This window comes from Lonchura striata, chromosome 37 (assembly GCF_050655825.1).
Source record: "Lonchura striata isolate lonStrDom1 chromosome 37, ASM5065582v1, whole genome shotgun sequence".
NCBI classification, from domain to species: domain Eukaryota; kingdom Metazoa; phylum Chordata; class Aves; order Passeriformes; family Estrildidae; genus Lonchura; species Lonchura striata.
Window position 1 is genome coordinate 1,814,950 of NC_140739.1, and position 72,089 is coordinate 1,887,038.

A 72,089-nucleotide genomic window follows, 5' to 3' on the forward strand; every position below is an offset into this window, starting at 1 on the left:
GGCAGTTCCTGGAAAGATTTTGGGGATATTTGAGGCTGCATTTTGAGTTTTTCCCCCAGGAATTCAGGATTTCTCCCAGAATTTCAGGATTTTTTCCCAAAATGTCAGGATTTTCCCAAGGATTTGGGTCTCACCATGGACTTGTCATAGAAGGGGAAGCTTTGGGGGGTTCCTGGTTGGATTTAGGGGTGTTTCCAACTCAATTTCAGGGATTCTTGATGGAATTTTGGGGGGAATCCTGGTTGGGTTTGTTTTTTTTCCTCAGGATTTTGGGTTTTTTCCATGAGAATTCCAGGATTTCACCCAGCATTTCTGTCTTACCATGGGCTTGTCATAGAAAGGGAAGCTTTGGGGTGCTCAGGGTGAATGAATTTGGTGGGATTCCAAGTTGGACTTTGGGGATATCTGAGGCCAGAGTTTGGCGGTTTTTCCCCAGCATTGCAGTTCTTTCCCCAGTGCCAGAACTCCCCCAGTCGCTGTCTCCCCACGGGTTGGCCGCAGGAGGGGAAGCCCTGCAGGGAGCGCAGGGCGTTGGTGGCGCTGCTCATCTCCCTGAAGGTGAGGAAGGCCTGGCCCCGCAGGCCGAGACTGCGCCGCACCAAAATGTCCAAAATCTGCCCAAACGGCGAGGAAACGGCGCAGAAGGACTTCTCCAGCTCGGGGACACCCAGGGGACAGCCTGAGCCCCTGGGGACAGGCACGGACACTCTCAGAGCCCCCAGGACCCCCCAGCCATCCCCGTCCTCCTTGGTGTCCCGGTTCAGGTGGTTGATGGAGATGCTGGGCTGGGGCCGGGGGTCCTGCACCGCCAGGGCCGGGACCCCTCTGTGGGGACAGGGGGGCTTCAGGGGGCGTCTGGGGGGCTGCGACCCCTTCACCCCCTGGCACCCCTTTAGGTGTCCCCAGAGCCCCAAATCCACCCCAGACCCACCTAAAGCCCCCAAATTACCCTCAGATCCCCCCACTTTACCCCAAAATTGACCCGAGCCACCTCAGAACCCCCAGATCCCTCCAGTTCCTCTCACAACTCCGCCAAAGTCCCCTCGGACCCCCGCAATTACCCTCAGATCCCCCTAAACCCAACGGAGAACGCTCCAGAAGCTCTCAAGCTCCCCCAAAGCTCCCTAAAGCCCCCTCATTCCCCCAAACCCAGCAGACACACGCCTATTTCCTGTCAGTTCCCCCAGAAATCCCCAATTTCTCCCCGAGCCGCCCCAAACCCCCCGTTCAGTTTCCCCGGCCCCTCCTCAGCCCCTCCTCAGCCGCGCTCCCCTGACAATTTCCCGCCTGCACCGCGCGCGCGGGCTCCTCCAGCCAATAGCGGCGCGCCCCGTGCCGAACCAACCAATCAGCGCGCGGCTGCAGCCAATCAGAGGGAGCCGGGAGCGGCGCCCCTCCCCCGGCGGCCCCGCCCCCCGGGCTCGGGCGGGCCCTGCGGGCGGCGCTGCCAGAGCGGGGGAGGCGCTGGGAGAGGCGGGAGCCGCGGGAGCCGCGGGGGCCGCAACGCTGGGGAGGGGGCTCCGCACAGGGGCCGGGGGCTGGGAGGGGCTGGGGGGGCTGGGGAGGGGTCCTGGGGGGATCGGGGGCCTTTGGGGAGGGAGCCGGGGGGAGTTTAGGGAGGGCTCTGGGGGGTCCTGGATGGCTCATGGAGGAGTCCTCGGGGCAGTCTGGGCGTCCTGGAGGGCTCTTGGGTGGGGGATCCTGAGGGGTCCTGGAGGTGTCAGGGAGAGTCTGGGGAGGGGTCTTGGAGCATTGTGGGGGGACCTGGGGGGTGGGGATGGGTCCTGAGAGGGGCCTGGAGGGGGGGTCTTGGGAGGGTCTGGGCGGAGTTGGGGGAGCGGTTTGGGGGGTCCTGGTGGCGTCCTAGGAGGTTTTGGAGGTTTTGGGGAGTGGCTTTGGGGGATCTGGAAGGGTCCCAGAGAGGGTCTGGGGGGGGTTGGGGGTTTTTGGGAGAGGTCCTGGAGGGATCTGGGGAGAGGCTGGGGGGTCCAGAGTTGGGTTTGGGGCGGGGTCTGGAGGGTCCTAGAAGGGTCCTGGGTGGGGTCTTGGGAAGGGTCTCAGGGGTCTCAGGGGGCATCCTGGGCTGGGTGCAATTGGGGTCTGGGGGCTCTCAGGGGGTCCTGGGCCAACTTTGGCGGGGGGCTCTGGGGAAGATTTGGGGTTCCTGGAGGGGGTCCTATGGAGATCTGGGGGTCCCAGGCAGTCCCAGGCCCACCCTGAATGGGGTATGGGGGATTCGGGGGATGGGGGCACAACAGCGGTGATTTTTAGGGGATTTTGGGTGTTTTTAGTGGAATTTTGGGGGCCTTCATGTAGTAAACAGGGCTCGTGCCTTTATTAATGTTCAGTTCTTTATTAAAAAGATCAGCTGGGCAGGGAGCTCAAGACGGAGCTTGCCCCCGCTTTTGTAGCTTTTTCCCGGTAGCCAAAGGGTGAGAAGGCTGCAGAGTCACTCCCTGGAGTCTCCGTGGCACACTGGTAGCCAGAGGTGAAGAGGTGTGCAGTCTATGTCTGAAGTCCTGGTCGCCGAAGGGTGAGGGCATGTGCAGAGCCTGCTGCCAAAGTGCAGCAGCAGCTGTCCCCTCTCCTTCCCTCCTGGGAACACCAGGAAGAGTTGTTCCTTTGTTCCTGCTTCCCACAGCCCAGTCCAGTCTGGTCCCCTGCAGGCTATGGTGACAGGTCAGACACAGACCAGGGATGTGGTTCCCTTTTCCCCAAGCAGCTCACCCATCCAGCCCCCTCCACTGTGCCCAGCCTTCCATTTAGGGGTGTTTTCATCCCCAAAACCCCCTCCCGTGATTCCACTGGTCTCTCTATTTTGCATCCCAGTCCTAGAATGGTAGTGTGGGTGGGGGTGTAGGTGATTCCCAGGAGCAATTCGCTAATTAATATTTCAATGTCAGTACTTAGCCCAAACCGAAATGTCTCAGCAAGGCTGTTTTGTTCATAATAAATCCCTCCACTATTTCTTTGATCGGGCTTAAGCCTGCATCAACTTACAGTCTCTGGCTTTTGAGGGTTAGCTTCTTTGGGTAATTCTCTTAATTCCTAGCAACTAAGTAAGACTTAATAATATTCTAACTAAAACTTTCTTCAGTTGACTTCCTTGGCTAAAGGACACTTATTAAAGAATTACAAAGTGTTTAAACTTTTACTGTGGTACTTTAACTCAGAAACGGTTACTACTACCTTACTGTATATCAGCTTCTAGCAAGTTTTTTTTAAATTAAAGTCTTCGGGTCCCCTAATTACCGTCCATATACAAGAGGAGGTGGGTGACCCTGTTGGGTGTGGTCTGGTGTCTGGGGGTGGCACTGGTCCTTTTACTCTGGTGATATTGATTCAGCCTTTTTCTTGAATACCTGGAAAGGTCCTTCAAATTTGAGGGTTAGTGGAGTGGTGGTGTTCTAGGATTTTATTAACACCCAGTCCTCAGGACTGATGTGGGCATTGGTATCCAGAGGGGAGGTTTTGGGGAGATAGCCCTTCTTTCTGAGGCCTTCTAGGGATTTTCTTATGATTTTTAAATATTTTTGAGTTGCTGCCTCCCCTTTTAAATAATCTGCAGTACTGAAAAGGGTGATTAGAAGAGGGAGTCTAAACATTATTTCATAAGGAGAAGCCCCTATGTCGGACCGAGGTCTTGTTCTGATGCACAAGAGAGTAAGAGGTAAATATTTGAGCTAATTAATTTTTGTCTCTTTAATTAATTTGGTTGTTACATTTTTAAGAGTTCTAGTCATCCTTTCTGCCCTTCTCGAGTTTTGAGGATGCCATGGGGTGTGCAATCTCTACCTTATCTCCAGGGTTTTTGTTACTTGATGCAAAGTTCAAGCGACAAAATGCGGACCTCAGTGCGAGTCAATGTTGTTGACTAGCCCGTATGGAGGTATGATATTTTCTAAGATTATTTTTGCAACTTCTTGTGCGGTTTCCTTTTTGGTAGGGAAAGCCTCTGCCCAGTGAGTGAGATGATCTACGATCACTAGTAAATGTTTGTACCTCTGCACAGAGGGCATTTTACTGAAATCTACTTGTATGTTTTGGAAAGGTCTTAAAGCAAGTTTTCCTCCCCCATGTGCTGTTTTTCTCATTACCTATTGGTCAGTTTTCAGGCAAATCGCACATCCTCTTGTGACTGCCTTTGCCAGGTCATACACTCCAATACATAAATTTTCCCATAAAATGTGGTCGCACAAACCTTGGATTCTCCAGTGGGTCAATTCATGACTTGAACTATTATCTTTTTATCTCGTGGGATGGTCCTTACCCTTAATTGGATTTGCAAGTTGTGAGAACCCTGGGTTTGGTTTGGGGTCTCGAGTGGTGGTAAAGTCTGTCTTCCAACCCGTGCTTCCAAAGAAAAACTCCACAGTCTCTTGTTGTTCGGTCTCAAGACGATTTATTGCGAGTTATCTAACAGATTATGTTCTCGGGCTGCGTCTGTTTGATCAGCGGCCCGGGCAGAGACGCACACACTCCTGACACCCTGACTGTCCGGTGTCTTCTTCTTCTCCCTCCCCGCCCAGGGCTGCTGCTATCTTTTATAAGATATATTACGTATAACATGTTTACAATTATTCCCCAATACCTACTACCTATATTACCAAGTGATTTTCTACTCTAAACCAATCTGCAAATGCCAACATCACCAAGAACATGGAGGTAAGGAAGAAGAAAGAGGAAAGACAGGAACAGCCCACTTTCCTCCATCTTAGAACTTCTGACCCCCATGTACAAAGTAAAAAACCCCTTGTATATATGCTAAAACCCCCCTGTACAATACTAAAAAAATTTCCCCTCTACTTTGTAACTACTTTTACTATACTATCTAACCCTTTATGACTGCTTGTTTCACCTTCAAATTTGGTAATTCATTCCATGGTTCAAACTCGAAATCACAGCTGTTTCCAGCTGCCTGCCGGGGTCTAGAATGCCTCTGACCAAGGCCTGGAACCTTTAAAAATGTCTGAGAGACATTTTGAGTTCCCACATCTCCCCTCCCTGTTTGAACCAAAAACACCTGCTTTGCCACTTTGTTCAAGGCCCTTAGAATACACATGAAAATGCATGGCATAACAAGCAGAAGAACTACAAGCCCTATAAGAATGTAAAATATTATTTTTTAAATTTCTTTCCACACTGGTGAGAGATCAAAAAGGTTAAAGAAATCATCCCACCAGGATCCTGTTACTTTTTTCAACTTGGTGATACTACTTTCTATCTGGTTTATATTTTCATGAATGGTTTTTGAATGATCTGACAAGTTCATTCAGCACATCCCCTCAAATTCTTCACATCCATGCCCATGTGACAGCAACAAATAGTCAATTGCTGCCCTGTTTTGAAGCACTGCCTGTCTTGCACTGCTGATATCTGTTAACATGTCACTCAGTGCAGACGAAATGGCATGACTGTGTTTGCTCAACCAGCAAGCTATGTGGTCCAATTGTGTCAAGGCCACCCCTGATGCTGTTTGGGGCGAGAAAATTGCAACTGCAATTCTCCGAGCCTTGTCCCAGGTATAAACATCATCATCACAATTCGGACTCTATTGATCAAAGGATCTTTTTCTCTTTGCATGTCTGCTCCTTTAAAGTTTTCAAATCAGGTGTTATCAATAACAGCTCCCCAATGCTGCATGGACTGCCCTTGACTTTTGCAGGGATAGCAGGACAAACTCTGTCCCCGCAAATCAGAAACACTCCCTTCGGTAAAGTGGCTGGGTGTTGAAGGGATGATTTGCTCGTCACCTTGGTGTAATTGCACCAGGATGATGCATTTTTATAAAAAGGCTGATTTGGAGTGACATCTATTGTATGATTATCTGTCTTTGCCACTCCCACTGGATTAAATTTGATGCAGTATTTCATTTTTGTTGACCCAAAAATGTCCAACTCTGGGGGTTCCAGGTGAGGCACAGGGAGGTACTGTGTTCAAACATGCCATCCTTCCATAGGATCTGAAAAAGTTTTCAAAACCTTTGGAGGGATATTTTTTGGAATTGGCCACTCCTTCACTGGCACACCTACCAAACATGTTGAAAATGGTTTCCCTGGCTTTGAATGAGTCAGACAAATACTGTCCAGACCCGCTGCCTTTGCCAAAATTTCCCACACATTTTCCCTCAGTTGTTTCATGGGAAAGTCTGTCTCATTGCCCAAAGCAACAGGCAAGAGAATGAGATGCATGAACACTGCCTGTCTAAACTCCATGTCCATGTCCCCAACCTCTGTGAAAATCCCTGCAATACACCAACACTCAAATAACACTTAATTTCCCCAAAAAACCACTAAGTCTCTGGGTAATCAATCGTTGTCTGACGAGACGTCTGCAGCGTCGTTGTCTGCCTCCGTCTGCGTGCTCTCTTCTTTGCTCCTCGGGTCTGCGTCCACCTGTGTCTGCACCCGAAAAGGTTTCACATGCCTCGCCGACACCCACTTCGGTCCTCGCTCTGTGGAAACACAAGAGAAACCCTTGCCCCAAGTTATTAATGTAAATGGACCTTCAATTTGTCCTGATTCTGGATTTCTGATCAAAACCAAAGGATTTTCCCTTAACTTTGCTTGTGCACTGTTTTTAAAATGCCTGACAATTGGTGGTGTGGGCTCTGAGAATGAACCATTTAAAAAAATTCAACACATACAGAGCTTTGTTCAGCCACATATAAGGTGTTGTGCCTGCCTCTCCCCTTTTCTGTTTATCCAAAAGGGATTTCAGGGTGTGATGTGTTCTTTCAATGATTGCTTGACCTGAGGGAGAATAAGGAATACCAAAAGTGTGTTTCACTCCCCATTTTTTCAGAAATTTGTCAAGCACCTTGCCTGTATAAGTTGGACCATTATCTGTTTTTATTTCTTGTGGCACCCCGAGTGATGCAAATGCTTGTAGAAAGTGTCTGCAGGCATGTTCTGCGGTCTCCCCTGTATGTAATGATGCAAAAATCGCCCCTGAAAATGTGTCTACTGAAACATGGATATTTTTGAGCCTCCCAAAGGATGGGTATTTTGTGACATCAGCTTGCCAGAGCTGAAGACTCTGCAATCCCCTTGGATAGACAGCTCCTGTAGATGCAGGAGGCTGCACAAGCTGACAGTCTGGACAAGCACTGATGATCTCCTTTGCCTGACTTTTAGAAAGGCGAAAGGATTCCATCAATGGCTGTGCATTTTGATGGAAAAATGCATGGCTCAATTTTGCCTGCTCAAAAATATCTGGCAATGTCTGAGATATGGTCATTTTGAGCTTGTCTGTGTGAGCATTTCCTTCTGCTAAGAACCCTGGGAGTGATGAATGTGCCCTGATACGTACCACAAAATATTCGTGTTCTCTACCTTCTAGAATTGTCCTCATGCATGACAAATATGAATATAAAATTTCATTGTCAGTGTGTTTCAAAAGTGATTCCTCTAACCGTTTGACCACATTCGCAACATATGCTGAATCTGTGATCAGATTGAGAGGTTCCTGAAACAATTGACAAACCCTGACCACTGCTGCCAATTCCACAATTTGTGGTGAATCCTGTACCATTTTAATGTCTGATTCCCACTCCCCTGTTTTTGGGTTTTGCCATGTAACTACTGATTTGTGTGTTTTTCCCGAACCATCAGTGAACACTGTCACCCCTTCCACTGGTTCCTGGCTTATTTTTGGTTTTTCCCTGAAACTTACTTTTGCATTCAGCATCCTGTGAGCTGGAAAATGAATTGTACAAATTCCCAGATATCCTAACAAAGCAACTACAAAATCCTGTGATTTCTGCATCGCCCATTCAAAATACGCATTTTTCAAAGGAACATGAATAACTGAGAAATCTCTGCCTGACATTGTCAGCAACCTGTTTCTCACCTTGATAATAATCTGTGCTACCATTTCTAGATCTGTGAGAATTGTTTTTGAGGGCCTGTAAGCTAAAAAATCCCACTCTATCAAGAAAAGAGGGTCCACTTGAGACAAATCCCACTGAAAAATCAACCCATATAACTGTGCTGTTTCCCCCAACACTGCTAAATGAAAAGGCAATGATTCTACAAAGCGATGTGCTTGTCTCTGCTGAATCATGTCTGTGATCTTTTCAAGGTTTCTTTTTGCTTCAGGCGTCAGAGTTCTGGGAGATTTGATGTTGTTGTCCCCTCTCAAAAGATCGAGCAATGACGAGATGTCATCATTGGTGATTCCCAGGATCGGTCTCATCCAGTTGATCTCCCCCAAAAGCTGTTACAAGTCCTGGAGATTGGTGACCTTTGTGTTGATTTCCAGTTTCTGTGGCCTTATCGTTTGCTTTGTGATCTTCCATCCCAAGTATTTCCAAGGTGCAATTTCCTGTATTTTTGGTGTACTATTTTCCAGTCCTGCTTTTTGCACCTGCGCAATCACACAGTCACGAACCTCTTGCACCTCCTGTTTTGTTGGTGCTGCAAAGAGCAAATTGTCCATATAATGGATAATATTTTTTTGGATGTTTCTCTCATGCTGGATGCAAAGCTTGGGCCACGTACCATTGGCAAATACTTGGAGAATTTTTGAGCCCCTGAGGAAGAATCGTCCAGTGGTGTCTTTGCAGAGGTTCTTCTCTGTTGATGCTTGGGACAGAAAATGCAAAGCATGGAGCATCATCTGGATGAAGTGGAATGCTGAAAAAATAGGCCTTGAGATCAATGATCACAAGCGACCAGTCCCTTGGGATCATCGAGAGAGATGGAAGCCCAAGCTGCAGTGGCCCCATGTCCTGATGACCTCGTTGATTTTCCTGAGATCATGAAGCACTCTCCAAGACCCTGAAGTTTTCTTGCAAATGACGAACACTGGGGAGTTCCATGGGCTGTCTGTTGGTTTGATGTGTCCCTTCTGCAGCTGTTCCTGGACCAACTTTTTCAATGCACTCAATTTTCTCCACTCCAGGGGCCACTGATCCACCCAAAGAGGACCATTTGTTTTCCAGGTCAGTTTCAGAGTTTGAGTGCCACAGTGACCCCTGTTAAAAATCCAATTCTAATTTCAGTCCCCATTGTGCCAAAAGGTCCCTTCCCCATACTGTGATGGGCTTTTGCACGATGAAAGGACGGATAACTGCTGTCTTTTTTCCCGGGCCTGTGACAACAATTGCATTCTCACTCTGCATGCACAGGGAACTCCCCCCTATGCCTGTGAGAGAACCCAAAGCTGCAACCAAGTCCCATTCCCGAGGCCAAAAAATGTATGAAATAACTGTAACATCCACTCCTGTGTCAAGCATCCCTGTAATAGCAATTGTCTTTTTGTTACAAGTCAACTGACAAGTAACGATGGGTCGATCCCGGCTCAAATGTTTCACCCAAGATGCATGCACGTCTGCTTGATCACCAGGAAAAGAGTCCCGTTTGTTGAACACCGGCATGGCTTGCCTTTCTGGATGAGATGGCAGAGCCATAGCTCGAGCAATCAGTGTGTTTTGTGGAATTGTCAGAGGTGGTCGCAAGGCTTTTGCCGTGACCATCAACTCCTCATTATGGTTTGCTGAAATCAAAGATGGATAAACAACAAGTCCAAGGATAGTACTTCTGTCCCTGGCCATTATTAAAAAGTCCTGCCTTTTCCAAGAAGTCCCTGTGACACCTGTAGGTATCACTGCATGGCTATTGTCCAAAAGACACGTCAATTTGGAGGTTGCCAAGACACATTGGAATCCAGGTGGTACCAAGTCTGGGTCGCTGGGGATTTTGGAGATTGCTCTGCTGAGGGGCTCTGTTCATTTCTCCCCGAGGATTGTTCCTGTTGGTTCTGTGTCACCGCCAGGATTTTTGCCTGAGCGCGCTGGCGTTGATTCGCGCTCTTTTTCCTGTTTCCCAGAATCGGAAGAAGTTTCCCATCCACATCTGTCTGTGAGTGACACTCACTTGTGAGATGTTTCCCTCTCCTGCATCGAGGGCAAAGGTCTGGTGGCTTGTTGGTCTTTGCAAGTTGTGGGCAGTTCCTTTTAATATGTCCTTGTGTCCCACACCCAAAGCACCGTCTCTTTGCCTAGAGTTGCCCTTTGTATAATTTGCAAGAACTTCCCTAACACGTTTTTCAATTCGATCCCCCAAGTGTTCCTCCATGATGGAATCAACATGTTGTGGTGTCCCCACCTTGCTGCACGCCTCGATCATGTCTGCCAAGGTGGCCTGGTACGGCATCATGCTGATGATCCGTCTGCACTCCGGATTGGCATTGGAGAACGCAAGGCTTTTGACCAGGTGTGGTTTCGCTTCCTCCTCGCTCACCTGCCGCTCCACTGCCTGAGAAAGACGATCCACGAATGAAGAAAACGGCTCTGAAGGACCCTGTTTGATCTCCGTGTAGATGTTGTCCTGGACCCCCACTGGAGCAATTTGAAGAATTGCCCTCCGTGCTGCCTCTTTGATGTCGCTGAGCACGTGATGCGGGAGCCTCACCGCCTGTTGAGTTGGATCGTCCTCAGGAGGATCACCAGCAAGCTGCACCATGGTGAGGTTTGCATTTGGCCCGCCCTGGTATCTGGCTCTCAGCTCCTCCAGGGATCTCCTCCATGCCTTCTGCCACATGAGAGCTTGGGTGTCTGTAAGAACTGATGTTGCAAGATATTTAAGATCATATGGTGTTAAGTCATACATGCTAAAAATACTTTTTAACATCTGCTTGAAATATGGTGATGACAACCCATTGTCCCGAATGGCCTTAGCTAAATCTTTGATTGCTCCACGGTCCAGGCGTTCCCATCTCGGGTCTTGGCCCTAAGCGTCATAGTTCACGGCCATCATTATATTTCCCGAGCCAACTCTGCTCGAATGTCCTGCCAGTCCAATTTTGCACTCTGCAAAGCTGTAAATTCAGTGGGTACTTGCCTGTAGAGTGGAGTCATCTGTTGTGGCTGCACCTCTGGTGCAGCAGCACTCACCGATACCAACGGCGTCTGCAGCATCTGCGAAGATGAAGGCTGAGAGTCTCTGGAGAAAAGTGAAGCATCTGCTGTGGATAAGAACACACGACTGCCCTGCATTATTTGGAAAATTTTTGGAAGATGAACCAACAGTTCTGGCTCTGACTCCAAGGCTGTGCTTAAATATTGTAAAATAAATTCAACAACCCCCTTTGATATTAAAATTGACTCTCCCGGCCCCGAAATTTTGTCAGACCTTGATTTTGGAATTGTCCAAGCTGGGACACCCTCCGAAGCAGTGATGCGTATCGTTTCATCCCGTTGCTGCGCCTCAGCAGAAGTGTCCTGAGTCCCGCACTGTTCCGGTGTCAGTGGAGGTTCCTGCTGCCGTGCAGATGTGACCTTTTTCACCCTGGAGTTTTTCTTATAAGAAACTGGAAAAAAGTCCTGCAATGTCACAGTGCCACCACTGGGTGGCGCAGTGCCTTGACCGGACAAGTTCTGTGCCGCCTGTTGCAATGTTGTGGTTCCGCCGCTAGATGGCGCTGCCGCCTGACCAGCTGAGGTGGGAACCGCACTCTGCTCTTCAATCTGCACTTCCGATAAACATTTGAGCATTTCTTCGGACAATTGATTTACATTTGCAAATCCCGCAATATTCCTGATAAACCTTTGAGCATTTCTCCTAACAACTGATTCACGTTTGCGATCCCTGCAATCGGAGAAACTGACTCTTGTTGCAATAATTGTTTTAATTTGGCCATGTCTGAAGCTGACAGGGATTAGCCCTGGGTTTGGGCTGTCTGTTGCCATGGGAATGATGACGGAACCGTGCCCTGAGGAATTTTTACATCCTGGCCACGCCCCGTCCGTGCCTGCATCATCACGGGGGAGTGAACGCTTCTGCTCCAACCCCGGCTATGCTTCGGCCTCGCTCTGCCCCACAACGCCTCTGATTCAGAGCCACTGTCATACCCCTGAGACTGACATAACCACTCTCCTGTTCCCATTCCGGCTTTGGCATCGCCCCAGGAAATGAAGAGTTGAGCCTGGAGCAGACAGTGTCTGTGATGAGCTCCAGAGGAGCTGAGCCCAGGGGCTGCTGGCCAAGGCCCAGGCCCAGTGAGCATTTCTCAGCTGGCAGGGCGGCCTGAGAAGGGGAAAGGGGAATGCACCAGACCAGGAACCATGGAACCAAGGGACTATTGTTACACTGTGGGGCCATGTGAGAAGAAGTGACCATTGGGACACTGTGGGGCCTTGTGAGACCAAGGGACCATTGGGACACTGTGGGACCATGTGAGATCAAGAGACCATTGGGACACTGTGAGTCCTCATGGATTCATGGACACCACTGTGACATTGCTGGGCCTCATGGAAGCAAGGGGACCCTAGTGACGCTGTGTGCCTCAGTGGAATGTAGGCATCATTGTGACACTGTGAGGCCCCATCCAGCCAAGGCTCCATTGGGACACTGCGAGACCCCACGGAAACAAAGCTCCAGGGTAACACAGAGAGGCTGCCTGTAATCAGTGCTCCATTGTGACCCTGTGGAGCCAAAGGAGAGCGTTGTGACACTGCAAAGCCCCATGGTCCATTGGTCCAAAGGTCCATTGTGACATTGCAGGACTCATGGAACAGAGGAGTCATATGACACTGTGGGGCCTGTGGAACCATGGAGAACATTGTGACACTGCAAGGCCTCAAGGAATCATTAGGACTGTTATATGTCTATAGGATAATTCGTGCAAATAAAATTGTCGTCTATTTTATAGTCATGTGCTGTTAAATTATACTCTTATAAGAAGTTTTTAAATCGCACAAGCCAGCAACAGCGACTGCAACACCATGTGAAAGCCACCTGGACGAGAGAGGGAGGACTTTATTTACAAGCGAACGAAAGTGGCCAGCCCAGAGAGGGATCATGCATCAAGGTTGTCCGAGAAACACCCGGACGATAAATACACGATAAATATCCGAGACCGAGATAGTCAGAGCCATCAGGGAGGTACATCTCAAATCCGAATTCCGGGACTGCAAACACAGGTGTTCATCACTCTCCGGACACGTATTGTTCAACTTGCCACAGAGAAAAGAACTCCACATGAATACATGCACTTTGAAAAGGAAGAAAGGGGACCCTGGCTCAGGCAAGGAAAATCGTATAAAAATGGGTCAGACAGGACGGTCGGTGTGAAGCATAGAGGACCCTCTGCTGCAGCTGTCAAACCTGTGTCTCACCCGGTGGCAATCCCGGGCTCCACATTGACCTTTTTTTATAGTGGCTTTTTTTCATTTTTCTCAAAGTTTATATTTGGTACACTTAATAACTTTTATTAAATTAAAAATTAATAACTTGGAGCCTTGCATTTCTAAGATGTTTATCACATTGGGTTTCTCATGATAAGCCTATCTACTTCTGCTAATTCTGAGATGGGGAAAATGAACTGTCATGATTCCCGCTTGCACTAAAGGATTGTGACACGGGCTGACTTTGTGATGCCAGAGTCTTCTGTGCCATCACAGCGCAACTGTATGACATCCCAGAGTGATAGAGCAGCACTGGCTCTGTGACATCACAAGAGGGATTTGTGAGATCTCAGGGTGGGCTGTGACATCCCAGGAGGCAGTGTGACATCTCAGGGGCTCTGTGACCTTACTGGGGAGGTCACTTCAAGCCAGCTCCCACTCACAGTTCCTCCCAGAGAAGTCCAAAGCTGCTCGTGCCCGGTGGCATCCCGTGTCCCTCTGGGTCCCCCTGCCCCTGGCGCTGCAGCCTCCTCCTGAGGATGTTTGAGGAGATCAAGCCCAGAGCCTGACACGGGGACAGGGGCTCAGGGCCGTCACAGTTGGAACAGGGAGACAGGGACCCCCTAGCAGCATCCCTGTGCCCCCAGGGCCAGAGCTTGGCCAGGGCTCCTTCACCCTCTTATGAAGGAGGGCTTGAGAGCACTTTAAAAATCCCCAGCAGGGGAGTAGCATAAAACAGCTTTAATATTAAGTGACAGCACCACAGAGTTCCTTGGCAAGAGTCACTCTGCTCCTGACTGGACACTTCAGGCACACCAAGGAAACAAAGCAACAACAAAACCAAACAAAATCCAGGCAATGAAACCAAAAAGGAGTCAAGAACTGTCCCGGTGTCTGTGTGTCTCTGTGTGTTTGTGTGTGTGTGTGTGTGTGTGTGTGTGTGTGTGTGTGTGACGAAAGGACAGTGAGGGCAAGGATAAAAGGAATACAGCCTAAAAGCTAAACAGAGCTGTGGAATAACACTTAACAATATTCAACTTTGCTTATAACTTCTATTAAGCTTCACAAATTAGCAAAAGAACAACTCTTAGCAGCATTTAACTTTGCTTACAGCTTGTGACTTTGTCGCTATAAGACACGTGAAAGCATGACGCGAGCCACCTGCTATTTTCAAGGTAAAGAGAAAAGTTTATTCTCTGACTCCAACTTTTATACTTTCCCAAAGGTGACATTGGATTGGAGAGTGAATGGGCCACCTGTCCAAAGACATTGGACAAAGCACTAGTACATCAAGTTTGTCCAGCCCCATAAAAGATTGTAAACAATATGTTGTTGACAGAAATTGTGTGGGAAGGTTCTCCAACAGAATGGAAACTCAGAAGGCTTTAGAAAATCTTAAGAATCAGGGTGACATGACTTAACCTTACTTCCAGGCCTGACTGGCTCAGCTATCCAAGGCAATCAAAGCCCTCAGAGAGCAGCATTTCTGCCACATTTCCCTGAGCACAGGCACTCCTGTGTGCACACAGACACAAAGAGTCACTACAAGGCACCTGTGAGAAATTCCCCTGAGCAAAGGGAAATGTTCCCTGAGGAGGCTTTGGCATCTCCCCAGGGGATGAAGGGTTGAGCCTGGAGCAGACAGTGTCTGTGATGAGCTCCAGAGGAGCTGAGCCCAGGGGCTGCTGGCCAAGGCCCTGGCCCAGTGAGCATTTCTCAGCTGGCAGGGCGGCCTGAGAAGGGGAAAGGGGAATGCACCAGACCAGGAACCATGGAACCAAGGAACCATTGTTACACTGTGGGGCCATGTGAGAAGAAGTGACCATTGGGACACTGTGGGGCCTTGTGAGACCAAGGGACCATTGGGACACTGTGGGACCATGTGAGATCAAGAGACCATTGGGATACTGTGAGTCCTCATGGATTCATGGACACCACTGTGACATTGCTGGGCCTCATGGAAGCAAGGGGACCCTGGTGACGCCGTGTGCCTCAGTGGAATGTAGGCATCATTGTGACACTGTGAGGCCCCATCCAGCCAAGGCTCCATTGGGACACTGCGAGACCCCACGGAAACAAAGCTCCAGGGTAACACAGAGAGGCTGCCTGTAATCAGTGCTCCATTGTGACCCTGTGGAGCCAAAGGAGAGCGTTGTGACACTGCAAAGCCCCATGGTCCTTTGGTCCAAAGGTCCATTGTGACATTTCAGGACTCATGGAACAGAGGAGTCACATGACACTGTGGGGCCTGTGGAACCATGGAGAACATTGTGACACTGCAAGGCCTCAAGGAATCATTAGGACTGTTATATGTCTATAGGATAACTCGTGCAAATAAAATTGTCGTCTATTTTATAGTTATGTGCTGTTAAATTATACTCTTATAAGAAGTTTTTAAATCGCACAAGCCAGCAACAGCGACTGCAACACCATGTCAAAGCCACCTGGACAAGAGAGGGAGGACTTTATTTACAAGCGAACGAAAGTGGCCAGCCCAGAGAGGGATCATGCATCAAGGTTGTCCGAGAAACACCCGGACGATAAATACACAATAAATATCCGAGACCGAGATAGTCAGAGCCATCAGGGAGGTACATCTCAAATCCGAATTCCGGGACTGCAAACACAGGTGTTCATCACTCTCCGGACACGTATTGTTCAACTTGCCACAGAGAAAAGAACTCCACATGAATACATGCACTTTGAAAAGGAAGAAAGGGGACTCTGGCTCAGGCAAGGAAAATCGTATAAAAATGGGTCAGACAGGACGGTCGGTGTGAAGCATAGAGGACCCTCTGCTGCAGCTGTCAAACCTGTGTCTCACCCGGTGGCAATCCCGGGCTCCACATTGACCTTTTTTTATAGTGGCTTTTTTTCATTTTTCTCAAAGTTTATATTTGGTACACTTAATAACTTTTATTAAATTAAAAATTAATAACTTGGAGCCTTGCATTTCTAAGATGTTTATCACATTCGGTTTCTCATGATAAGCCTATCTACTTCTGCTAATTCTGAGATGGGGAAAATGAACTGTCATGATTCCCGCTTGCACTAAAGGATTGTGACACGGGCTGACTTTGTGATGCCAGAGTCTTCTGTGCCATCACAGCGCAACTGTATGACATCCCAGAGTGCTAGAGCAGCACTGGCTCTGTGACATCACAAGGGGGATTTGTGAGATCTCAGGGTGGGCTGTGACATCCCAGGAGGCAGTGTGACATCTCAGGGGCTCTGTGACCTTACTGGGGAGGTCACTTCAAGCCAGCTCCCACTCACAGTTCCTCCCAGAGAAGTCCAAAGCTGCTCGTGCCCGGTGGCATCCCGTGTCCCTCTGGGTCCCCCTGCCCCTGGCGCTGCAGCCTCCCGCTGAGGATGTTCGAGGAGATCAAGCCCAGAGCCTGACACGGGGACAGGGGCTCAGGGCCGTCACAGTTGGAACAGGGAGACAGGGACCCCCTAGCAGCATCCCTGTGCCCCCAGGACCAGAGCTTGGCCAGGGCTCCTTCACCCTCTTATGAAGAAGGGCTTGAGAGCACTTTAAAAATCCCCAGCAGGGGAGTAGCATAAAACAGCTTTAATATTAAGTGACAGCACCACAGAGTTCCTTGGCAAGAGTCACTCTGCTCCTGACTGGACACTTCAGGCACACCAAGGAAACAAAGCAACAACAAAACCAAACAAAATCCAGGCAATGAAACCAAAAAGGAGTCAAGAACTGTCCCGGTGTCTGTGTGTCTCTGTGTGTTTGTGTGTGTGTGTGTGTGTGTGTGTGTGTGTGTGTGTGTGTGTGTGACGAAAGGACAGTGAGGGCAAGGATAAAAGGAATACAGCCTAAAAGCTAAACAGAGCTGTGGAATAACACTTAACAATATTCAACTTTGCTTATAACTTCTATTAAGCTTCACAAATTAGCAAAAGAGCAACTCTTAGCAGCATTTAACTTTGCTTACAGCTTGTGACTTTGTCGCTATAAGACACGTGAAAGCACGACGCGAGCCACCTGCTATTTTCAAGGTATAGAGAAAAGTTTATTCTCTGACTCCAACTTTTATACTTTCCCAAAGGTGACATTGGATTGGAGAGTGAATGGGCCACCTGTCCAAAGACATTGGACAAAGCACTAGTACATCAAGTTTGTCCAGCCCCATAAAAGATTGTAAACAATATGTTGTTGACAGAAATTGTGTGGGAAGGTTCTCCAACAGAATGGAAACTCAGAAGGCTTTAGAAAATCTTAAGAATCAGGGTGACATGACTTAACCTTACTTCCAGGCCTGACTGGCTCAGCTATCCAAGGCAATCAAAGCCCTCAGAGAGCAGCATTTCTGCCACATTTCCCTGAGCACAGGCACTCCTGTGTGCACACAGACACAAAGAGTCACTACAAGGCACCTGTGAGAAATTCCCCTGAGCAAAGGGAAATGTTCCCTGTGGAGGCTTTGGCATCTCCCCAGGGGATGAAGGGTTGAGCCTGGAGCAGACAGTGTCTGTGATGAGCTCCAGAGGAGCTGAGCCCAGGGGCTGCTGGCCAAGGCCCTGGCCCAGTGAGCATTTCTCAGCTGGCAGGGCGGCCTGAGAAGGGGAGAGGGGAATGCACCAGACCAGGAACCATGGAACCAAGGGACCATTGTTACACTGTGGGGCCATGTGAGAAGAAGTGACCATTGGGACACTGTGGGGCCTTGTGAGACCAAGGGACCATTGGGACACTGTGGGACCATGTGAGATCAAGGGACCATTGGGATACTGTGAGTCCTCATGGATTCATGGACACCACTGTGACATTGCTGGGCCTCATGGAAGCAAGGGGACCCTAGTGACGCCGTGTGCCTCAGTGGAATGTAGGCATCATTGTGACACTGTGAGGCCCCATCCAGCCAAGGCTCCATTGGGACACTGCGAGACCCCACGGAAACAAAGCTCCAGGGTAACACAGAGAGGCTGCCTGTAATCAGTGCTCCATTGTGACCCTGTGGAGCCAAAGGAGAGCGTTGTGACACTGCAAGCCCCATGGTCCATTGGTCCAAAGGTCCATTGTGACATTGCAGGACTCATGGAACAGAGGAGTCACATGACACTGTGGGGCCTGTGGAACCATGGAGAACATTGTGACACTGCAAGGCCTCAAGGAATCATTAGGACTGTTATATGTCTATAGGATAATTCGTGCAAATAAAATTGTCGTCTATTTTATAGTTATGTGCTGTTAAATTATACTCTTATAAGAAGTTTTTAAATCGCACAAGCCAGCAACAGCGACTGCAACACCATGTGAAAGCCACCTGGACAAGAGAGGGAGGACTTTATTTACAAGCGAACGAAAGTGGCCAGCCCAGAGAGGGATCATGCATCAAGGTTGTCCGAGAAACACCCGGACGATAAATACACGATAAATATCCGAGACCGAGATAGTCAGAGCCATCAGGGAGGTACATCTCAAATCCGAATTCCGGGACTGCAAACACAGGTGTTCATCACTCTCCGGACACGTATTGTTCAACTTGCCACAGAGAAAAGAACTCCACATGAATACATGCACTTTGAAAAGGAAGAAAGGGGACTCTGGCTCAGGCAAGGAAAATCGTATAAAAATGGGTCAGACAGGACGGTCGGTGTGAAGCATAGAGGACCCTCTGCTGCAGCTGTCAAACCTGTGTCTCACCCGGTGGCAATCCCGGGCTCCACATTGACCTTTTTTTATAGTGGCTTTTTTTCATTTTTCTCAAAGTTTATATTTGGTACACTTAATAACTTTTATTAAATTAATAATGAATAACTTGGAGCCTTGCATTTCTAAGATGTTTATCACATTCGGTTTCTCATGATAAGCCTATCTACTTCTGCTAATTCTGAGGTGGGGAAAATGAACTGTCATGATTCCCGCTTGCACTAAAGGATTGTGACACGGGCTGACTTTGTGATGCCAGAGTCTTCTGTGCCATCACAGCGCAACTGTATGACATCCCAGAGTGCTAGAGCAGCACTGGCTCTGTGACATCACAAGGGGGATTTGTGAGATCTCAGGGTGGGCTGTGACATCCCAGGAGGCAGTGTGACATCTCAGGGGCTCTGTGACCTTACTGTGGAGGTCACTTCAAGCCAGCTCCCACTCACAGTTCCTCCCAGAGAAGTCCAAAGCTGCTCGTGCCCGGTGGCATCCCGTGTCCCTCTGGGTCCCCCTGCCCCTGGCGCTGCAGCCTCCCGCTGAGGATGTTCGAGGAGATCAAGCCCAGAGCCTGACACGGGGACAGGGGCTCAGGGCCGTCACAGTTGGAACAGGGAGACAGGGACCCCCTAGCAGCATCCCTGTGCCCCCAGGGCCAGAGCTTGGCCAGGGCTCCTTCACCCTCTTATGAAGGAGGGCTTGAGAGCACTTTAAAAATCCCCAGCAGGGGAGTAGCATAAAACAGCTTTAATATTAAGTGACAGCACCACAGAGTTCCTTGGCAAGAGTCACTCTGCTCCTGACTGGACAGTTCAGGAACACCAAGGAAACAAAGCAACAACAAAACCAAACAAAATCCAGGCAATCAAACCAAAAAGGAGTCAAGAACTGTCCCGGTGTCTGTGTGTCTCTGTGTGTTTGTGTGTGTGTGTGTGTGTGTGTGTGTGTGTGTGTTTGACGAAAGGACAGTGAGGGCAAGGATAAAAGGAATACAGCCTAAAAGCTAAACAGAGCTGTGGAATAACACTTAACAATATTCAACTTTGCTTATAACTTCTATTAAGCTTCACAAATTAGCAAAAGAACAACTCTTAGCAGCATTTAACTTTGCTTACAGCTTGTGACTTTGTCGCTATAAGACACGTGAAAGCACGACGCGAGCCACCTGCTATTTTCAAGGTAAAGAGAAAAGTTTATTCTCTGACTCCAACTTTTATACTTTCCCAAAGGTGACATTGGATTGGAGAGTGAATGGACCACCTGTCCAAAGACATTGGACAAAGCACTAGTACATCAAGTTTGTCCAGCCCCATAAAAGATTGTAAACAATATGTTGTTGACAGAAATTGTGTGGGAAGGTTCTCCAACAGAATGGAAACTCAGAAGGCTTTAGAAAATCTTAAGAATCAGGGTGACATGACTTAACCTTACTTGCAGGCCTGACTGGCTCAGCTATCCAAGGCAATCAAAGCCCTCAGAGAGCAGCATTTCTGCCACATTTCCCTGAGCACAGGCACTCCTGTGTGCACACAGACACAAAGAGTCACTACAAGGCACCTGTGAGAAATTCCCCTGAGCAAAGGGAAATGTTCCCTGTGGAGGCTTTGGCATCTCCCCAGGGGATGAAGGGTTGAGCCTGGAGCAGACAGTGTCTGTGATGAGCTCCAGAGGAGCTGAGCCCAGGGGCTGCTGGCCAAGGCCCTGGCCCAGTGAGCATTTCTCAGCTGGCAGGGCGGCCTGAGAAGGGGAGAGGGGAATGCACCAGACCAGGAACCATGGAACCAAGGGACCATTGTTACACTGTGGGGCCATGTGAGAAGAAGTGACCATTGGGACACTGTGGGGCCTTGTGAGACCAAGGGACCATTGGGACACTGTGGGACCATGTGAGATCAAGGGACCATTGGGATACTGTGAGTCCTCATGGATTCATGGACACCACTGTGACATTGCTGGGCCTCATGGAAGCAAGGGGACCCTAGTGACGCCGTGTGCCTCAGTGGAATGTAGGCATCATTGTGACACTGTGAGGCCCCATCCAGCCAAGGCTCCATTGGGACACTGCGAGACCCCACGGAAACAAAGCTCCAGGGTAACACAGAGAGGCTGCCTGTAATCAGTGCTCCATTGTGACCCTGTGGAGCCAAAGGAGAGCGTTGTGACACTGCAAGCCCCATGGTCCATTGGTCCAAAGGTCCATTGTGACATTGCAGGACTCATGGAACAGAGGAGTCACATGACACTGTGGGGCCTGTGGAACCATGGAGAACATTGTGACACTGCAAGGCCTCAAGGAATCATTAGGACTGTTATATGTCTATAGGATAATTCGTGCAAATAAAATTGTCGTCTATTTTATAGTTATGTGCTGTTAAATTATACTCTTATAAGAAGTTTTTAAATCGCACAAGCCAGCAACAGCGACTGCAACACCATGTGAAAGCCACCTGGACAAGAGAGGGAGGACTTTATTTACAAGCGAACGAAAGTGGCCAGCCCAGAGAGGGATCATGCATCAAGGTTGTCCGAGAAACACCCGGACGATAAATACACGATAAATATCCGAGACCGAGATAGTCAGAGCCATCAGGGAGGTACATCTCAAATCCGAATTCCGGGACTGCAAACACAGGTGTTCATCACTCTCCGGACACGTATTGTTCAACTTGCCACAGAGAAAAGAACTCCACATGAATACATGCACTTTGAAAAGGAAGAAAGGGGACTCTGGCTCAGGCAAGGAAAATCGTATAAAAATGGGTCAGACAGGACGGTCGGTGTGAAGCATAGAGGACCCTCTGCTGCAGCTGTCAAACCTGTGTCTCACCCGGTGGCAATCCCGGGCTCCACATTGACCTTTTTTTATAGTGGCTTTTTTTCATTTTTCTCAAAGTTTATATTTGGTACACTTAATAACTTTTATTAAATTAATAATGAATAACTTGGAGCCTTGCATTTCTAAGATGTTTATCACATTCGGTTTCTCATGATAAGCCTATCTACTTCTGCTAATTCTGAGGTGGGGAAAATGAACTGTCATGATTCCCGCTTGCACTAAAGGATTGTGACACGGGCTGACTTTGTGATGCCAGAGTCTTCTGTGCCATCACAGCGCAACTGTATGACATCCCAGAGTGCTAGAGCAGCACTGGCTCTGTGACATCACAAGGGGGATTTGTGAGATCTCAGGGTGGGCTGTGACATCCCAGGAGGCAGTGTGACATCTCAGGGGCTCTGTGACCTTACTGTGGAGGTCACTTCAAGCCAGCTCCCACTCACAGTTCCTCCCAGAGAAGTCCAAAGCTGCTCGTGCCCGGTGGCATCCCGTGTCCCTCTGGGTCCCCCTGCCCCTGGCGCTGCAGCCTCCCGCTGAGGATGTTCGAGGAGATCAAGCCCAGAGCCTGACACGGGGACAGGGGCTCAGGGCCGTCACAGTTGGAACAGGGAGACAGGGACCCCCTAGCAGCATCCCTGTGCCCCCAGGGCCAGAGCTTGGCCAGGGCTCCTTCACCCTCTTATGAAGGAGGGCTTGAGAGCACTTTAAAAATCCCCAGCAGGGGAGTAGCATAAAACAGCTTTAATATTAAGTGACAGCACCACAGAGTTCCTTGGCAAGAGTCACTCTGCTCCTGACTGGACAGTTCAGGAACACCAAGGAAACAAAGCAACAACAAAACCAAACAAAATCCAGGCAATCAAACCAAAAAGGAGTCAAGAACTGTCCCGGTGTCTGTGTGTCTCTGTGTGTTTGTGTGTGTGTGTGTGTGTGTGTGTGTGTGTGTGTTTGACGAAAGGACAGTGAGGGCAAGGATAAAAGGAATACAGCCTAAAAGCTAAACAGAGCTGTGGAATAACACTTAACAATATTCAACTTTGCTTATAACTTCTATTAAGCTTCACAAATTAGCAAAAGAACAACTCTTAGCAGCATTTAACTTTGCTTACAGCTTGTGACTTTGTCGCTATAAGACACGTGAAAGCACGACGCGAGCCACCTGCTATTTTCAAGGTAAAGAGAAAAGTTTATTCTCTGACTCCAACTTTTATACTTTCCCAAAGGTGACATTGGATTGGAGAGTGAATGGACCACCTGTCCAAAGACATTGGACAAAGCACTAGTACATCAAGTTTGTCCAGCCCCATAAAAGATTGTAAACAATATGTTGTTGACAGAAATTGTGTGGGAAGGTTCTCCAACAGAATGGAAACTCAGAAGGCTTTAGAAAATCTTAAGAATCAGGGTGACATGACTTAACCTTACTTGCAGGCCTGACTGGCTCAGCTATCCAAGGCAATCAAAGCCCTCAGAGAGCAGCATTTCTGCCACATTTCCCTGAGCACAGGCACTCCTGTGTGCACACAGACACAAAGAGTCACTACAAGGCACCTGTGAGAAATTCCCCTGAGCAAAGGGAAATGTTCCCTGTGGAGGCTTTGGCATCTCCCCAGGGGATGAAGGGTTGAGCCTGGAGCAGACAGTGTCTGTGATGAGCTCCAGAGGAGCTGAGCCCAGGGGCTGCTGGCCAAGGCCCTGGCCCAGTGAGCATTTCTCAGCTGGCAGGGCGGCCTGAGAAGGGGAGAGGGGAATGCACCAGACCAGGAACCATGGAACCAAGGGACCATTGTTACACTGTGGGGCCATGTGAGAAGAAGTGACCATTGGGACACTGTGGGGCCTTGTGAGACCAAGGGACCATTGGGACACTGTGGGACCATGTGAGATCAAGGGACCATTGGGATACTGTGAGTCCTCATGGATTCATGGACACCACTGTGACATTGCTGGGCCTCATGGAAGCAAGGGGACCCTAGTGACGCCGTGTGCCTCAGTGGAATGTAGGCATCATTGTGACACTGTGAGGCCCCATCCAGCCAAGGCTCCATTGGGACACTGCGAGACCCCACGGAAACAAAGCTCCAGGGTAACACAGAGAGGCTGCCTGTAATCAGTGCTCCATTGTGACACTGTGGAGCCAAAGGAGAGCGTTGTGACACTGCAAAGCCCCATGGTCCATTGGTCCAAAGGTCCATTGTGACATTGCAGGACTCATGGAACAGAGGAGTCACATGACACTGTGGGGCCTGTGGAACCATGGAGAACATTGTGACACTGCAAGGCCTCAAGGAATCATTAGGACTGTTATATGTCTATAGGATAATTCGTGCAAATAAAATTGTCGTCTATTTTATAGTTATGTGCTGTTAAATTATACTCTTATAAGAAGTTTTTAAATCGCACAAGCCAGCAACAGCGACTGCAACACCATGTCAAAGCCACCTGGACGAGAGAGGGAGGACTTTATTTACAAGCGAACGAAAGTGGCCAGTCCAGAGAGGGATCATGCATCAAGGTTGTCCGAGAAACACCCGGACGATAAATACACGATAAATATCTGAGACCGAGATAGTCAGAGCCATCAGGGAGGTACATCTCAAATCCGAATTCCGGGACTGCAAACACACGTGTTCATCACTCTCCGGACACGTATTGTTCAACTTGCCACAGAGAAAAGAACTCCACATGAATACATGCACTTTGAAAAGGAAGAAAGGGGACTCTGGCTCAGGCAAGGAAAATCGTATAAAAATGGGTCAGACAGGACGGTCGGTGTGAAGCATAGAGGACCCTCTGCTGCAGCTGTCAAACCTGTGTCTCACCCGGTGGCAATCCCGGGCTCCACATTGACCTTTTTTTATAGTGGCTTTTTTTCATTTTTCTCAAAGTTTATATTTGGTACACTTAATAACTTTTATTAAATTAAAAATTAATAACTTGGAGCCTTGCATTTCTAAGATGTTTATCACATTCGGTTTCTCATGATAAGCCTATCTACTTCTGCTAATTCTGAGGTGGGGAAAATGAACTGTCATGATTCCCGCTTGCACTAAAGGATTGTGACACGGGCTGACTTTGTGATGCCAGAGTCTTCTGTGCCATCACAGCGCAACTGTATGACATCCCAGAGTGCTAGAGCAGCACTGGCTCTGTGACATCACAAGGGGGATTTGTGAGATCTCAGGGTGGGCTGTGACATCCCAGGAGGCAGTGTGACATCTCAGGGGCTCTGTGACCTTACTGGGGAGGTCACTTCAAGCCAGCTCCCACTCACAGTTCCTCCCAGAGAAGTCCAAAGCTGCTCGTGCCCGGTGGCATCCCGTGTCCCTCTGGGTCCCCCTGCCCCTGGCGCTGCAGCCTCCCGCTGAGGATGTTCGAGGAGATCAAGCCCAGAGCCTGACACGGGGACAGGGGCTCAGGGCCGTCACAGTTGGAACAGGGAGACAGGGACCCCCTAGCAGCATCCCTGTGCCCCCAGGGCCAGAGCTTGGCCAGGGCTCCTTCACCCTCTTATGAAGGAGGGCTTGAGAGCACTTTAAAAATCCCCAGCAGGGGAGTAGCATAAAACAGCATTAAGATTAAGTGACAGCACCACAGAGTTCCTTGGCAAGAGTCACTCTGCTCCTGACTGGACACTTCAGGCACACCAAGGAAACAAAGCGACAACAAAACCAAACAAAATCCAGGCAATCAAACCAAAAAGGAGTCAAGAACTGTCCCGGTGTCTGTGTGTCTCTGTGTGTTTGTCTGTGTGTGTGTGTGTGTGTGTGTGTCTGTGTGACGAAAGGACAGTGAGGGCAAGGATAAAAGGAATACAGCCTAAAAGCTAAACAGAGCTGTGGAATAACACTTAACAATATTCAACTTTGCTTATAACTTCTATTAAGCTTCACAAATTAGCAAAAGAACAACTCTTAGCAGCATTTAACTTTGCTTACAGCTTGTGACTTTGTCGCTATAAGACACGTGAAAGCACGACGTGAGCCACCTGCTATTTTCAAGGTAAAGAGAAAAGTTTATTCTCTGACTCCAACTTTTATACTTTCCCAAAGGTGACATTGGATTGGAGAGTGAATGGACCACCTGTCCAAAGACATTGGACAAAGCACTAGTACATCAAGTTTGTCCAGCCCCATAAAAGATTGTAAACAATATGTTGTTGACAGAAATTGTGTGGGAAGGTTCTCCAACAGAATGGAAACTCAGAAGGCTTTAGAAAATCTTAAGAATCAGGGTGACATGACTTAACCTTACTTCCAGGCCTGACTGGCTCAGCTATCCAAGGCAATCAAAGCCCTCAGAGAGCAGCATTTCTGCCACATTTCCCTGAGCACAGGCACTCCTGTGTGCACACAGACACAAAGAGTCACTACAAGGCACCTGTGAGAAATTCCCCTGAGCAAAGGGAAATGTTCCCTGTGGAGGCTTTGGCATCTCCCCAGGGGATGAAGGGTTGAGCCTGGAGCAGACAGTGTCTGTGATGAGCTCCAGAGGAGCTGAGCCCAGGGGCTGCTGGCCAAGGCCCTGGCCCAGTGAGCATTTCTCAGCTGGCAGGGCGGCCTGAGAAGGGGAGAGGGGAATGCACCAGACCAGGAACCATGGAACCAAGGGACCATTGTTACACTGTGGGGCCATGTGAGAAGAAGTGACCATTGGGACACTGTGGGGCCTTGTGAGACCAAGGGACCATTGGGACACTGTGGGACCATGTGAGATCAAGGGACCATTGGGATACTGTGAGTCCTCATGGATTCATGGACACCACTGTGACATTGCTGGGCCTCATGGAAGCAAGGGGACCCTAGTGACGCCGTGTGCCTCAGTGGAATGTAGGCATCATTGTGACACTGTGAGGCCCCATCCAGCCAAGGCTCCATTGGGACACTGCGAGACCCCACGGAAACAAAGCTCCAGGGTAACACAGAGAGGCTGCCTGTAATCAGTGCTCCATTGTGACCCTGTGGAGCCAAAGGAGAGCGTTGTGACACTGCAAGCCCCATGGTCCATTGGTCCAAAGGTCCATTGTGACATTGCAGGACTCATGGAACAGAGGAGTCACATGACACTGTGGGGCCTGTGGAACCATGGAGAACATTGTGACACTGCAAGGCCTCAAGGAATCATTAGGACTGTTATATGTCTATAGGATAATTCGTGCAAATAAAATTGTCGTCTATTTTATAGTTATGTGCTGTTAAATTATACTCTTATAAGAAGTTTTTAAATCGCACAAGCCAGCAACAGCGACTGCAACACCATGTCAAAGCCACCTGGACGAGAGAGGGAGGACTTTATTTACAAGCGAACGAAAGTGGCCAGTCCAGAGAGGGATCATGCATCAAGTTTGTCCGAGAAACACCCGGACGATAAATACACGATAAATATCCGAGACCGAGATAGTCAGAGCCATCAGGGAGGTACATCTCAAATCCGAATTCCGGGACTGCAAACACACGTGTTCATCACTCTCCGGACACGTATTGTTCAACTTGCCACAGAGAAAAGAACTCCACATGAATACATGCACTTTGAAAAGGAAGAAAGGGGACTCTGGCTCAGGCAAGGAAAATCGTATAAAAATGGGTCAGACAGGACGGTCGGTGTGAAGCATAGAGGACCCTCTGCTGCAGCTGTCAAACCTGTGTCTCACCCGGTGGCAATCCCGGGCTCCACATTGACCTTTTTTTATAGTGGCTTTTTTTCATTTTTCTCAAAGTTTATATTTGGTACACTTAATAACTTTTATTAAATTAAAAATTAATAACTTGGAGCCTTGCATTTCTAACATGTTTATCACGTTCGGTTTCTCATGATAAGCCTATCTACTTCTGCTAATTCTGAGATGGGGAAAATGAACTGTCATGATTCCCGCTTGCACTAGAGGATTGTGACACGGGCTGACTTTGTGATGCCAGAGTCTTCTGTGCCATCACAGCGCAACTGTATGACATCCCAGAGTGCTAGAGCAGCACTGGCTCTGTGACATCACAAGGGGGATTTGTGAGATCTCAGGGTGGGCTGTGACATCCCAGGAGGCAGTGTGACATCTCAGGGGCTCTGTGACCTTACTGGGGAGGTCACTTCAAGCCAGCTCCCACTCACAGTTCCTCCCAGAGAAGTCCAAAGCTGCTCGTGCCCGGTGGCATCCCGTGTCCCTCTGGGTCCCCCTGCCCCTGGCGCTGCAGCCTCCCGCTGAGGATGTTTGAGGAGATCAAGCCCAGAGCCTGACACGGGGACAGGGGCTCAGGGCCGTCACAGTTGGAACAGGGAGACAGGGACCCCCTAGCAGCATCCCTGTGCCCCCAGGGCCAGAGCTTGGCCAGGGCTCCTTCACCCTCTTATGAAGGAGGGCTTGAGAGCACTTTAAAAATCCCCAGCAGGGGAGTAGCATAAAACAGCTTTAATATTAAGTGACAGCACCACAGAGTTCCTTGGCAAGAGTCACTCTGCTCCTGACTGGACACTTCAGGCACACCAAGGAAACAAAGCAACAACAAAACCAAACAAAATCCAGGCAATCAAACCAAAAAGGAGTCAAGAACTGTCCCGGTGTCTGTGTGTCTCTGTGTGTTTGTCTGTGTGTGTGTGTGTGTGTGTGTGTCTGTGTGACGAAAGGACAGTGAGGGCAAGGATAAAAGGAATACAGCCTAAAAGCTAAACAGAGCTGTGGAATAACACTTAACAATATTCAACTTTGCTTATAACTTCTATTAAGCTTCACAAATTAGCAAAAGAACAACTCTTAGCAGCATTTAACTTTGCTTACAGCTTGTGACTTTGTCGCTATAAGACACGTGAAAGCACGACGCGAGCCACCTGCTATTTTCAAGGTAAAGAGAAAAGTTTATTCTCTGACTCCAACTTTTATACTTTCCCAAAGGTGACATTGGATTGGAGAGTGAATGGACCACCTGTCCAAAGACATTGGACAAAGCACTAGTACATCAAGTTTGTCCAGCCCCATAAAAGATTGTAAACAATATGTTGTTGACAGAAATTGTGTGGGAAGGTTCTCCAACAGAATGGAAACTCAGAAGGCTTTAGAAAATCTTAAGAATCAGGGTGACATGACTTAACCTTACTTCCAGGCCTGACTGGCTCAGCTATCCAAGGCAATCAAAGCCCTCAGAGAGCAGCATTTCTGCCACATTTCCCTGAGCACAGGCACTCCTGTGTGCACACAGACACAAAGAGTCACTACAAGGCACCTGTGAGAAATTCCCCTGAGCAAAGGGAAATGTTCCCTGAGGAGACTTTGGCATCTCCCCAGGGGATGAAGGGTTGAGCCTGGAGCAGACAGTGTCTGTGATGAGCTCCAGAGGAGCTGAGCCCAGGGGCTGCTGGCCAAGGCCCTGGCCCAGTGAGCATTTCTCAGCTGGCAGGGCGGCCTGAGAAGGGGAGAGGGGAATGCACCAGACCAGGAACCATGGAACCAAGGGACCATTGTTACACTGTGGGGCCATGTGAGAAGAAGTGACCATTGGGACACTGTGGGGCCTTGTGAGACCAAGGGACCATTGGGACACTGTGGGACCATGTGAGATCAAGGGACCATTGGGATACTGTGAGTCCTCATGGATTCATGGACACCACTGTGACATTGCTGGGCCTCATGGAAGCAAGGGGACCCTAGTGACGCCGTATGCCTCAGTGGAATGTAGGCATCATTGTGACACTGTGAGGCCCCATCCAGCCAAGGCTCCATTGGGACACTGCGAGACCCCACGGAAACAAAGCTCCAGGGTAACACAGAGAGGCTGCCTGTAATCAGTGCTCCATTGTGACCCTGTGGAGCCAAAGGAGAGCGTTGTGACACTGCAAAGCCCCATGGTCCATTGGTCCAAAGGTCCATTGTGACATTGCAGGACTCATGGAACAGAGGAGTCACATGACACTATGGGGCCTGTGGAACCATGGAGAACATTGTGACACTGCAAGGCCTCAAGGAATCATTAGGACTGTTATATGTCTATAGGATAATTCGTGCAAATAAAATTGTCGTCTCTTTTATAGTTATGTGCTGTTAAATTATACTCTTATAAGAAGTTTTTAAATCGCACAAGCCAGCAACAGCGACTGCAACACCATGTCAAAGCCACCTGGACGAGAGAGGGAGGACTTTATTTACAAGCGAACGAAAGTGGCCAGTCCAGAGAGGGATCCTGCATCAAGTTTGTCCGAGAAACACCCGGACGATAAATACACGATAAATATCCGAGACCGAGATAGTCAGAGCCATCAGGGAGGTACATCTCAAATCCGAATTCCGGGACTGCAAACACAGGTGTTCATCACTCTCCGGACACGTATTGTTCAACTTGCCACAGAGAAAAGAACTCCACATGAATACATGCACTTTGAAAAGGAAGAAAGGGGACTCTGGCTCAGGCAAGGAAAATCGTATAAAAATGGGTCAGACAGGACGGTCGGTGTGAAGCATAGAGGACCCTCTGCTGCAGCTGTCAAACCTGTGTCTCACCCGGTGGCAATCCCGGGCTCCACATTGACCTTTTTTTATAGTGGCTTTTTTTCATTTTTCTCAAAGTTTATATTTGGTACACTTAATAACTTTTATTAAATTAAAAATTAATAACTTGGAGCCTTGCATTTCTAACATGTTTATCATGTTCGGTTTCTCATGATAAGCCTATCTACTTCTGCTAATTCTGAGATGGGGAAAATGAACTGTCATGATTCCCGCTTGCACTAAAGGATTGTGACACGGGCTGACTTTGTGATGCCAGAGTCTTCTGTGCCATCACAGCGCAACTGTATGACATCCCAGAGTGCTAGAGCAGCACTGGCTCTGTGACATCACAAGGGGGATTTGTGAGATCTCAGGGTGGGCTGTGACATCCCAGGAGGCAGTGTGACATCTCAGGGGCTCTGTGACCTTACTGGGGAGGTCACTTCAAGCCAGCTCCCACTCACAGTTCCTCCCAGAGAAGTCCAAAGCTGCTCGTGCCCGGTGGCATCCCGTGTCCCTCTGGGTCCCCCTGCCCCTGGCGCTGCAGCCTCCCGCTGAGGATGTTCGAGGAGATCAAGCCCAGAGCCTGACACGGGGACAGGGGCTCAGGGCCGTCACAGTTGGAACAGGGAGACAGGGACCCCCTAGCAGCATCCCTGTGCCCCCAGGGCCAGAGCTTGGCCAGGGCTCCTTCACCCTCTTATGAAGGAGGGCTTGAGAGCACTTTAAAAATCCCCAGCAGGGGAGTAGCATAAAACAGCATTAAGATTAAGTGACAGCACCACAGAGTTCCTTGGCAAGAGTCACTCTGCTCCTGACTGGACACTTCAGGCACACCAAGGAAACAAAGCAACAACAAAACCAAACAAAATCCAGGCAATCAAACCAAAAAGGAGTCAAGAACTGTCCCGGTGTCTGTGTGTCTCTGTGTGTTTGTCTGTGTGTGCGTGTGTGTGTGTGTGTCTGTGTGACGAAAGGACAGTGAGGGCAAGGATAAAAGGAATACAGCCTAAAAGCTAAACAGAGCTGTGGAATAACACTTAACAATATTCAACTTTGCTTATAACTTCTATTAAGCTTCACAAATTAGCAAAAGAACAACTCTTAGCAGCATTTAACTTTGCTTACAGCTTGTGACTTTGTCGCTATAAGACACGTGAAAGCACGACGCGAGCCACCTGCTATTTTCAAGGTAAAGAGAAAAGTTTATTCTCTGACTCCAACTTTTATACTTTCCCAAAGGTGACATTGGATTGGAGAGTGAATGGACCACCTGTCCAAAGACATTGGACAAAGCACTAGTACATCAAGTTTGTCCAGCCCCATAAAAGATTGTAAACAATATGTTGTTGACAGAAATTGTGTGGGAAGGTTCTCCAACAGAATGGAAACTCAGAAGGCTTTAGAAAATCTTAAGAATCAGGGTGACATGACTTAACCTTACTTGCAGGCCTGACTGGCTCAGCTATCCAAGGCAATCAAAGCCCTCAGAGAGCAGCATTTCTGCCACATTTCCCTGAGCACAGGCACTCCTGTGTGCACACAGACACAAAGAGTCACTACAAGGCACCTGTGAGAAATTCCCCTGAGCAAAGGGAAATGTTCCCTGTGGAGGCTTTGGCATCTCCCCAGGGGATGAAGGGTTGAGCCTGGAGCAGACAGTGTCTGTGATGAGCTCCAGAGGAGCTGAGCCCAGGGGCTGCTGGCCAAGGCCCTGGCCCAGTGAGCATTTCTCAGCTGGCAGGGCGGCCTGAGAAGGGGAGAGGGGAATGCACCAGACCAGGAACCATGGAACCAAGGGACCATTGTTACACTGTGGGGCCATGTGAGAAGAAGTGACCATTGGGACACTGTGGGGCCTTGTGAGACCAAGGGACCATTGGGACACTGTGGGACCATGTGAGATCAAGGGACCATTGGGATACTGTGAGTCCTCATGGATTCATGGACACCACTGTGACATTGCTGGGCCTCATGGAAGCAAGGGGACCCTAGTGACGCCGTGTGCCTCAGTGGAATGTAGGCATCATTGTGACACTGTGAGGCCCCATCCAGCCAAGGCTCCATTGGGACACTGCGAGACCCCACGGAAACAAAGCTCCAGGGTAACACAGAGAGGCTGCCTGTAATCAGTGCTCCATTGTGACCCTGTGGAGCCAAAGGAGAGCGTTGTGACACTGCAAAGCCCCATGCTCCATTGGTCCAAAGGTCCATTGTGACATTGCAGGACTCATGGAACAGAGGAGTCACATGACACTGTGGGGCCTGTGGAACCATGGAGAACATTGTGACACTGCAAGGCCTCAAGGAATCATTAGGACTGTTATATGTCTATAGGATAATTCGTGCAAATAAAATTGTCGTCTATTTTATAGTTATGTGCTGTTAAATTATACTCTTATAAGAAGTTTTTAAATCGCACAAGCCAGCAACAGCGACTGCAACACCATGTCAAAGCCACCTGGACGAGAGAGGGAGGACTTTATTTACAAGCGAACGAAAGTGGCCAGCCCAGAGAGGGATCATGCATCAAGGTTGTCCGAGAAACACCCGGACGATAAATACACGATAAATATCTGAGACCGAGATAGTCAGAGCCATCAGGGAGGTACATCTCAAATCCGAATTCCGGGACTGCAAACACAGGTGTTCATCACTCTCCGGACACGTATTGTTCAACTTGCCACAGAGAAAAGAACTCCACATGAATACATGCACTTTGAAAAGGAAGAAAGGGGACTCTGGCTCAGGCAAGGAAAATCGTATAAAAATGGGTCAGACAGGACGGTCGGTGTGAAGCATAGAGGACCCTCTGCTGCAGCTGTCAAACCTGTGTCTCACCCGGTGGCAATCCCGGGCTCCACATTGACCTTTTTTTATAGTGGCTTTTTTTCATTTTTCTCAAAGTTTATATTTGGTACACTTAATAACTTTTATTAAATTAAAAATTAATAACTTGGAGCCTTGCATTTCTAACATGTTTATCATGTTCGGTTTCTCATGATAAGCCTATCTACTTCTGCTAATTCTGAGATGGGGAAAATGAACTGTCATGATTCCCGCTTGCACTAAAGGATTGTGACACGGGCTGACTTTGTGATGCCAGAGTCTTCTGTGCCATCACAGCGCAACTGTATGACATCCCAGAGTGCTAGAGCAGCACTGGCTCTGTGACATCACAAGGGGGATTTGTGAGATCTCAGGGTGGGCTGTGACATCCCAGGAGGCAGTGTGACATCTCAGGGGCTCTGTGACCTTACTGGGGAGGTCACTTCAAGCCAGCTCCCACTCACAGTTCCTCCCAGAGAAGTCCAAAGCTGCTCGTGCCCGGTGGCATCCCGTGTCCCTCTGGGTCCCCCTGCCCCTGGCGCTGCAGCCTCCCGCTGAGGATGTTCGAGGAGATCAAGCCCAGAGCCTGACACGGGGACAGGGGCTCAGGGCCGTCACAGTTGGAACAGGGAGACAGGGACCCCCTAGCAGCATCCCTGTGCCCCCAGGGCCAGAGCTTGGCCAGGGCTCCTTCACCCTCTTATGAAGGAGGGCTTGAGAGCACTTTAAAAATCCCCAGCAGGGGAGTAGCATAAAACAGCATTAAGATTAAGTGACAGCACCACAGAGTTCCTTGGCAAGAGTCACTCTGCTCCTGACTGGACACTTCAGGCACACCAAGGAAACAAAGCAACAACAAAACCAAACAAAATCCAGGCAATCAAACCAAAAAGGAGTCAAGAACTGTCCCGGTGTCTGTGTGTCTCTGTGTGTTTGTCTGTGTGTGTGTGTGTGTGTGTGTGTGTGTGTGTGACGAAAGGACAGTGAGGGCAAGGATAAAAGGAATACAGCCTAAAAGCTAAACAGAGCTGTGGAATAACACTTAACAATATTCAACTTTGCTTATAACTTCTATTAAGCTTCACAAATTAGCAAAAGAACAACTCTTAGCAGCATTTAACTTTGCTTACAGCTTGTGACTTTGTCGCTATAAGACACGTGAAAGCACGACGCGAGCCACCTGCTATTTTCAAGGTAAAGAGAAAAGTTTATTCTCTGACTCCAACTTTTATACTTTCCCAAAGGTGACATTGGATTGGAGAGTGAATGGACCACCTGTCCAAAGACATTGGACAAAGCACTAGTACATCAAGTTTGTCCAGCCCCATAAAAGATTGTAAACAATATGTTGTTGACAGAAATTGTGTGGGAAGGTTCTCCAACAGAATGGAAACTCAGAAGGCTTTAGAAAATCTTAAGAATCAGGGTGACATGACTTAACCTTACTTCCAGGCCTGACTGGCTCAGCTATCCAAGGCAATCAAAGCCCTCAGAGAGCAGCATTTCTGCCACATTTCCCTGAGCACAGGCACTCCTGTGTGCACACAGACACAAAGAGTCACTACAAGGCACCTGTGAGAAATTCCCCTGAGCAAAGGGAAATGTTCCCTGTGGAGGCTTTGGCATCTCCCCAGGGGATGAAGGGTTGAGCCTGGAGCAGACAGTGTCTGTGATGAGCTCCAGAGGAGCTGAGCCCAGGGGCTGCTGGCCAAGGCCCTGGCCCAGTGAGCATTTCTCAGCTGGCAGGGCGGCCTGAGAAGGGGAGAGGGGAATGCACCAGACCAGGAACCATGGAACCAAGGGACCATTGTTACACTGTGGGGCCATGTGAGAAGAAGTGACCATTGGGACACTGTGGGGCCTTGTGAGACCAAGGGACCATTGGGACACTGTGGGACCATGTGAGATCAAGGGACCATTGGGATACTGTGAGTCCTCATGGATTCATGGACACCACTGTGACATTGCTGGGCCTCATGGAAGCAAGGGGACCCTAGTGACGCCGTGTGCCTCAGTGGAATGTAGGCATCATTGTGACACTGTGAGGCCCCATCCAGCCAAGGCTCCATTGGGACACTGCGAGACCCCACGGAAACAAAGCTCCAGGGTAACACAGAGAGGCTGCCTGTAATCAGTGCTCCATTGTGACCCTGTGGAGCCAAAGGAGAGCGTTGTGACACTGCAAAGCCCCATGCTCCATTGGTCCAAAGGTCCATTGTGACATTGCAGGACTCATGGAACAGAGGAGTCACATGACACTGTGGGGCCTGTGGAACCATGGAGAACATTGTGACACTGCAAGGCCTCAAGGAATCATTAGGACTGTTATATGTCTATAGGATAATTCGTGCAAATAAAATTGTCGTCTATTTTATAGTTATGTGCTGTTAAATTATACTCTTATAAGAAGTTTTTAAATCGCACAAGCCAGCAACAGCGACTGCAACACCATGTCAAAGCCACCTGGACGAGAGAGGGAGGACTTTATTTACAAGCGAACGAAAGTGGCCAGTCCAGAGAGGGATCATGCATCAAGTTTGTCCGAGAAACACCCGGACGATAAATACACGATAAATATCCGAGACCGAGATAGTCAGAGCCATCAGGGAGGTACATCTCAAATCCGAATTCCGGGACTGCAAACACAGGTGTTCATCACTCTCCGGACACGTATTGTTCAACTTGCCACAGAGAAAAGAACTCCACATGAATACATGCACTTTGAAAAGGAAGAAAGGGGACTCTGGCTCAGGCAAGGAAAATCGTATAAAAATGGGTCAGACAGGACGGTCGGTGTGAAGCATAGAGGACCCTCTGCTGCAGCTGTCAAACCTGTGTCTCACCCGGTGGCAATCCCGGGCTCCACATTGACCTTTTTTTATAGTGGCTTTTTTTCATTTTTCTCAAAGTTTATATTTGGTACACTTAATAACTTTTATTAAATTAAAAATTAATAACTTGGAGCCTTGCATTTCTAACATGTTTATCACGTTCGGTTTCTCATGATAAGCCTATCTACTTCTGCTAATTCTGAGATGGGGAAAATGAACTGTCATGATTCCCGCTTGCACTAGAGGATTGTGACACGGGCTGACTTTGTGATGCCAGAGTCTTCTGTGCCATCACAGCGCAACTGTATGACATCCCAGAGTGCTAGAGCAGCACTGGCTCTGTGACATCACAAGGGGGATTTGTGAGATCTCAGGGTGGGCTGTGACATCCCAGGAGGCAGTGTGACATCTCAGGGGCTCTGTGACCTTACTGGGGAGGTCACTTCAAGCCAGCTCCCACTCACAGTTCCTCCCAGAGAAGTCCAAAGCTGCTCGTGCCCGGTGGCATCCCATGTCCCTCTGGGTCCCCCTGCCCCTGGCGCTGCAGCCTCCCGCTGAGGATGTTCGAGGAGATCAAGCCCAGAGCCTGACACGGGGACAGGGGCTCAGGGCCATCACAGTTGGAACAGGGAGACAGGGACCCCCTAGCAGCATCCCTGTGCCCCCAGGGCCAGAGCTTGGCCAGGGCTCCTTCACCCTCTTATGAAAGAGGGCTTGAGAGCACTTTAAAAATCCCCAGCAGGGGAGTAGCATAAAACAGCTTTAAGATTAAGTGACAGCACCACAGAGTTCCTTGGCAAGAGTCACTCTGCTCCTGACTGGACACTTCAGGCACACCAAGGAAACAAAGCAACAACAAAACCAAACAAAATCCAGGCAATCAAACCAAAAAGGAGTCAAGAACTGTCCCGGTGTCTGTGTGTCTCTGTGTGTTTGTGTGTGTGTGTGTGTGCGTGTGTGTGTGTGTTTGTGTGTGACGAAAGGACAGTGAGGGCAAGGATAAAAGGAATACAGCCTAAAAGCTAAACAGAGCTGTGGAATAACACTTAACAATATTCAACTTTGCTTATAACTTCTATTAAGCTTCACAAATTAGCAAAAGAACAACTCTTAGCAGCATTTAACTTTGCTTACAGCTTGTGACTTTGTCGCTATAAGACACGTGAAAGCACGACGCGAGCCACCTGCTATTTTCAAGGTAAAGAGAAAAGTTTATTCTCTGACTCCAACTTTTATACTTTCCCAAAGGTGACATTGGATTGGAGAGTGAATGGACCACCTGTCCAAAGACATTGGACAAAGCACTAGTACATCAAGTTTGTCCAGCCCCATAAAAGATTGTAAACAATATGTTGTTGACAGAAATTGTGTGGGAAGGTTCTCCAACAGAATGGAAACTCAGAAGGCTTTAGAAAATCTTAAGAATCAGGGTGACATGACTTAACCTTACTTGCAGGCCTGACTGGCTCAGCTATCCAAGGCAATCAAAGCCCTCAGAGAGCAGCATTTCTGCCACATTTCCCTGAGCACAGGCACTCCTGTGTGCACACAGACACAAAGAGTCACTACAAGGCACCTGTGAGAAATTCCCCTGAGCAAAGGGAAATGTTCCCTGTGGAGGCTTTGGCATCTCCCCAGGGGATGAAGGGTTGAGCCTGGAGCAGACAGTGTCTGTGATGAGCTCCAGAGGAGCTGAGCCCAGGGGCTGCTGGCCAAGGCCCTGGCCCAGTGAGCATTTCTCAGATGGCAGGGCGGCCTGAGAAGGGGAGAGGGGAATGCACCAGACCAGGAACCATGGAACCAAGGGACCATTGTTACACTGTGGGGCCATGTGAGAAGAAGTGACCATTGGGACACTGTGGGGCCTTGTGAGACCAAGGGACCATTGGGACACTGTGGGACCATGTGAGATCAAGAGACCATTGGGATACTGTGAGTCCTCATGGATTCATGGACACCACTGTGACATTGCTGGGCCTCATGGAAGCAAGGGGACCCTAGTGACGCCGTGTGCCTCAGTGGAATGTAGGCATCATTGTGACACTGTGAGGCCCCATCCAGCCAAGGCTCCATTGGGACACTGCGAGACCCCACGGAAACAAAGCTCCAGGGTAACACAGAGAGGCTGCCTGTAATCAGTGCTCCATTGTGACCCTGTGGAGCCAAAGGAGAGCGTTGTGACACTGCAAAGCCCCATGGTCCATTGGTCCAAAGGTCCATTGTGACATTGCAGGACTCATGGAACAGAGGAGTCACATGACACTGTGGGGCCTGTGGAACCATGGAGAACATTGTGACACTGCAAGGCCTCAAGGAATCATTAGGACTGTTATATGTCTATAGGATAATTCGTGCAAATAAAATTGTCGTCTATTTTATAGTTATGTGCTGTTAAATTATACTCTTATAAGAAGTTTTTAAATCGCACAAGCCAGCAACAGCGACTGCAACACCATGTCAAAGCCACCTGGACGAGAGAGGGAGGACTTTATTTACAAGCGAACGAAAGTGGCCAGCCCAGAGAGGGATCATGCATCAAGGTTGTCCGAGAAACACCCGGACGATAAATACACGATAAATATCTGAGACCGAGATAGTCAGAGCCATCAGGGAGGTACATCTCAAATCCGAATTCCGGGACTGCAAACACAGGTGTTCATCACTCTCCGGACACGTATTGTTCAACTTGCCACAGAGAAAAGAACTCCACATGAATACATGCACTTTGAAAAGGAAGAAAGGGGACTCTGGCTCAGGCAAGGAAAATCGTATAAAAATGGGTCAGACAGGACGGTCGGTGTGAAGCATAGAGGACCCTCTGCTGCAGCTGTCAAACCTGTGTCTCACCCGGTGGCAATCCCGGGCTCCACATTGACCTTTTTTTATAGTGGCTTTTTTTCATTTTTCTCAAAGTTTATATTTGGTACACTTAATAACTTTTATTAAATTAAAAATTAATAACTTGGAGCCTTGCATTTCTAACATGTTTATCACGTTCGGTTTCTCATGATAAGCCTATCTACTTCTGCTAATTCTGAGGTGGGGAAAATGAACTGTCATGATTCCCGCTTGCACTAAAGGATTGTGACACGGGCTGACTTTGTGATGCCAGAGTCTTCTGTGCCATCACAGCGCAACTGTATGACATCCCAGAGTGCTAGAGCAGCACTGGCTCTGTGACATCACAAGGGGGATTTGTGAGATCTCAGGGTGGGCTGTGACATCCCAGGAGGCAGTGTGACATCTCAGGGGCTCTGTGACCTTACTGTGGAGGTCACTTCAAGCCAGCTCCCACTCACAGTTCCTCCCAGAGAAGTCCAAAGCTGCTCGTGCCCGGTGGCATCCCGTGTCCCTCTGGGTCCCCCTGCCCCTGGCGCTGCAGCCTCCCGCTGAGGATGTTCGAGGAGATCAAGCCCAGAGCCTGACACGGGGACAGGGGCTCAGGGCCGTCACAGTTGGAACAGGGAGACAGGGACCCCCTAGCAGCATCCCTGTGCCCCCAGGGCCAGAGCTTGGCCAGGGCTCCTTCACCCTCTTATGAAGGAGGGCTTGAGAGCACTTTAAAAATCCCCAGCAGGGGAGTAGCATAAAACAGCATTAAGATTAAGTGACAGCACCACAGAGTTCCTTGGCAAGAGTCACTCTGCTCCTGACTGGACACTTCAGGCACACCAAGGAAACAAAGCAACAACAAAACCAAACAAAATCCAGGCAATCAAACCAAAAAGGAGTCAAGAACTGTCCCGGTGTCTGTGTGTCTCTGTGTGTTTGTCTGTGTGTGTGTGTGTGTGTGTGTGTGTGTGTGTGACGAAAGGACAGTGAGGGCAAGGATAAAAGGAATACAGCCTAAAAGCTAAACAGAGCTGTGGAATAACACTTAACAATATTCAACTTTGCTTATAACTTCTATTAAGCTTCACAAATTAGCAAAAGAACAACTCTTAGCAGCATTTAACTTTGCTTACAGCTTGTGACTTTGTCGCTATAAGACACGTGAAAGCACGACGCGAGCCACCTGCTATTTTCAAGGTAAAGAGAAAAGTTTATTCTCTGACTCCAACTTTTATACTTTCCCAAAGGTGACATTGGATTGGAGAGTGAATGGACCACCTGTCCAAAGACATTGGACAAAGCACTAGTACATCAAGTTTGTCCAGCCCCATAAAAGATTGTAAACAATATGTTGTTGACAGAAATTGTGTGGGAAGGTTCTCCAACAGAATGGAAACTCAGAAGGCTTTAGAAAATCTTAAGAATCAGGGTGACATGACTTAACCTTACTTGCAGGCCTGACTGGCTCAGCTATCCAAGGCAATCAAAGCCCTCAGAGAGCAGCATTTCTGCCACATTTCCCTGAGCACAGGCACTCCTGTGTGCACACAGACACAAAGAGTCACTACAAGGCACCTGTGAGAAATTCCCCTGAGCAAAGGGAAATGTTCCCTGTGGAGGCTTTGGCATCTCCCCAGGGGATGAAGGGTTGAGCCTGGAGCAGACAGTGTCTGTGATGAGCTCCAGAGGAGCTGAGCCCAGGGGCTGCTGGCCAAGGCCCTGGCCCAGTGAGCATTTCTCAGATGGCAGGGCGGCCTGAGAAGGGGAGAGGGGAATGCACCAGACCAGGAACCATGGAACCAAGGGACCATTGTTACACTGTGGGGCCATGTGAGAAGAAGTGACCATTGGGACACTGTGGGGCCTTGTGAGACCAAGGGACCATTGGGACACTGTGGGACCATGTGAGATCAAGAGACCATTGGGATACTGTGAGTCCTCATGGATTCATGGACACCACTGTGACATTGCTGGGCCTCATGGAAGCAAGGGGACCCTAGTGACGCCGTGTGCCTCAGTGGAATGTAGGCATCATTGTGACACTGTGAGGCCCCATCCAGCCAAGGCTCCATTGGGACACTGCGAGACCCCACGGAAACAAAGCTCCAGGGTAACACAGAGAGGCTGCCTGTAATCAGTGCTCCATTGTGACCCTGTGGAGCCAAAGGAGAGCGTTGTGACACTGCAAAGCCCCATGGTCCATTGGTCCAAAGGTCCATTGTGACATTGCAGGACTCATGGAACAGAGGAGTCACATGACACTGTGGGGCCTGTGGAACCATGGAGAACATTGTGACACTGCAAGGCCTCAAGGAATCATTAGGACTGTTATATGTCTATAGGATAATTCGTGCAAATAAAATTGTCGTCTATTTTATAGTTATGTGCTGTTAAATTATACTCTTATAAGAAGTTTTTAAATCGCACAATCCAGCAACAGCGACTGCAACACCATGTCAAAGCCACCTGGACGAGAGAGGGAGGACTTTATTTACAAGCGAACGAAAGTGGCCAGCCCAGAGAGGGATCATGCATCAAGGTTGTCCGAGAAACACCCGGACGATAAATACACGATAAATATCTGAGACCGAGATAGTCAGAGCCATCAGGGAGGTACATCTCAAATCCGAATTCCGGGACTGCAAACACAGGTGTTCATCACTCTCCGGACACGTATTGTTCAACTTGCCACAGAGAAAAGAACTCCACATGAATACATGCACTTTGAAAAGGAAGAAAGGGGACTCTGGCTCAGGCAAGGAAAATCGTATAAAAATGGGTCAGACAGGACGGTCGGTGTGAAGCATAGAGGACCCTCTGCTGCAGCTGTCAAACCTGTGTCTCACCCGGTGGCAATCCCGGGCTCCACATTGACCTTTTTTTATAGTGGCTTTTTTTCATTTTTCTCAAAGTTTATATTTGGTACACTTAATAACTTTTATTAAATTAAAAATTAATAACTTGGAGCCTTGCATTTCTAACATGTTTATCACGTTCGGTTTCTCATGATAAGCCTATCTACTTCTGCTAATTCTGAGGTGGGGAAAATGAACTGTCATGATTCCCGCTTGCACTAAAGGATTGTGACACGGGCTGACTTTGTGATGCCAGAGTCTTCTGTGCCATCACAGCGCAACTGTATGACATCCCAGAGTGCTAGAGCAGCACTGGCTCTGTGACATCACAAGGGGGATTTGTGAGATCTCAGGGTGGGCTGTGACATCCCAGGAGGCAGTGTGACATCTCAGGGGCTCTGTGACCTTACTGGGGAGGTCACTTCAAGCCAGCTCCCACTCACAGTTCCTCCCAGAGAAGTCCAAAGCTGCTCGTGCCCGGTGGCATCCCGTGTCCCTCTGGGTCCCCCTGCCCCTGGCGCTGCAGCCTCCCGCTGAGGATGTTCGAGGAGATCAAGCCCAGAGCCTGACACGGGGACAGGGGCTCAGGGCCGTCACAGTTGGAACAGGGAGACAGGGACCCCCTAGCAGCATCCCTGTGCCCCCAGGGCCAGAGCTTGGCCAGGGCTCCTTCACCCTCTTATGAAGGAGGGCTTGAGAGCACTTTAAAAATCCCCAGCAGGGGAGTAGCATAAAACAGCATTAAGATTAAGTGACAGCACCACAGAGTTCCTTGGCAAGAGTCACTCTGCTCCTGACTGGACACTTCAGGCACACCAAGGAAACAAAGCAACAACAAAACCAAACAAAATCCAGGCAATCAAACCAAAAAGGAGTCAAGAACTGTCCCGGTGTCTGTGTGTCTCTGTGTGTTTGTCTGTGTGTGTGTGTGTGTGTGTGTGTGTGTGTGTGACGAAAGGACAGTGAGGGCAAGGATAAAAGGAATACAGCCTAAAAGCTAAACAGAGCTGTGGAATAACACTTAACAATATTCAACTTTGCTTATAACTTCTATTAAGCTTCACAAATTAGCAAAAGAACAACTCTTAGCAGCATTTAACTTTGCTTACAGCTTGTGACTTTGTCGCTATAAGACACGTGAAAGCACGACGCGAGCCACCTGCTATTTTCAAGGTAAAGAGAAAAGTTTATTCTCTGACTCCAACTTTTATACTTTCCCAAAGGTGACATTGGATTGGAGAGTGAATGGACCACCTGTCCAAAGACATTGGACAAAGCACTAGTACATCAAGTTTGTCCAGCCCCATAAAAGATTGTAAACAATATGTTGTTGACAGAAATTGTGTGGGAAGGTTCTCCAACAGAATGGAAACTCAGAAGGCTTTAGAAAATCTTAAGAATCAGGGTGACATGACTTAACCTTACTTGCAGGCCTGACTGGCTCAGCTATCCAAGGCAATCAAAGCCCTCAGAGAGCAGCATTTCTGCCACATTTCCCTGAGCACAGGCACTCCTGTGTGCACACAGACACAAAGAGTCACTACAAGGCACCTGTGAGAAATTCCCCTGAGCAAAGGGAAATGTTCCCTGTGGAGGCTTTGGCATCTCCCCAGGGGATGAAGGGTTGAGCCTGGAGCAGACAGTGTCTGTGATGAGCTCCAGAGGAGCTGAGCCCAGGGGCTGCTGGCCAAGGCCCTGGCCCAGTGAGCATTTCTCAGCTGGCAGGGCGGCCTGAGAAGGGGAGAGGGGAATGCACCAGACCAGGAACCATGGAACCAAGGGACCATTGTTACACTGTGGGGCCATGTGAGAAGAAGTGACCATTGGGACACTGTGGGGCCTTGTGAGACCAAGGGACCATTGGGACACTGTGGGACCATGTGAGATCAAGGGACCATTGGGATACTGTGAGTCCTCATGGATTCATGGACACCACTGTGACATTGCTGGGCCTCATGGAAGCAAGGGGACCCTAGTGACGCCGTGTGCCTCAGTGGAATGTAGGCATCATTGTGACACTGTGAGGCCCCATCCAGCCAAGGCTCCATTGGGACACTGCGAGACCCCACGGAAACAAAGCTCCAGGGTAACACAGAGAGGCTGCCTGTAATCAGTGCTCCATTGTGACCCTGTGGAGCCAAAGGAGAGCGTTGTGACACTGCAAAGCCCCATGGTCCATTGGTCCAAAGGTCCATTGTGACATTGCAGGACTCATGGAACAGAGGAGTCACATGACACTGTGGGGCCTGTGGAACCATGGAGAACATTGTGACACTGCAAGGCCTCAAGGAATCATTAGGACTGTTATATGTCTATAGGATAATTCGTGCAAATAAAATTGTCGTCTCTTTTATAGTTATGTGCTGTTAAATTATACTCTTATAAGAAGTTTTTAAATCGCACAAGCCAGCAACAGCGACTGCAACACCATGTCAAAGCCACCTGGACGAGAGAGGGAGGACTTTATTTACAAGCGAACGAAAGTGGCCAGTCCAGAGAGGGATCATGCATCAAGTTTGTCCGAGAAACACCCGGACGATAAATACACGATAAATATCCGAGACCGAGATAGTCAGAGCCATCAGGGAGGTACATCTCAAATCCGAATTCCGGGACTGCAAACACAGGTGTTCATCACTCTCCGGACACGTATTGTTCAACTTGCCACAGAGAAAAGAACTCCACATGAATACATGCACTTTGAAAAGGAAGAAAGGGGACTCTGGCTCAGGCAAGGAAAATCGTATAAAAATGGGTCAGACAGGACGGTCGGTGTGAAGCATAGAGGACCCTCTGCTGCAGCTGTCAAACCTGTGTCTCACCCGGTGGCAATCCCGGGCTCCACATTGACCTTTTTTTATAGTGGCTTTTTTTCATTTTTCTCAAAGTTTATATTTGGTACACTTAATAACTTTTATTAAATTAAAAATTAATAACTTGGAGCCTTGCATTTCTAACATGTTTATCACGTTCGGTTTCTCATGATAAGCCTATCTACTTCTGCTAATTCTGAGATGGGGAAAATGAACTGTCATGATTCCCGCTTGCACTAGAGGATTGTGACACGGGCTGACTTTGTGATGCCAGAGTCTTCTGTGCCATCACAGCGCAACTGTATGACATCCCAGAGTGCTAGAGCAGCACTGGCTCTGTGACATCACAAGGGGGATTTGTGAGATCTCAGGGTGGGCTGTGACATCCCAGGAGGCAGTGTGACATCTCAGGGGCTCTGTGACCTTACTGGGGAGGTCACTTCAAGCCAGCTCCCACTCACAGTTCCTCCCAGAGAAGTCCAAAGCTGCTCGTGCCCGGTGGCATCCCATGTCCCTCTGGGTCCCCCTGCCCCTGGCGCTGCAGCCTCCCGCTGAGGATGTTCGAGGAGATCAAGCCCAGAGCCTGACACGGGGACAGGGGCTCAGGGCCATCACAGTTGGAACAGGGAGACAGGGACCCCCTAGCAGCATCCCTGTGCCCCCAGGGCCAGAGCTTGGCCAGGGCTCCTTCACCCTCTTATGAAAGAGGGCTTGAGAGCACTTTAAAAATCCCCAGCAGGGGAGTAGCATAAAACAGCTTTAAGATTAAGTGACAGCACCACAGAGTTCCTTGGCAAGAGTCACTCTGCTCCTGACTGGACACTTCAGGCACACCAAGGAAACAAAGCAACAACAAAACCAAACAAAATCCAGGCAATCAAACCAAAAAGGAGTCAAGAACTGTCCCGGTGTCTGTGTGTCTCTGTGTGTTTGTGTGTGTGTGTGTGTGCGTGTGTGTGTGTGTTTGTGTGTGACGAAAGGACAGTGAGGGCAAGGATAAAAGGAATACAGCCTAAAAGCTAAACAGAGCTGTGGAATAACACTTAACAATATTCAACTTTGCTTATAACTTCTATTAAGCTTCACAAATTAGCAAAAGAACAACTCTTAGCAGCATTTAACTTTGCTTACAGCTTGTGACTTTGTCGCTATAAGACACGTGAAAGCACGACGCGAGCCACCTGCTATTTTCAAGGTAAAGAGAAAAGTTTATTCTCTGACTCCAACTTTTATACTTTCCCAAAGGTGACATTGGATTGGAGAGTGAATGGACCACCTGTCCAAAGACATTGGACAAAGCACTAGTACATCAAGTTTGTCCAGCCCCATAAAAGATTGTAAACAATATGTTGTTGACAGAAATTGTGTGGGAAGGTTCTCCAACAGAATGGAAACTCAGAAGGCTTTAGAAAATCTTAAGAATCAGGGTGACATGACTTAACCTTACTTGCAGGCCTGACTGGCTCAGCTATCCAAGGCAATCAAAGCCCTCAGAGAGCAGCATTTCTGCCACATTTCCCTGAGCACAGGCACTCCTGTGTGCACACAGACACAAAGAGTCACTACAAGGCACCTGTGAGAAATTCCCCTGAGCAAAGGGAAATGTTCCCTGTGGAGGCTTTGGCATCTCCCCAGGGGATGAAGGGTTGAGCCTGGAGCAGACAGTGTCTGTGATGAGCTCCAGAGGAGCTGAGCCCAGGGGCTGCTGGCCAAGGCCCTGGCCCAGTGAGCATTTCTCAGATGGCAGGGCGGCCTGAGAAGGGGAGAGGGGAATGCACCAGACCAGGAACCATGGAACCAAGGGACCATTGTTACACTGTGGGGCCATGTGAGAAGAAGTGACCATTGGGACACTGTGGGGCCTTGTGAGACCAAGGGACCATTGGGACACTGTGGGACCATGTGAGATCAAGAGACCATTGGGATACTGTGAGTCCTCATGGATTCATGGACACCACTGTGACATTGCTGGGCCTCATGGAAGCAAGGGGACCCTAGTGACGCCGTGTGCCTCAGTGGAATGTAGGCATCATTGTGACACTGTGAGGCCCCATCCAGCCAAGGCTCCATTGGGACACTGCGAGACCCCACGGAAACAAAGCTCCAGGGTAACACAGAGAGGCTGCCTGTAATCAGTGCTCCATTGTGACCCTGTGGAGCCAAAGGAGAGCGTTGTGACACTGCAAAGCCCCATGGTCCATTGGTCCAAAGGTCCATTGTGACATTGCAGGACTCATGGAACAGAGGAGTCACATGACACTGTGGGGCCTGTGGAACCATGGAGAACATTGTGACACTGCAAGGCCTCAAGGAATCATTAGGACTGTTATATGTCTATAGGATAATTCGTGCAAATAAAATTGTCGTCTATTTTATAGTTATGTGCTGTTAAATTATACTCTTATAAGAAGTTTTTAAATCGCACAAGCCAGCAACAGCGACTGCAACACCATGTCAAAGCCACCTGGACGAGAGAGGGAGGACTTTATTTACAAGCGAACGAAAGTGGCCAGCCCAGAGAGGGATCATGCATCAAGGTTGTCCGAGAAACACCCGGACGATAAATACACGATAAATATCTGAGACCGAGATAGTCAGAGCCATCAGGGAGGTACATCTCAAATCCGAATTCCGGGACTGCAAACACAGGTGTTCATCACTCTCCGGACACGTATTGTTCAACTTGCCACAGAGAAAAGAACTCCACATGAATACATGCACTTTGAAAAGGAAGAAAGGGGACTCTGGCTCAGGCAAGGAAAATCGTATAAAAATGGGTCAGACAGGACGGTCGGTGTGAAGCATAGAGGACCCTCTGCTGCAGCTGTCAAACCTGTGTCTCACCCGGTGGCAATCCCGGGCTCCACATTGACCTTTTTTTATAGTGGCTTTTTTTCATTTTTCTCAAAGTTTATATTTGGTACACTTAATAACTTTTATTAAATTAAAAATTAATAACTTGGAGCCTTGCATTTCTAACATGTTTATCACGTTCGGTTTCTCATGATAAGCCTATCTACTTCTGCTAATTCTGAGGTGGGGAAAATGAACTGTCATGATTCCCGCTTGCACTAAAGGATTGTGACACGGGCTGACTTTGTGATGCCAGAGTCTTCTGTGCCATCACAGCGCAACTGTATGACATCCCAGAGTGCTAGAGCAGCACTGGCTCTGTGACATCACAAGGGGGATTTGTGAGATCTCAGGGTGGGCTGTGACATCCCAGGAGGCAGTGTGACATCTCAGGGGCTCTGTGACCTTACTGTGGAGGTCACTTCAAGCCAGCTCCCACTCACAGTTCCTCCCAGAGAAGTCCAAAGCTGCTCGTGCCCGGTGGCATCCCGTGTCCCTCTGGGTCCCCCTGCCCCTGGCGCTGCAGCCTCCCGCTGAGGATGTTCGAGGAGATCAAGCCCAGAGCCTGACACGGGGACAGGGGCTCAGGGCCGTCACAGTTGGAACAGGGAGACAGGGACCCCCTAGCAGCATCCCTGTGCCCCCAGGGCCAGAGCTTGGCCAGGGCTCCTTCACCCTCTTATGAAGGAGGGCTTGAGAGCACTTTAAAAATCCCCAGCAGGGGAGTAGCATAAAACAGCATTAAGATTAAGTGACAGCACCACAGAGTTCCTTGGCAAGAGTCACTCTGCTCCTGACTGGACACTTCAGGCACACCAAGGAAACAAAGCAACAACAAAACCAAACAAAATCCAGGCAATCAAACCAAAAAGGAGTCAAGAACTGTCCCGGTGTCTGTGTGTCTCTGTGTGTTTGTCTGTGTGTGTGTGTGTGTGTGTGTGTGTGTGTGTGACGAAAGGACAGTGAGGGCAAGGATAAAAGGAATACAGCCTAAAAGCTAAACAGAGCTGTGGAATAACACTTAACAATATTCAACTTTGCTTATAACTTCTATTAAGCTTCACAAATTAGCAAAAGAACAACTCTTAGCAGCATTTAACTTTGCTTACAGCTTGTGACTTTGTCGCTATAAGACACGTGAAAGCACGACGCGAGCCACCTGCTATTTTCAAGGTAAAGAGAAAAGTTTATTCTCTGACTCCAACTTTTATACTTTCCCAAAGGTGACATTGGATTGGAGAGTGAATGGACCACCTGTCCAAAGACATTGGACAAAGCACTAGTACATCAAGTTTGTCCAGCCCCATAAAAGATTGTAAACAATATGTTGTTGACAGAAATTGTGTGGGAAGGTTCTCCAACAGAATGGAAACTCAGAAGGCTTTAGAAAATCTTAAGAATCAGGGTGACATGACTTAACCTTACTTGCAGGCCTGACTGGCTCAGCTATCCAAGGCAATCAAAGCCCTCAGAGAGCAGCATTTCTGCCACATTTCCCTGAGCACAGGCACTCCTGTGTGCACACAGACACAAAGAGTCACTACAAGGCACCTGTGAGAAATTCCCCTGAGCAAAGGGAAATGTTCCCTGTGGAGGCTTTGGCATCTCCCCAGGGGATGAAGGGTTGAGCCTGGAGCAGACAGTGTCTGTGATGAGCTCCAGAGGAGCTGAGCCCAGGGGCTGCTGGCCAAGGCCCTGGCCCAGTGAGCATTTCTCAGATGGCAGGGCGGCCTGAGAAGGGGAGAGGGGAATGCACCAGACCAGGAACCATGGAACCAAGGGACCATTGTTACACTGTGGGGCCATGTGAGAAGAAGTGACCATTGGGACACTGTGGGGCCTTGTGAGACCAAGGGACCATTGGGACACTGTGGGACCATGTGAGATCAAGAGACCATTGGGATACTGTGAGTCCTCATGGATTCATGGACACCACTGTGACATTGCTGGGCCTCATGGAAGCAAGGGGACCCTAGTGACGCCGTGTGCCTCAGTGGAATGTAGGCATCATTGTGACACTGTGAGGCCCCATCCAGCCAAGGCTCCATTGGGACACTGCGAGACCCCACGGAAACAAAGCTCCAGGGTAACACAGAGAGGCTGCCTGTAATCAGTGCTCCATTGTGACCCTGTGGAGCCAAAGGAGAGCGTTGTGACACTGCAAAGCCCCATGGTCCATTGGTCCAAAGGTCCATTGTGACATTGCAGGACTCATGGAACAGAGGAGTCACATGACACTGTGGGGCCTGTGGAACCATGGAGAACATTGTGACACTGCAAGGCCTCAAGGAATCATTAGGACTGTTATATGTCTATAGGATAATTCGTGCAAATAAAATTGTCGTCTATTTTATAGTTATGTGCTGTTAAATTATACTCTTATAAGAAGTTTTTAAATCGCACAAGCCAGCAACAGCGACTGCAACACCATGTCAAAGCCACCTGGACGAGAGAGGGAGGACTTTATTTACAAGCGAACGAAAGTGGCCAGCCCAGAGAGGGATCATGCATCAAGGTTGTCCGAGAAACACCCGGACGATAAATACACGATAAATATCTGAGACCGAGATAGTCAGAGCCATCAGGGAGGTACATCTCAAATCCGAATTCCGGGACTGCAAACACAGGTGTTCATCACTCTCCGGACACGTATTGTTCAACTTGCCACAGAGAAAAGAACTCCACATGAATACATGCACTTTGAAAAGGAAGAAAGGGGACTCTGGCTCAGGCAAGGAAAATCGTATAAAAATGGGTCAGACAGGACGGTCGGTGTGAAGCATAGAGGACCCTCTGCTGCAGCTGTCAAACCTGTGTCTCACCCGGTGGCAATCCCGGGCTCCACATTGACCTTTTTTTATAGTGGCTTTTTTTCATTTTTCTCAAAGTTTATATTTGGTACACTTAATAACTTTTATTAAATTAAAAATTAATAACTTGGAGCCTTGCATTTCTAACATGTTTATCACGTTCGGTTTCTCATGATAAGCCTATCTACTTCTGCTAATTCTGAGGTGGGGAAAATGAACTGTCATGATTCCCGCTTGCACTAAAGGATTGTGACACGGGCTGACTTTGTGATGCCAGAGTCTTCTGTGCCATCACAGCGCAACTGTATGACATCCCAGAGTGCTAGAGCAGCACTGGCTCTGTGACATCACAAGGGGGATTTGTGAGATCTCAGGGTGGGCTGTGACATCCCAGGAGGCAGTGTGACATCTCAGGGGCTCTGTGACCTTACTGGGGAGGTCACTTCAAGCCAGCTCCCACTCACAGTTCCTCCCAGAGAAGTCCAAAGCTGCTCGTGCCCGGTGGCATCCCGTGTCCCTCTGGGTCCCCCTGCCCCTGGCGCTGCAGCCTCCCGCTGAGGATGTTCGAGGAGATCAAGCCCAGAGCCTGACACGGGGACAGGGGCTCAGGGCCGTCACAGTTGGAACAGGGAGACAGGGACCCCCTAGCAGCATCCCTGTGCCCCCAGGGCCAGAGCTTGGCCAGGGCTCCTTCACCCTCTTATGAAGGAGGGCTTGAGAGCACTTTAAAAATCCCCAGCAGGGGAGTAGCATAAAACAGCATTAAGATTAAGTGACAGCACCACAGAGTTCCTTGGCAAGAGTCACTCTGCTCCTGACTGGACACTTCAGGCACACCAAGGAAACAAAGCAACAACAAAACCAAACAAAATCCAGGCAATCAAACCAAAAAGGAGTCAAGAACTGTCCCGGTGTCTGTGTGTCTCTGTGTGTTTGTCTGTGTGTGTGTGTGTGTGTGTGTGTGTGTGTGTGACGAAAGGACAGTGAGGGCAAGGATAAAAGGAATACAGCCTAAAAGCTAAACAGAGCTGTGGAATAACACTTAACAATATTCAACTTTGCTTATAACTTCTATTAAGCTTCACAAATTAGCAAAAGAACAACTCTTAGCAGCATTTAACTTTGCTTACAGCTTGTGACTTTGTCGCTATAAGACACGTGAAAGCACGACGCGAGCCACCTGCTATTTTCAAGGTAAAGAGAAAAGTTTATTCTCTGACTCCAACTTTTATACTTTCCCAAAGGTGACATTGGATTGGAGAGTGAATGGACCACCTGTCCAAAGACATTGGACAAAGCACTAGTACATCAAGTTTGTCCAGCCCCATAAAAGATTGTAAACAATATGTTGTTGACAGAAATTGTGTGGGAAGGTTCTCCAACAGAATGGAAACTCAGAAGGCTTTAGAAAATCTTAAGAATCAGGGTGACATGACTTAACCTTACTTGCAGGCCTGACTGGCTCAGCTATCCAAGGCAATCAAAGCCCTCAGAGAGCAGCATTTCTGCCACATTTCCCTGAGCACAGGCACTCCTGTGTGCACACAGACACAAAGAGTCACTACAAGGCACCTGTGAGAAATTCCCCTGAGCAAAGGGAAATGTTCCCTGTGGAGGCTTTGGCATCTCCCCAGGGGATGAAGGGTTGAGCCTGGAGCAGACAGTGTCTGTGATGAGCTCCAGAGGAGCTGAGCCCAGGGGCTGCTGGCCAAGGCCCTGGCCCAGTGAGCATTTCTCAGCTGGCAGGGCGGCCTGAGAAGGGGAGAGGGGAATGCACCAGACCAGGAACCATGGAACCAAGGGACCATTGTTACACTGTGGGGCCATGTGAGAAGAAGTGACCATTGGGACACTGTGGGGCCTTGTGAGACCAAGGGACCATTGGGACACTGTGGGACCATGTGAGATCAAGGGACCATTGGGATACTGTGAGTCCTCATGGATTCATGGACACCACTGTGACATTGCTGGGCCTCATGGAAGCAAGGGGACCCTAGTGACGCCGTGTGCCTCAGTGGAATGTAGGCATCATTGTGACACTGTGAGGCCCCATCCAGCCAAGGCTCCATTGGGACACTGCGAGACCCCACGGAAACAAAGCTCCAGGGTAACACAGAGAGGCTGCCTGTAATCAGTGCTCCATTGTGACCCTGTGGAGCCAAAGGAGAGCGTTGTGACACTGCAAAGCCCCATGGTCCATTGGTCCAAAGGTCCATTGTGACATTGCAGGACTCATGGAACAGAGGAGTCACATGACACTGTGGGGCCTGTGGAACCATGGAGAACATTGTGACACTGCAAGGCCTCAAGGAATCATTAGGACTGTTATATGTCTATAGGATAATTCGTGCAAATAAAATTGTCGTCTATTTTATAGTTATGTGCTGTTAAATTATACTCTTATAAGAAGTTTTTAAATCGCACAAGCCAGCAACAGCGACTGCAACACCATGTCAAAGCCACCTGGACGAGAGAGGGAGGACTTTATTTACAAGCGAACGAAAGTGGCCAGTCCAGAGAGGGATCATGCATCAAGTTTGTCCGAGAAACACCCGGACGATAAATACACGATAAATATCCGAGACCGAGATAGTCAGAGCCATCAGGGAGGTACATCTCAAATCCGAATTCCGGGACTGCAAACACAGGTGTTCATCACTCTCCGGACACGTATTGTTCAACTTGCCACAGAGAAAAGAACTCCACATGAATACATGCACTTTGAAAAGGAAGAAAGGGGACTCTGGCTCAGGCAAGGAAAATCGTATAAAAATGGGTCAGACAGGACGGTCGGTGTGAAGCATAGAGGACCCTCTGCTGCAGCTGTCAAACCTGTGTCTCACCCGGTGGCAATCCCGGGCTCCACATTGACCTTTTTTTATAGTGGCTTTTTTTCATTTTTCTCAAAGTTTATATTTGGTACACTTAATAACTTTTATTAAATTAAAAATTAATAACTTGGAGCCTTGCATTTCTAACATGTTTATCACGTTCGGTTTCTCATGATAAGCCTATCTACTTCTGCTAATTCTGAGATGGGGAAAATGAACTGTCATGATTCCCGCTTGCACTAGAGGATTGTGACACGGGCTGACTTTGTGATGCCAGAGTCTTCTGTGCCATCACAGCGCAACTGTATGACATCCCAGAGTGCTAGAGCAGCACTGGCTCTGTGACATCACAAGGGGGATTTGTGAGATCTCAGGGTGGGCTGTGACATCCCAGGAGGCAGTGTGACATCTCAGGGGCTCTGTGACCTTACTGGGGAGGTCACTTCAAGCCAGCTCCCACTCACAGTTCCTCCCAGAGAAGTCCAAAGCTGCTCGTGCCCGGTGGCATCCCATGTCCCTCTGGGTCCCCCTGCCCCTGGCGCTGCAGCCTCCCGCTGAGGATGTTCGAGGAGATCAAGCCCAGAGCCTGACACGGGGACAGGGGCTCAGGGCCATCACAGTTGGAACAGGGAGACAGGGACCCCCTAGCAGCATCCCTGTGCCCCCAGGGCCAGAGCTTGGCCAGGGCTCCTTCACCCTCTTATGAAAGAGGGCTTGAGAGCACTTTAAAAATCCCCAGCAGGGGAGTAGCATAAAACAGCTTTAAGATTAAGTGACAGCACCACAGAGTTCCTTGGCAAGAGTCACTCTGCTCCTGACTGGACACTTCAGGCACACCAAGGAAACAAAGCAACAACAAAACCAAACAAAATCCAGGCAATCAAACCAAAAAGGAGTCAAGAACTGTCCCGGTGTCTGTGTGTCTCTGTGTGTTTGTGTGTGTGTGTGTGTGCGTGTGTGTGTGTGTTTGTGTGTGACGAAAGGACAGTGAGGGCAAGGATAAAAGGAATACAGCCTAAAAGCTAAACAGAGCTGTGGAATAACACTTAACAATATTCAACTTTGCTTATAACTTCTATTAAGCTTCACAAATTAGCAAAAGAACAACTCTTAGCAGCATTTAACTTTGCTTACAGCTTGTGACTTTGTCGCTATAAGACACGTGAAAGCACGACGCGAGCCACCTGCTATTTTCAAGGTAAAGAGAAAAGTTTATTCTCTGACTCCAACTTTTATACTTTCCCAAAGGTGACATTGGATTGGAGAGTGAATGGACCACCTGTCCAAAGACATTGGACAAAGCACTAGTACATCAAGTTTGTCCAGCCCCATAAAAGATTGTAAACAATATGTTGTTGACAGAAATTGTGTGGGAAGGTTCTCCAACAGAATGGAAACTCAGAAGGCTTTAGAAAATCTTAAGAATCAGGGTGACATGACTTAACCTTACTTGCAGGCCTGACTGGCTCAGCTATCCAAGGCAATCAAAGCCCTCAGAGAGCAGCATTTCTGCCACATTTCCCTGAGCACAGGCACTCCTGTGTGCACACAGACACAAAGAGTCACTACAAGGCACCTGTGAGAAATTCCCCTGAGCAAAGGGAAATGTTCCCTGTGGAGGCTTTGGCATCTCCCCAGGGGATGAAGGGTTGAGCCTGGAGCAGACAGTGTCTGTGATGAGCTCCAGAGGAGCTGAGCCCAGGGGCTGCTGGCCAAGGCCCTGGCCCAGTGAGCATTTCTCAGCTGGCAGGGCGGCCTGAGAAGGGGAGAGGGGAATGCACCAGACCAGGAACCATGGAACCAAGGGACCATTGTTACACTGTGGGGCCATGTGAGAAGAAGTGACCATTGGGACACTGTGGGGCCTTGTGAGACCAAGGGACCATTGGGACACTGTGGGACCATGTGAGATCAAGGGACCATTGGGATACTGTGAGTCCTCATGGATTCATGGACACCACTGTGACATTGCTGGGCCTCATGGAAGCAAGGGGACCCTAGTGACGCCGTGTGCCTCAGTGGAATGTAGGCATCATTGTGACACTGTGAGGCCCCATCCAGCCAAGGCTCCATTGGGACACTGCGAGACCCCACGGCAACAAAGCTCCAGGGTAACACAGAGAGGCTGCCTGTAATCAGTGCTCCATTGTGACCCTGTGGAGCCAAAGGAGAGCGTTGTGACACTGCAAAGCCCCATGGTCCATTGGTCCAAAGGTCCATTGTGACATTGCAGGACTCATGGAACAGAGGAGTCACATGACACTGTGGGGCCTGTGGAACCATGGAGAACATTGTGACACTGCAAGGCCTCAAGGAATCATTAGGACTGTGATATGTCTATAGGATAATTCGTGCAAATAAAATTGTCGTCTATTTTATAGTTATGTGCTGTTAAATTATACTCTTATAAGAAGTTTTTAAATCGCACAAGCCAGCAACAGCGACTGCAACACCATGTCAAAGCCACCTGGACGAGAGAGGGAGGACTTTATTTACAAGCGAACGAAAGTGGCCAGCCCAGAGAGGGATCATGCATCAAGGTTGTCCGAGAAACACCCGGACGATAAATACACGATAAATATCCGAGACCGAGATAGTCAGAGCCATCAGGGAGGTACATCTCAAATCCGAATTCCGGGACTGCAAACACAGGTGTTCATCACTCTCCGGACACGTATTGTTCAACTTGCCACAGAGAAAAGAACTCCACATGAATACATGCACTTTGAAAAGGAAGAAAGGGGACTCTGGCTCAGGCAAGGAAAATCGTATAAAAATGGGTCAGACAGGACGGTCGGTGTGAAGCATAGAGGACCCTCTGCTGCAGCTGTCCAACCTGTGTCTCACCCGGTGGCAATCCCGGGCTCCACATTGACCTTTTTTTATAGTGGCTTTTTTTCATTTTTCTCAAAGTTTATATTTGGTACACTTAATAACTTTTATTAAATTAAAAATTAATAACTTGGAGCCTTGCATTTCTAACATGTTTATCACGTTCGGTTTCTCATGATAAGCCTATCTACTTCTGCTAATTCTGAGATGGGGAAAATGAACTGTCATGATTCCCGCTTGCACTAAAGGATTGTGACACGGGCTGACTTTGTGATGCCAGAGTCTTCTGTGCCATCACAGCGCAACTGTATGACATCCCAGAGTGATAGAGCAGCACTGGCTCTGTGACATCACAAGGGGGATTTGTGAGATCTCAGGGTGGGCTGTGACATCCCAGGAGGCAGTGTGACATCTCAGGGGCTCTGTGACCTTACTGGGGAGGTCACTTCAAGCCAGCTCCCACTCACAGTTCCTCCCAGAGAAGTCCAAAGCTGCTCGTGCCCGGTGGCATCCCATGTCCCTCTGGGTCCCCCTGCCCCTGGCGCTGCAGCCTCCCGCTGAGGATGTTTGAGGAGATCAAGCCCAGAGCCTGACACGGGGACAGGGGCTCAGGGCCGTCACAGTTGGAACAGGGAGACAGGGACCCCCTAGCAGCATCCCTGTGCCCCCAGGGCCAGAGCTTGGCCAGGGCTCCTTCACCCTCTTATGAAGGAGGGCTTGAGAGCACTTTAAAAATCCCCAGCAGGGGAGTAGCATAAAACAGCATTAAGATTAAGTGACAGCACCACAGAGTTCCTTGGCAAGAGTCACTCTGCTCCTGACTGGACACTTCAGGCACACCAAGGAAACAAAGCAACAACAAAACCAAACAAAATCCAGGCAATCAAACCAAAAAGGAGTCAAGAACTGTCCCGGTGTCTGTGTGTCTCTGTGTGTTTGTCTGTGTGTGTGTGTGTGTGTGTGTGTGTGTGTGTGTGTGTGTTTGTGTGTGTGTGTGTGTGTGACGAAAGGACAGTGAGGGCAAGGAGAAAAGGAATACAGCCTAAAAGCTAAACAGAGCTGTGGAATAACACTTAACAATATTCAACTTCGCTTATAACTTCTATTAAGCTTCACAAATTAGCAAAAGAACAACTCTTAGCAGCATTTAACTTTGCTTACAGCTTGTGACTTTGTCGCTATAAGACACGTGAAAGCACGACGCGAGCCACCTGCTATTTTCAAGGTAAAGGGAAAAGTTTATTCTCTGACTCCAACTTTTATACTTTCCCAAAGGTGACATTGGATTGGAGAGTGAATGGGCCACCTCTCCAAAGACATTGGACAAACCACTAGAACAGCCAGTTTCTCCACCCCCATAAAAGAATGTCAACAATATGTTGTTGACAGAAATTGTGTGGGAAGGTTCTCCAACAGAATGGAAACTCAGAAGGCTTTAGAAAATCTTAAGAATCAGGGCGACATGATTTAACCTTACTTCCAGGCCTGACTGGCTCAGCTATCCAAGGCAATCAAAGCCCTCAGAGAGCAGCATTTCTGCCACATTTCCCTGAGCACAGGCACTCCTGTGTGCACACAGACACAAAGAGTCACTACAAGGCACCTGTGAGAAATTCCCCTGAGCAAAGGGAAATGCTCCCTGTGGAGGCTTTGGCATCTCCCCAGGAAATGAAGGGTTGAGCCTGGAGCAGACAGTGTCTGTGATGAGCTCCAGAGGAGCTGAGCCCAGGGGCTGCTGGCCAAGGCCCTGGCCCAGTGAGCATTTCTCAGCTGGCAGGGCGGCCTGAGAAGGGGAAAGGGGAATGCACCAGACCAGGAACCATGGAACCAAGGGACCATTGTTACACTGTGGGGCCATGTGAGACTAAGTGACCATTGGGACACTGTGGGGCCTTGTGAGACCAAGGGACCATTGGGACACTGTGGGATCATGTGAGATAAAGATACCATTGGGATACTGTGAGTCCTCATGGATTCATGGACACCACTGTGACATTGCTGGGCCTCATGGAAGCAAGGGGACCCTAGTGACGCCGTGTGCCTCAGTGGAATGTAGGCATCATTGTGACACTGTGAGGCCCCATCCAGCCAAGGCTCCATTGGGACACTGCGAGACCCCATGGAAACAAAGCTCCAGGGTAACACAGAGAGGCTGCCTGTAATCAGTGCTCCATTGTGACCCTGTGGAGCCAAAGGAGAGCGTTGTGACACTGCAAAGCCCCATGGTCCATTGGTCCAAAGGTCCATTGTGACATTGCAGGACTCATGGAACAGAGGAGTCACATGACACTGTGGGGCCTGTGGAACCATGGAGAACATTGTGACACTGCAAGGCCTCATGGAATCATTAGGACTGTTATATGTCTGTAGGATAATTCGTGCAAATAAAATTGTTGTCTATTTTATAGTTATGTGCTGTTAAATTATACTCTTATAAGAAGTTTTTAAATCGCACAAGCCAGCAACAGCGATTGCAACACCATGTCAAAGCCACCTGGACAAGAGAGGGAGGACTTTATTTACAAGCGAACGAAAGTGGCCAGCCCGGAGATGGATCATGCATCAAGGTTGTCCGAGAAACACCCGGACGATAAATACACGATAAATATCCGAGACCAAGATAGTCAGAGCCATCAGGGAGGTACATCTCAAATCCGAATTCCGGGACTGCAAACACAGGTGTTCATCACTCTCCGGACATGTATTGTTCAACTTGCCACAGAGAAAAGAACTCCACATGAATACATGCACTCCAAAAAGGAAGAAAAGGGACTCTGGCTCAGGCAAGGAAAATCGTATAAAAATGGGTCAGACAGGACGGTCGGTGTGAAGCATAGAGGACCCTCTGCTGCAGCTGTCAAACCTGTGTCTCACCCGGTGGCAATCCCGGGCTCCACACTGACTTTTTTTTATAGTGGCATGTTTTCATTTTTCTCAAAATTTATATTTGGTACACTTAATAACTTTTTTTAAAATAATAACTAATAACTTGGAGCCTTGCATTTCTAACATGTTTATCACATTCGGTTTCTCATGATAAGCCTATCTACTTCTGCTAATTCTGAGATGGGGAAAATGAACTGTCATGATTCCCGCTTGCACTAGAGGATTGTGACACAGGCTGACTTTGTGATGCCAGAGTCTTCTGTGCCATCACAGCGCAACTGTATGACATCCCAGAGTGATAGAGCAGCACTGGCTCTGTGACATCACAAGGGGGATTTGTGAGATCCCAGGGTGGGCTGTGACATCCCAGGAGGCAGTGTGACATCTCAGGGGCTCTGTGACCTTACTGGGGAGGTCACTTCAAGCCAGCTCCCACTCACAGTTCCTCCCAGAGAAGTCCAAAGCTGCTCGTGCCCGGTGGCATCCTGTGTCCCTCTGGGTCCCCCTGCCCCTGGCGCTGCAGCCTCCCGCTGAGGATGTTCGAGGAGATCAAGCCCAGAGCCTGACATGGGGACAGGGGCTCAGGGCCGTCACAGTTGGAACAGGGAGACAGGGACCCCCTAGCAGCATCCCTGTGCCCCCAGGGCCAGAGCTTGGCCAGGGCTCCTTCACCCTCTTATGAAGGAGGGCTTGAGAGCACTTTAAAAATCCCCAGCAGGGGAGTAGCATAAAACAGCTTTAAGATTAAGTGACAGCACCACAGTGTTCCTTGGCAAGAGTCACTCTGCTCCTGACTGGACACTTCAGGCACACCAAGGAAACAAAGCAACAACAAAACCAAACAAAATCCAGGCAATCAAACCAAAAAGGAGTCAAGAACTGTCCCGGAGTCTGTGTGTCTCTGTGTGTGTGTGTGTGTTTGTGTGTGTGTGTGTTTGTGTGTGTGTGTGTGTGTGACAAAAGGACAGTGAGGGCAAGGAGAAAAGGAATACAGCCTAAAAGCTAAACAGAGCAGCTGCCTGGGCCAGTGGCTTTCTCCTTTCACTGCTGCACCCAGCCAAATCATTTTCCCTGCCCCTTTGCCAGAGCAATGCTCTGGGCCAGTTCTTCTGTGAAATACCCCAGAAATTGAAGCTCCCTTGATCCAAATCCTATCTCAGGGAACTTGGGCTCATTACAGTTAGAGTACATTTAAGATTCAGATGTTTTGTGTTCATTGTTTTCTCCTCTGTGCCTATATCCAGGGCCGTGCTGAGCATCCCCTCTGAGCAGGGATGGCACAAAGCCTTTTCCACCTCTCTCCCTCATCAGCCTCTGCTCTCCCTGTTTGTAACTGGCACAATGTCTGCCTGAAGCCCCTCTCCATCTCTTCACCATTCCTGGATCTGGGACTGTCAGTTCTGTATTCAGTGGTGACTCCAGCCCTGAACCCCCTCATCCACAGCCTAGGGAACCAGGAGCTCAAGGCTGCAGTGTGGACACTGATGACTGGATGATTTCAGGAACATTAAAGTGCCGGCAAATAAATTCTAATAAACTACAAATCACTTGGAATAAAAGTAATCTTTGATATTTCTTGTTGGTTGCATTGTGGTGGGTTTTTTTTCACTTTGTTTTAGTTTTCACATGTTGTCCACAAAGAAAAGCCATTACTCGTGCCATTTCTCATTTTGTTTCTGTCCACCTTCCCTGTGCCCACAGAATGTGTCAAGGAGGGTCTGTGCTCTTGGTGGCTTTAAAGGAAATAAAGGATCTCCCAGCAAAGTTTTTCTCCAGAGTTACCCCTTTTGTTGCCTTCTCTGGAGCTGCAGCAGCAATGTCTGTGTGCAGAGCTGGGGCAGATCAGTGCTGGCACAGCAGCTGTGCCCAGGAGCAGCAGCACTTGGTGCTGCCAGTGCTGCTCCTGTGCCACTGCCCCACTGCCCTGGTGGCCCTGGTGTTGCTGCAGGGCCTGAGTGCTCTTGGGGCCGGGCACAGTCCTGGGGGTGGCAGTGCCGGGGCTGCAGCAGGGACAGGCCATGGGCACTGCTGGGGCAGTGCTGATGCCTCAAGCCAGGGCCTGGGGGCTCCAGGCTCCTTGCCCAGGCTCTCACAAGAACATGGCCAGGCCAATGCTCTGCACAGCAAACCCCTGTGAGCAGCCCCAGGGTGGCTGTTGGCAGGCTGTGGCCAAACAGCATGGCTGGTGCTCTGCAGGGTCCCTGAGGGAGATGGGAAGGAACAGAAGATCAGGGGCTGATCCATCCCCAGTGCACTGGACAGCCCAGGGCACCATGCCAGAGCATCCTCATGGATCTGTCAACAATAACCACCCTCTGCAGCCCTGGCATCTCCCCCAGCTCACACAGGTGCTTTGTCCTTGCAGGCACAGACACGGCAGGACAGGCTCAGCAGCCCCTGTTTGCATTGCACACAGCAGGTGGAAGCATCCCCACGGTGTCGGTGTAGGGACTTGAACCTGAGGGAGCACAAATGCCATCAGCCCCAGGGGTCAGGAAGGGCTGGGGCATGGCAGGGAAACCACTCAGCTTTGTCATGGCCTCTGCAGTCAGCCAGAAAGTTTGTTCCCATCAGCTGGGAGTTTCCTGTCCCACTGCAGACGCTGCTGCTCAGAGCCAGGGCTGCCTGGCAGCCACCCCCAAACTGCCCTGAGCATTTCCTTGGCTTCACCTTTGCTTTCTTTATTCCTCCTGCTACAAATTTCTTCCTGTTGCCCACTGCTTTTCCCTCTCTTGCAGGCAGCCCATCCCTGTTTGCCCTTTCCACTTTGGCCTCACTCCCAAAATTGGCACCATGGGAATGTCCCCTGGGGAACAGGATCATCCTACAAATGCTTCAGGAATTGTCTGGAGGCTCCTGCATGCCTCATGCTGCTCTCTTGCCAGAGGCACCACAGACCAGGGGGGCACATCTGGGCTGCTGTGTCTGGCTGTGGGGCTCCCGGTTCTGGGCAATCCTGCAACTGCTCCAAGGGTGGTTTCAGAGAATAACACAACCAGCAAGGTTGGAAAAAACCTTGGACATCAAAAGTCCAACCTAGTCCCTGACACCGCCTTGTCTCCTCTGAGCCTCCTCTTCCTCAGGTTAAACAACAAGAGATCCCTCAGCCACTCCTCACATGAATTGTGTTCCACACACCTCAGCAGCCTTGTTACCCTTCTCTGGACATGCTCCACCCCTCCATGTCCTTCCTAAATTGGTGGCCCAGAACTGGACACAGCACTCGAGGTGCTGGCCAACCTGTGCTGAGCACACAGGAAGAATCACTGCCCTGCTCCTCCTGGCCACACCATTTCTGATCCAGCCCAGGAACCATTGGCCTTCTTGACCACCTGGGCACACTGCTGGCTCATGTCCAGCCTGCTGTCCATCAGTCCCCCCAGGTCCCTTTCTGCCTGGCCGCTGTCCAGCCCCTTTGTCCCCAGCCTGTAATGCTGCAGGGGATGTTGTGGTCAAAAAAGCCCACAAAATATTCTTGACTAAAGAAGAGTAAGAACTACTGATAAGATTGGAGGCTCAGTTTGAGGGGAACAAAAACATCAATAAACTCATTGCAGAACACACATCACAACCAAAATGGCTAAATAAATCAGGGACAAAATAAGATTTCTGCCGAAGAAACCAGCTGAACATGTAGATAAGAAACCTGGGATGAGGCATGAAACCAGGAGAGCCTCTTTGGGCCTGAGAAGGGACTTGGACATTGATCTTGAGAGGAGTCAGATGCCTGGGAGACCAGTGACTGGAAGGAAAACAGATCCCAAGATCAGTCACCATTCTGATAAGGATAACAACAGCTGGGAAACACTAAGGGACAGAGAGAGGGGCAACTGCAGGCCCATTATCTCAGAACCCTCAGTGAAATGCTATCAGCTGGGACAATTCACATGTTCCTGAAGACATTCAAGCACTTATTAGGTACCCACAGCAGCCTTGGGGCTCTGTGCCCCATGGCCTCCCTGCTGGGCAGCCTCTGCCAGCTCCTGCAGAGCCCGTGGCACCTGTGGGGCTGCACAGACAGCCCTGCCCGGGCTCTGCCGGCCTCTGGGCCAGCAGAGAGGCAGCCAGGGCTGGCCACGGCCGGGAACAGGCCCTGAGCCCCGCAGGAGGATGGAGCTGGGCCACAGCCAAACTCAGCCCAGGGTAGAGCTGGGCTCAGCAGCCAGGGCTGCCAAGGGCTAGCACAGACAGAGGCTGGCGCTGACAAATATCCTGGGCCCCCTCCCTGCTCTGTCCATGCCCCCAAGGGCACAGAGCAGCCTCCTCTCTTGGGCACTTGCCTGTTTTCAATCCCTTGCATAGGCAAAAGGATGCTCCCTGGATGCCTGGATTATGGACAAATTCAATTGGGGAGGCCAATTACAGATAAATCAACTAACAAGAATTTATTAAGCAAGCAGTATTAAGCAAAAAAGGCAGCTCTGGGTGGCCGGGGAGTCTCCTCTCCACCATGGCACGCACCCTCCCCCTTTGATGTTTTTGTTTTTATAGTCCTTTTTTTCTTTTTCTTTTTTTTTTTTTTTTATGGTAGAGATATTTTTTTCTCAATGCACTCTGTGCCAGTGCAATTAGTTGCTAGGAGGTCTTTTTTTTTCTGCCCTTGGTGGTCATAGGAATGAAGGCTCCTCATCTGTGGGAACTCAAAATGTCTCTCAGACATTTTTAGAGGCTCCAGGCCTTTGTCAGAGGCACTCTAGACCCCAGCAGGCAGCTGGAATCAGCTGTGATTTTGAGTTTGAGCCATGGAATGAACTACCAACTTTGAAGGTGGAACAAACAGTCAGAAAGGGTTAGATAGTATAGTAAAAGTAGTTACAAAGTAGAGGGGAAATTTTTTTAGTATTGTACAGAGGGGTTTTAGCACATGTACAGGGGCGGGGTTTTCTATTGTACATGGGGGTCAGAAGTTCTAAGATGGAGGAAAGTGGGCTGATCCCATTCTTCCTCTTTCTTCTTCCTTACCTCCATGTTCTTGGTGATGTTGGCACTCACAGATTGGTTTAGAGTAGAAAAGCACCTGGTAATATAGGAGTAGGTATTGGGGAATAATTGTAAACATGCTATGCGTAATATATCTTATAAAAGATAGCAGCAGCCCTGGGCTGGTAGAGAGAAGAAGACACCGGACAGTCAGGGTGTCAGGAGTGTGTGCATCTCTGCCCGGGCCGCTGATCAAACAGCCGCAGCCCGAGAACATAATCTGTTAGATAACTAGCAATAAATCGTCTTTAGACCGAATAACAAGAGACTGCGGAGTTTTTCTTTGGACGCACGGGTTGGAGGAGAAGCTTTACCACCACACGAGACCCCAAACCAAACCTGGGGTTCTCACATCTGGCGTCCCTTTGCGGGCATCGGCAAGAAGACCGAAAAGAAACATCAAACAACCTCCAACCTGCATCAGCGGAGAAGAAAAAAAAGAGAAGAGCAGAGCACACACACTCGCAGCAAATTCCAAGAAGAGAGGGAGCAGACAGCTCGAGATAAGAACCTGACCTTCACTGAAACAAGTCATCTCGGGGACTTTCCAGGGAGGAGACGACCCAGAAGCGCACCTGGGATCTCTCACCTGTGACCTGCTGGACGGTGATCAGTGCCATCTCCGGACTGACCTCGAGCCGACACAGCTTTTGGTGAGAACGGTCAAAATTAAGAACATGGTGGGGGAATTCTCCCAAGAGGAAAAAGAAATAGTATCTGCCTTCCAGGGCATCATCTCTGCCCATCCGGTGGAGATTGCTCAAAAGGAGATGAAAGATTTATTATTGTGGGTGAGGTGTAACTTCCCACACTCAGATCCAGATTTATCGTTTGAGCCAAATTTTTGGCAGGAAATTAATAAGCAATTATATTATCAGGCTATAAGAAATAATAAGCTTGCCGCAAAACTTTTATCTTCAGCAAGAACAGTTTTAGAGTCACTCTCACAACGCGGCAGCTCAAGCCAGGCAGCTACGGGTCCTGGTGACAAACAGAGTGGGGGACAGTCCAGCCAGCAGCTCAGGACATCCCCTCTCACCACAGACACAGGACAGGCAGGATTGCTTCCTGTGGAACATCAGGGAGATGATACCCCATCGCGTCCCGTGTCCCCGGGTTCTCACTGTTCCTCAGTTTCCCAAGAGTCCCTAAGCTCCTCCGATGCAGAAATTCCCCAGACAGAGGCGGGCGAGCCAGGCACAGCCGCCACCCTCGGTGGGAGGAAGACATTGCCCAAGTCCAAACTCATGGCAGGGGTGGCAGCGGTGGCGGCTCCGGTGGGGGAAGGTGCGAACGTGAGTGCAGAGCAGGGGGAGGAGGGAGAGGAAAGCGCCTCCACATCTGCGCAGGCTGGGAGTTCAAAACAGCCCGCGCAGAAAGCGAGGCCGGGGAGAGCGGCGGGGGCGGGACGGATCGGGGCAAAAGCGGGGAGTGCGAGTGCGGCGGTGGTACGCTTGGAGCGCCCGGTGACACGTTCAATGTCGGGAATCTGTGAGGCCGCAGAAGCGGCCGCCCAAAGGGTGCGGGAATTTGGCTCCCTGACCGCGGCAGCCCGGGCTGCTGAGAAAGCGGCAGAGGGACAGCGGGAGGCGTTCCTCACTGCAGCTCAGGCGGCGGGCACGTGTGTGAAGGTCGAGCAAAACCCGACAGCCACGGGTGGAGGGGATTTCTCACATTTCGAACGCGCGGGACGGGCACACAGGGGGCAGAGCTGGCGCGCGCGGGCTGTGGGTGCTGGCATGGAGCCAGGAGACGGGAAAAGTGAGACGGAGACATCAGGGCTGGAATGGGAACAAGAGGGAGGTTGCGTCAGCCTTGTGGGGGACGGCAGTGGCTCTGATTCGGAGGCGGTGCGGGGCGGAGCGAGGCCAAAGCATAGCCAGGGTCGGAGCAGGAGCGATCACTCCCCTGAGATGATGCAGGCAGGGATGGGGCGTGGCCAGGAGGTAAACATTCCTCAGGGCACCGCTCCATCACAGTTCCCATGGCAACAGACAGCCCAAGCCCACGGCCAATCCCTGTCGGCTTCTGACATGACCAAATTGGAACAGTTATTGCAACAAGAGTCAGTTTCACCAAATGCAAGGATTGCAAACGTGAATCAGTTATTAGGAGAAATGCTCAAAGGTTTATCAGGAATTATTGCGGGATTTGCAAATGTAAATCAATTGTCAGAAGAAATGCTCAGATGTTTATCGGAAGTGCAGATTGAAGAGCAGAGTGCGGTTCCCACCTCAGCTGGTCAGGCGGCAGCGCCATCTAGCGGCGGAACCACAACATTGCAACAGGCTTCGCAGAACTTGTCCGGTCACGGCACTGCGCCACCCAGTGGTGGGACTGTGACATTGCAGGACTTTTTTCCAGTTTCTTATAAGAAAAACTCCAGGGTGAAAAAGGTCACATCTGCACGGCAGCAGGAACCTCCACTGACACCGGAACAGTGCGGGACTCAGGACACTTCTGCTGAGGTGCAGCAACGGGATGAAACGATACGCATCACCGCTTTGAAAGGTGTCCCAGCTTGGACAATTCCAAAATCAAGGTCTGCCAAACTTTCGGGGCAGGGAGAGTCAATTTTAATATCAAAGGGGGTTGTTGAATTTCTTTTACGATATTTAAGCACAGCCTTGGAGTCACAGCCAGAACTGTTGGTTCATCTTCCAAAAATTTTCCAAATAATGCAAGGCAGTCGTGTGTTCTCCTCCACAGCAGATGCTTCACTTTTCTCCAGAGACTTCCAGCCTTCATCTTCGCAGATGCTGCAGACGCCGTTGGTATCGGTGAGTGCTGCTGCACCAGAGCTGCAGCCACAACAGATGACTCCACTCTACAGGCAAGTACCCACTGAATTTACAGCTTTGCAGAGCGCAAAAGTGGACTGGCAGGACATTCGAGCAGAGTTGGAGAAAGAGAAAGGTTTATTGCAGGGCTCAGGAAATATAATGATGCCGGTGAACTAGGACGCTCAGGGCCAAAACCCGAGATGGGAACGCCTGGATCGTGGAGCAATCAAAGATTTAGCTAAGGCCATTAGGGACAATGGGTTGTCATCACCATATTTCAAGCAGATGTTAAAAAGTATTTTTGGCATGTATGATTTAACACCATACGATCCTAAATATCTTGCGACATCAGTTCTTACAGACACCCAAGCTCTTGTGTGGCAGAAGGCGTGGAGGAGATCCCTGGAGGAGCTGAGAGCCAGATACCAGGGCGGGCCGAATGCAAACCTCACCATGGCGCAGCTTGCTGGTGATCCTCCTGAGGATGATCCAACTCAACAGGCGGTGAGGCTCCTGTGTCACGTGCTCAGCGACATCAAAGAGGCAGCATGGAGGGCAATTCTTCAGATTGCTCCAGCGGGGGTCCAGGACACCATCTACACTGAGATCAAACAGGGTCCTTTGGAGCCGTTTTCTTCATTTGTGGATCGTCTTTCTCAGGCAGTGGAGCGGCAGGTGAGCGAGGAGGGAGCGAAACCACATCTGACCAAAAGCCTCGTGTTCTCCAATGCCAATCCGGAGTGCAGACGGATCATCAGCATGATGCCGTACCAGGCCACCTTGGCAGACATGGTCGAGGCGTGCAGCAAGGTGGGGACACCACAACATGTTGCTTCCATCATGGAGGAACACTTGGGGGATCAAATTGAAAAACGTGTTAGGGAAGCTCTTGCAAATTATACAAAGGGCAACTCCAATGCAGAGAGACAGTGCTTTGGGTGTGGGGCATAAGGACATATTAAAAGGAACTGCCCACAACTTGCAAAGCCCAACAAACCACCAGACCTTTGCCCTCGATGCAGGAGAGGGAAACATCTCACAAGTGAGTGTCACTCACAAACAGATGTGGATGGGAAACTTCTTCCGATTCCGGGAAACAGGAAAAAGAGCGCGAATCAACGCCAGCGCGCTCAGGCAAAAATCCTGGCGGTGACACAGAACCAGCAGGAACAATCCTCGGGGAGCAACAAACAGAACCCCTCAGCAGAGCAATCTCCAAAATCCCCAGCGACCCAGACTTGGTACCACCCGGATTCCAATGCATCTTGGCAACCTCCAAGTTGACGTGTCTTTTGGACAATAGCCATGCAGTGATACCTACAGGTGTCACAGGGACTTCTTGGAAAAGGCAGGACTTTTTAATAATGGCCAGGGACAGGAGCAGTATCCTTGGACTTGTTGTTTATCCATCTTTGATTTCAGCAAACCGTAATGAGGAGTTGATGGTCACGGCAAAAGCCTTGCGACCACCTCTGACAATTCCACAAAACACACCGATTGCTCGAGCCATGGCTTTGCCATCTCATCCAGAAAGGCAAGCCATGCCGGTGTTTTACAAACGGGACTCTTTTCCTGGTGATCAAGCAGAGGTGCATGCATCTTGGGTGAAACATTTGAGCCGGGATCAGCCCATTGTTACTTGTCAGTTGACTTGTAACGAGAAGACAATTGCTATTACAGGGATGCTTGACACAGGAGCGGATGTTACAGTTATTTCATACATTTTTTGGCCTTGGGAATGGGACTTGGTTGCACCTTTGGGTTCTCTCACAGGCATAGGGGGGAGTTCCCTGTGCATGCAGAGTGAGAACACAATTGTTGTCACAGGCCCAGGAAAAAAGACAGCAGTTATCCGTCCTTTCATCATGCAAAAGCCCATCACAGTGTGGGGAAGGGACCTTTTGGCACAATGGGGACTGAAATTAGAATTGGATTTTTAACAGGGGTCACTGTGGCACTCGCCACTCTGAAATTGACCTGGAAAACAAATTATCCTGTTTGGGTGGATCAGTGGCCCCTGGAGCGGAAAAAATTGAGTGCATTGAAAAAGTTGGTCCAGGAACAGCTGCAGAAGGGACACATCAAACCAACAGACAGCCCATGGAACTCCCCAGTGTTCGTCATTCACAAGAAAACTTCAGGGTCTTGGAGACTGCTTTATGATCTCAGGAAAATCAACGAGGTCATCAGGACATGGGGCCACTGCAGCTTGGGCTTCCATCTCTCTCGATAATCCAGAGGGACTGGTCGCTTGTGATCATTGATCTCAAGGACTGTTTTTTCAGCATTCCACTTCATCCAGATGATGCTTCACGCTTTGCATTTTCTGTCCCAAGCATCAACAGAGAAGAACCTCTGCAAAGACACCACTGGATGGTTCTTCCTCAGGGGCTCAAAAATTCTCCAAGCATTTGCCAATGGTACGTGGCCCAAGCTTTGCATCCAGCACGAGAAAAACATCCAAAAACAAAAATTATCCATTATATGGATGATTTTCTCATTGCAGCACCAACAAAACAGGAGGTGCAAGAGGTTCATGACTGTGTGATTGTGCAGGTGCAAAAATCAGGACTGGAAATTAGTACACCAAAAATACAGGAAATTGCACCTTGGAAATACCTGGGATGGAAGATCACAAAACAAACAATAAGGCCACAGAAACTGAAAGTCAACACAAAGGTCATCAATCTCCAGGACTTGCAACAGCTTTTGGGGGAGATAACTGGATGAGACCGATCCTGGGAATCACCAATGATGACATCTCGTCGTTGCTCGACCTTTTGAGAGGGGACAACAATATCAAATCTCCCAGAACTCTGACGCCTGAAGCAAAAAGAGACCTTGAAAAGATCACAGACATGATTCAGCAGAGACAAGCACATCACTTTGTAGAATCATTGCCTTTTCATTTAGCAGTGTTGGGGGAAAGGGCACAGTTATATGGGTTGATTTTTCAATGGGATTTGTCTCAAATGGACCCTCTTTTGTTGATAGAGTGGGTTTTCTTAGCTTACAGGCCCTCAAAAACAATTCTCACAGATCTAGAAATGGTAGCACAGATTATTATCAAGGTGAGAAACAGGTTGCTGACAATGTCAGGCAGAGATTTCTCAGTTATTCATGTTCCTTTGAAAAAAGTGTATTTTGAATGGGCGATGCAGAAATCACAGGATTTTACAATTGCTTTGTTGGGTTATCCAGGAATTTGTACAGTTCATTTTCCAGCTCACAGGATGCTGAATGCGAAAGTAAGTTTCAGGGAAAAGCCAAAAATAAGCCAGGAACCAGTGGATGGGGTGACAGTATTCACTGATGGTTCGGGAAAAACTCACAAATCAGTAGTTACATGGCAAAATTCAAAAACAGGGGAGTGGAAATCAGACATAAAAATGGTACAGGGTTCACCACAAATTGTGGAATTGGCAGCAGTGGCCAGGGTTTTTCAATTGTTTCAGGAACCTCTCAATCTGGTCACAGATTCAGCATATGTTGCAAATGTGGTCAAACGGTTAGAGGGATCACTTTTGAAACACACTGACAATGAAATTTTATATTCATATTTGTCATGCATGAGGACAATTCTGGAAAATAGAGAACATGAATATTTTGTTACACATATCAGGGCACACTCATCACTCCCACGGTTCTTAGCAGAGGGAAATGCTCAAGCAGACAGACTTACAATGACCATATCTCAGACATTGCCGGATATTTTTGAGCAGGCAAAATTGAGCTATGCTTTTTTCCATCAGAATGCACAGGCATTGATGGAATCCTTTTGCCTCTCCAAAAGTCAGGCGAGGGAGATCATCAGTGCTTGTCCAGACTGTCAGCTTGTGCAGCCTCCTGCGTCTACAGGAGCTGTCAATCCAAGGGGATTGCAGAGTCTTCAGCTCTGGCAAGCTTATGTCACAAAATACCCATCTTTTGGGAGGCTCAAAAATATCCGTGTCTCAGCTGACACATTTTCAGGGGCGATTTTTGCATCATTACATACAGGGGAAACCGCAGAACATGCCTGCAGACACTTTTTACAAGCATTTGCATCACTCGGGATGCCACAAGAAATAAAAACAGATAATGGTCCAACTTATACAGGCAAGGTGCTTGACAAATTTCTGAAAAAATGGGGAGTGAAGCACATTTTTGGTATTCCTTATTCTCCCTCAGGTCAAGCAATCATTGAAAGAACACATCACACCCTGAAATTCCTTTTGGATAAACAGAAAAGGGGAGAGGCAGGCTCAACACCTTATATGCAGCTGAACAAAGCTCTGTATGTGTTGAATTTTTTAAATGGTTCTTTCTCAGAGCCCACACCACCAATTGTTAGGCATTTTACAAACAGTGCACAAGCAAAGTAAAGGGAAAATCCTTTGGTTTTGATCAGAAATCCAGAATCAGGACAAATTTAAGGTCCATTTACATTAATAACTTGGTCCAAGGGTTTCGCTTGTGTTTCCACAGAGCGAGGACCGAAGTGGGTGTCGGCGAGGCATGTGAAACCTTTTCGGGTGCAGACACAGGTGGACACAGACCCGAGGAGCAAAGAAGAGAGCATGCAGACGGAGGCAGACAAGGACGCTGCAGACGTCTCGTCGGACAACGATTGATTATTCAGAGACTTGGGGTTTTTTCAGGGAAATTAAGTGTCATTTGAACATTGCTGCATTGAGGGGTTTTTCACAGAGGTTGGGGACATGGACATGGAGTTTAGACAGGCAGTGTTCATGTGTCTCATTCTCTTGTCTGTTGCTTTGGACAATGAGACAGACTTTCCCATGAAACAACTGAGGGAAAATGTGTGGGAAACTTTGGCAAAGGCAGCGGGTCTGGACAGTATTTGTCTGACTCATTCAAAGCCAGGGAAACCATTTTCAACATGTTTGGTAGGTGTGCCAGTGAAGGAGTGGCCAATTCCAAAAAATATCCCTCCAAAGGTTTTGAAAACCTTTTCGGATCCTGTGGAAGGGTGGCATGTTTGGACACAATACCTTCCTGTGGCTCACCTGGAACCCCCAGAGTTAGACATTTTTGGGTCAACAAAAATGAAATACTGTATCAAATTTAATCCAGTGGGAGTGGCAAAGACAGATAATCATACAATAGATGTCACTTCGAATCAGTCTTTTTATAAAAATGCATCATCCTGGTGCAATTACACCAAGGTGACAAGCAAAGCATCCCTTCAACACCCAGTCACTTTACCAAAGGGAGTGTTTTTGATTTGCGGGGACAGAGTTTGGCCTGCTATCCCTGCAAAAATCAAGGGTGGTCCATGCAGCATTGGGGAGCTCTCATTGATAACGCCTGATTTGAAAACTTTAAAGGAACAGACACGCAGGGGAAAAAAGATCCCTTGATCAATATAGTCCGAATTGTGATGATGATGTTTATACCTGGGACAAGGCTCAGAGAATTGCAGTTGCAATTTTCTCACCCCAAACATCATCGGGGGTGGCCTTGACACAGTTGAACCACATAGCTTGCTGGTTGAGCAAACACAGTCATGCCATTTCGTCTGCACTGAGTGACATGTTAACAGATATCAGCAGTGCAAGACAGGCAGTGCTTCAAAACAGGGCAGCAATTGATTATTTGCTGCTGTCACATGGGCACGGATGTGAAGAATTTGAGGGGATGTGCTGCATGAATTTGTCCGATCATTCAAAATCCATTCATGAAAATATAAAACAAATAGAAAGTAGTATCACCAAGTTGAAAAAAGTAACAGGGTCCGGGTGGGATGATTTCTTTAACCTTTTTGATCTCTCACCAGTGTGGAAAGAAATTTTGAAAATAATATCTTACATTCTTATAGGGCTTGTAGTTCTTCTGCTTATTATGCCATGCATTT